The sequence below is a fragment of the Pleurodeles waltl genome, chromosome 6 (genome assembly GCF_031143425.1).
Source record: "Pleurodeles waltl isolate 20211129_DDA chromosome 6, aPleWal1.hap1.20221129, whole genome shotgun sequence".
Classification (NCBI taxonomy): domain Eukaryota; kingdom Metazoa; phylum Chordata; class Amphibia; order Caudata; family Salamandridae; genus Pleurodeles; species Pleurodeles waltl.
Genome location: NC_090445.1, coordinates 807,838,750 through 807,910,838, shown reverse-complemented (window position 1 = coordinate 807,910,838; position 72,089 = coordinate 807,838,750).

Here is a 72,089-nt window from a genome sequence, read left to right as displayed (position 1 = left end):
GATACATTACACACCACAGTTTTCAGAGCTCAGTACATTTTGTCTGGTGCTTTGAGGATGATGACAGTGTTCACACTTTACTGAAAACTGCTTTGGCTTGCTTATTGTTTCCTGGCTATGGGTGGGTTATTTATTTATTTTTTTAAAGGGAAGAATGAAGAAGTTCTGCATGATGTGTGAATATCTCCGTACACCTGCAGCAGTGTTCTGGAGATCAGGTTGATGTGGTGGCTTATCCTCCTCCTCTTCCCCTGGTGCCTCATGTTCATCATTCCAGGGGACATTTGTCCTGACCCAAATACTGTGCAGTATTGCACTGGTCAATATAATCTTGCAGACTATGGAGGGTCAATACAGGAGTCTCCCACCCGAAACGTCCAGGTAGCGAAATCAGCCCTTGAGTTGACCAAATGTCCCCTCAACCATGTTTCTAGTACGAATCTATACCTGGTAGGAAGCCTTTTCTGCCTCGGTTTGTTGGTTTCCAAATGGTGTCATGACTCACTGTAGGATGCCATATCCTTGGTCAGCTAAAATCTTTTTAAAAAGCTATACTGTAATTGTTTAAAATTACCGTATTTGCATGCACCCTGCCCATGTCTGTTTTGTGTATTTGTTATATCATGTCAGTCATGCCAGTATACTGGAGTTTGCAGGGGCCTGTTCACTCACTGTATGTTACGTCAAAAGCAGTGCATGTGCAGATTCATCATAGAATTCAACTTTCTGACACTCATATTTCTTCAGCAAACTTAGATGGTGGCTTATTCCAATTGCTCAAGTCCACTAAATGTTTTGTGTTCAAAATACATGTGTGGTGAGACATAATATGCATGTGAATTCTTTTTTTTAAATTTGGTTCAGCCTAGTTTGTTGGTGACATGCCAGGCATGGCTGGCACAGAGAGATATATAGGTCCATGCTCATCCCCAGATGTTGGTGTTGCCATACATTACATATATTCATGCCTTTGATTGTCCTACATTGTCCATGACACTTGACATGATGTCATCCACACAGTATGCACTCACAAATCCCAACTGAGTGACATGATGTAACAAATAGCATTTCCCAATCCATGGTTGCATGTCACGGTAAGGAAACACTGTGTGACTGCATTGTGCCCAATTTGTGCACACAACACATGTATCCTACCTATTTGTTCGTGTTCATCTGTAGTTCATCTGCACGACTTTCTGCACTGTTATACGTCTCTAAGAAGGGGAACTGGTACACAATATTTAGGGCCTCCTGCAGATTTGGTGTCCATACAACTAGACTTACACACAAGTTGTCTAGCATGTACACATTCACACTTGCATCATGGGTTGTGGGTGTCCTCCTTTGCTTTCAGGATAGATTGTGCCAAGGCTGCTGCTTCTGAGGCATGGTAAGTGATGTCTGTGTGTTGCATTGCATTTCACATATGTGAAATGGTAATTATTTTACATACCATTATACATTTGTACAGTTACATTTTACCTGCCCATGGGACGTGTTTGTCATCTGGCACCTAGGTCCTCATTTACAGGGCCCATGGCACAGAACAGTGCAGCATGTGCCTTGTTGTGCTGCCATGCACCACCAGGAAAGTGCATAAATGCACCATATCTAAAAGATATGGTGCCTTTCTGTCCTCTCCCCATGCAGTGTTGCACAAATTGCTGCCTAGTGCCATTGCAGGCAGCCTTGCACCATGGTGCATGGGTGCCTACATTGTGGGAATTATTGTTTTTGTGCAAAAAGGGACACCTTCTTAGCCACAAACAAACATAAGAAGTGTTTCCCCCTTTCTATGTGTACTGCCACTGTTGAATGTAATATAACTTGTACCTAGAAAGAGTTTTAGAACTCTTTCTAAAAGTTAGCAAATTTAGCTCTGTAGTGCCCTTCCCTGATTGCATCGATGAGGTGTAAAGTGGCCTGGGCTGACACAAAGGAAGCATCTGGTGGGGGGGGGGCTGCCTCAGCAGATGGCAAAACAAGATGGTGGGAGCGGCAGCCAAACTGGTCTTCAAAGTGGGAAGGACATTTGGGACAACAACTGTACCTCCCCCATTTCCTGCAAACCCAGAGAGCCAGTTGCCCTTGATTAGATTAAGAGAGGGCTGGAAAGGGGTGTGCCAAGGGAAACTTAGCCACACCAATGGGTGGACTCAGCCAGGCCTAACCTCTGAGATTGAATTTTTGCCATCTTGATTTTTTGGAAATGTTTCTCCCTTGGATTGATTTATGACACATTTCCAAGGAAACGGTCACTTAAGAGGGTGGTGGCCTGCATGTGATTAGACAGAGGCCCTCCTGATTTCCATCCCCAGGAACAAGAATAAAACTGGCAGAGCTACACCCCACCTCAGATCCCTACAAGAGTCAAGAAGAAGGACTGCCCTGCTGAACCCCTAACCTGCACCTGGACACTGCACTTTGAAGGATTGCATGAGCTGCACACTTAGGATTCACCACTGAAAAGACTTTGCCTGTCTTCTACTGGTTCAGAAAGGGATTCCCTGATTGCTACAGGTAGAAAATAGATGACCAGAGTCCCCTGCATCAAGCCCTGATTAAACTGACCAGAGACCAGTGGTCATTTTTGGATTTGAGTCAGGTGTATTCAGGGAGTTGGAGTCCTAAACCTCAGGAAAGAGGCTTCTGGAACCTTGAGGTGACTTGTCAACTCCTAAAGGACCCTCAAAGACATTCGGAAACAAGATCCAGATGTTTGAAGCAACTTTGGAAAAAAACTCTGTAAGTGAACCTACCTGATGTCGTGAGTCAAGCCATCCTATGTCGACTGCGACCTGGCCTTACTTGCAGGTTCGTCCCGCTGAAAAGCTTCTGAGCCTCTGACTTCCAGGATTTCATTGGGGGCTTGTGGAAAGGCAATCTGATGATGTCAACTCAAAATTGGCTAAAGTTTCTAAGTCGGAATATAAAATGTTAACTGAGGCTTCCCACACAGTGGATCTGAGGAGGGCTCTAGGGATGTTGGCTTCAATTTCACGTTGGTCCCGGACGAAGATTTCCATCACAATAAATTGTCCAAGCTGAACATAGAGGCATTCACTGAGCTCTCCTGAGACGCGCATCTGAAAAGGGCTCCATGGATGCCAGATCCGACTTGCGACTTAATTCTGGTGAAGAAAATCTTCAAGAAAAAGACTAAGTCAGAAGGTAGAACTTTTACTGAGGCCTCCTGCTCACTGTAGCTGAGCAGGGCTCCATCGCGGTTGGCCTCAAAGTTTGACTTTGCCCCGGTCGAGTGGACCCAGAAGTCCAGATTGGTGCTTTTGATTTAAAAAATTCATATTTCCAGTTCCCTTTATTGGATTTTTGTCATTTCAGTGCCAACATAAAGATAAATTATAACATATTTTTATAAATTGGTGTTGGATTTTTATTGTGGCTTGTGTTTTGCACATTGACTGTTTTGTGATTTTTAAATGCTTTACACACCTGTCACTTAAGTTAAGCCTAACTGCTTGCTGCCAAGCTACCAAGTCTGAATGTAAAAAGTTAACTGAGGCTTCCCACACAGTGGATCCAAGGAGGGCTCTAGGGAAGTCAGTTTCAATTTCAAGTTAGGCCCAGACGAAGATTTCCATCGCGAAAAGTCGTCTAAGTCCGAACGTAGAGTCATTCACTGAGCTCTCCTGCAACCCGCATCCAAATAGGGCTCCATGGAAGCCAGATCCGACTTGTAACTTCATTCTGGTGAAGAAAATCTTCAAGAAAAAGACTAAGGGGGTGATTCCGATTCTGGCGGGCGGCGGAGGCCGCCCGCCAGAATTCCGCCCTCCATTATACCGCTCCGCGGTCAGAAGACCGCAGAGGGTATTATGAGTTTTTCCCTGGGCTGGCGGGCGGTCTCCAAAAGACCGCCCGCCAGCCCAGGGAAAAACTCCCTTCCCACGAGGATGCCGGCTCGTAATCGAGCCGGCGGAGTGGGAAGGTGCGACGGGTGCAGTGGCACCCGTCGCGTATTTCAGTGTCTGCAAGGCAGACACTGAAATACTTTGCGGGGCCCCCAGGATTCGAAGGGGCAGTGGAAAACCGGCGGGAGACCGCCGGTTTTCCCGTTCTGACCGCGGCCAAAGCGCCGCGGTCAGAATGACCAAGGGAGCACCGCCGGCCTGTCGGCAGTGCTCCCGCCCCCGTTGGCCCTGGCGGTAGAGAACCGCCAGGGTCAGAATCATCCCCTAAGTCAGAAGGTAAAACTTTGAGCGAGGCCTCCCGCTCACTTTAGCCGAGCAGGGCTCCATCGAGGTCAGCCTCAAATTTTGACTTTGCCCCAGTTGAGTGGGCCCGGATGTCCAGATCGGCGCTTTGATTTAAAAAATTCACATCTCCAGTTCCCTTTATTGGATTTTTGTCATTTCAGTGTCATTATAAAGACAACAACATAATATATTTTCATAAATTAGTGTTATATTATTATTGTATTTTGTTTTTTACTTATTCATGGTTTTCTGATTTTTAAATGCTTTACACATCTGTCACCTAAGTTAAGCCTAACTGCTTGTTTCCAGGCTACCAATGGTTTAGCTGGGATTAATTTATTGAGACCCTGACTGGACCTAGTGTTTGTTTGTGATCTATTGCTAAGTGTAGGTACTTACCTGCCCTTACCAATAATCCACTCTCCAACATCCTCCTGGTTGCCAGGGTGTTTTGTGTGTGTTCTTCTGATGTACCTGTACCAAAGAGTCATCTTAATGCCTGGTCTGACCAGGTGCTAACAATTTTATGCTAGTTAGACTTTGCTCGACTTTTTCTAAGCTTGTGCCATTTTTCGGAAAGTTTGTAAATATGGCTGCATCAATGCAGCGTCATTTTTAAAGAATGAATGCCTACCTTGCATATCACTGCCAGTATCTGATGCTGCCAGATCCAACGCTACTGAAAATAATGCTAGGGTGGAAAAAGTAAAGCTAGAGATCTCTAGCATCACTTTTTATACAGGGAGTGCAGAATTATTAGGCAAGTTGTATTTTTGAGGATTAATTTTATTATTGAACAACAACCATGTTCTCAATGAACCCAAAAAACACATTAATATCAAAGCTGAATATTTTTGGAAGTAGTTTTTAGTTTGTTTTTAGTTTTAGCTATGTTAGGGGGATATCTGTGTGTGCAGGTGACTATTACTGTGCATAATTATTAGGCAACTTAACAAAAAACAAATATATACCCATTTCAATTATTTATTATTACCAGTGAAACCAATATAACATCTCAACATTCACAAATATACATTTCTGACATTCAAAAACAAAACAAAAACAAATCAGTGACCAATATAGCCACCTTTCTTTGCAAGGACACTCAAAAGCCTGCCATCCATGGATTCTGTCAGTGTTTTGATCTGTTCACCATCAACATTGCGTGCAGCAGCAACCACAGCCTCCCAGACACTGTTCAGAGAGGTGTACTGTTTTCCCTCCTTGTAAATCTCACATTTGATGATGGACCACAGGTTCTCAATGGGGTTCAGATCAGGTGAACAAGGAGGCCATGTCATTAGATTTCCTTCATGTATACCCTTTCTTGCCAGCCACGCTGTTGAGTACTTGGACGCGTGTGATGGAGCATTGTCCTGCATGAAAATCATGTTTTTCTTGAAGGATGCAGACTTCTTCCTGTACCACTGCTTGAAGAAGGTGTCTTCCAGGAACTGGCAGTAGGACTGGGAGTTGAGCTTGACTCCATCCTCAACCCGAAAAGGCCCCACAAGCTCATCTTTGATGATACCAGCCCAAACCAGTACTCCACCTCCACCTTGCTGGCGTCTGAGTCGGACTGGAGCTCTCTGCCCTTTACCAATCCAGCCACGGGCCCATCCATCTGGCCCATCAAGACTCACTCTCATTTCATCAGTCCATAAAACCTAAGAAAAATCAGTCTTGAGCTATTTCTTGGCCCAGTCTTGACGTTTCAGGTTGTGTGTCTTGTTCAGTGGTGGTCGTCTTTCAGCCTTTCTTACCTTGGCCATGTCTCTGAGTATTGCACACCTTGTGCTTTTGGGCACTCCAGTGATGTTGCAGCTCTGAAATATGGCCAAACTGGTGGCAAGTGGCATCGTGGCAGCTGCACGCTTGACTTTTCTCAGTTCATGGGCAGTTATTTTGCGCCTTGGTTTTTCCACACGCTTCTTGCGACCCTGTTGACTATTTTGAATGAAACGCTTGATTGTTCGATGATCACGCTTCAGAAGCTTTGCAATTTTAAGAGTGCTGCATCCCTCTGCAAGATATCTCACTATTTCTGACTTTTCTGAGCCTGTCAAGTCCTTCTTTTGATCCATTTTGCCAAAGGAAAGGAAGTTGCCTAATAATTATGCACACCTGATATAGGGTGTTGATGTCATTAGACCACACCCCTTCTCATTACAGAGATGCACATCACCTAATATGCTTAATTGGTAGTAGGCTTTCGAGCCTATACAGCTTGGAGTAAGACAACATGCATAAAGAGGATGATGTGGTCAAAATACTCATTTGCCTAATAATTCTGCACTCCCTGTATATGGAGTTGTGTTTGCGCTGCTGCAGCATCAGAAAGGAGTGATGCAGCGGCGGCACAAGCACCTTGTAATTAAGCCCCTTGGCTTTGTAAAGGTATGTGCCATAATTGTTAGAAACTTAAGAAGTAAGACAGTTGTAAGGACAGTGATAGATGATTTGGGGAACTTCTTTTCTTCACCTTTCAGTGCAAGGCAGGGCTATAGAAAAGATTGATAGGTGCAGCATTAGAAAGGCAAAATTTCTTTTGAGGGTTATTTTTATTTCAAATATGTCTATTCTCCTCTACAAAATCATCCTTCAGCCTTGAGAAGCAGCACCACTGTAAGAAAGACCACAATGTAGAAAAGGATGTATTCAAAATATTTATAAACAACAGTGTAGGGCAAATAATATTAAATGATTTACATTATTATACAGTCCACTGAGTCAAGGGAACAGGTATCATGGCAGTAAATAAAAGTATATATATATAGATAAACAAAGCGATTTGATTCAAACTGCTTAAAGATGAGTTACTACCTCTTGTAAATTCAATGAAATATATTGAGCTGTGATAATTCTATATCCCAGTATGAAAAGTGGCGGCTCACGGGAAGGTAAAGGGGCGTGGCAGCGTGCTGCGTGTCGGGGGTGAACAAAATACAACACTTACACAAAAACTTACCTTGATTGCTACGCTGCGTTGATCAGCTCCTCCATCCTCAACTGCAGGAACAGGCTCCCAGTTTGCCCTGGGTCCAATCCTATAGCTGCTCTCATGCTGCATGCAGCTTGAAAGCAGCTTTAGGACTGGATGGAGTGCCCAGCCAGGGTGCCCTGAGACAGAGTGAAAGTCTCTGGCTGCTCTCTCCAACCCAGCAACGCAGTGCCTGCGTTGCTGGGTTAAAGAAGAGCCCAGTGCACATGTGTGTTTGGGTGGGCTGAGACAGCTGGCCAAAAATACATGCACACTGAGGAGGAGGGCTGTGCATTCCCCCTCGTCTCCGTCACAGCCCCATAGCCCTGCCCCTTTTATGAGAACAGGATAATAAACATAGTTTTTTATCCTTTTATTGTAAATGTTTTGCAGCTGCTTCTGCTGGCAGGAGGGAGGGATGCTCCTCCGCCATAGTGGAGGAGCCACCCTTAAGTACGAGCCCCTATTTCAGCAAACATTCCACACATTGAGAATGAATGGACAAATCAGTTATGAAACCAGACCATATAGTCAACTTGTTTTATAGAAACAAACAAAAAACGCCATTTATCATGCTCTCTTTGTCTCATTATTCCTCCTTGGTTGATAGCAGCTACCATCACACAGCTCTTGCCTTAGTCCATAAAAGAATGACAATGCAAAAATGCAAAATAGATACACACACACCACTCACAAACTTTTGCTACATGACTAACCTATATTAGAGAGGTTTCAAATTAAATTTACCTCAATACATCCATGTTTATGCCAACTGCTTACATGTTTGAATACAAAACGTGCAGTCCCCACAAGACTCACTGTGAACAACTGCTACACGGGTCCATGTATTATTACAGTTCTGAAATAATTTATTAGCATATATACAAATGTTCACTATTCAGGTAGATAGTGATGGTTTATTTCCGGTCTTGGACTTAAGAACTGGTTCTTTTGTGATGTAATCTATTCACGTTTGTATATCATTTTGAAAAGTGCATTGAAATAAATATTTACCGAACATATGTGAACATACCACTGTTAATATGCTAACAATATAAAGCATAGCAGTAGTAGTGGATGTGATCCTTGCAAATCATGGAGTTATGAACAGCCGCAAAGTTAGAGTCTCAGAAAATCTGGTTGGCTAAAAAGTGATGCTGTCAGCTCTAGATATCGGAGTGTAAATGTGTAATACTTAAACATACCTACATTTATATACCAAGAACCACAACTGAGGTGCTGTCCCAATTAGGACTGTGTGAATGAAAATTGCTTCATGTGTACAATCCAACAAGGAATTCATATTTGTATGTTAGAAAGGTGGTGACTGAGTACTTATATTTGAAATAGTCCCACAGGCATTGTAAATTAACACTTCCCAGCAGGATGATGAATACACTAAAGAGCCAATGGCATTTGTTGAGAAAATAATAGGCCAGTGGGCACTCCACAGCTCTCCTACAAAGGTGTTTGTAAGATGCAGTAAGTGTGTGGTAATCAGAATTGTACTCGGAACTAAAAAACAATGAACTCATCTTAAAAATATAAAATATTGTTGAGCTGTGGAGATTTTTTAAATCATTGATAAAGATATATAGATTTTGTAAGTTTTTGATGTAGGCATATTTTGGGATGTCCAGTTCAGTGCACATTATATCCCTGATTACGACTTTGGCGGTCTTGGAAAAAAAACACCAAAGCCGCGGGAGCCAACATACCGTCAGTGCTGGCGGTATGCTTGGCCCCCTATTATGACATTTCCGCTAGGCCAGCAGACGGAAACAGCGTTTCCGGCAGCTGGCCTAGTGTAAAAGTCACATCAACATTGCAGCCGGCTCATAATTGAGCCGGCTGCAATGTTGATGCGCAGCGGGTGCAGCTGCACCTGACGCGCATTTCACTGCCTGTATTTCGGCAGTGAAATGCGCGATGGGGCTGTGCCTGGGCAAGGGCATGGGCAGTGCAGGGGCCCCCAGGGGCACCCAGAGTCCTCCTTACCTCCAGCCTTTCCATGGCGGTGGTTACCGCCATGGACAGGCTGGTGGTTGGGGATTATGACCGCCTGGCAGAAGCCTGTCGGTATATTGGAGGGACCAGCGGTATGACCGTGGCGAATGTACCACGGTCATAATATGCTGGCGTAATACCGCCAGCCTGTTGGCGGTGTTACGTCAGTGTTCCGCCCACTGCCGGGGTCGTAATGGGGGCCAATGTGTCCATTTCCAAAGGGGAAATCTATGTCTGTGCTCTCCGCACATAGAGATTTTCAATTATGCTTATGCATAGATCTCAATTCGGATGGTATTCACCAATTCTGTGTGGAAATTATGAAGTAAGATTTTTAGAATCCCCTTCTACCCAAATGAGGAGGTGGAGCTTCCTACAACTATAATTATGAATGGAAAGTTACTACGATTAACTTTTCTGTCAAATTTCTACGATATACCTGTTCAGGCAGTTCTCTGCCCCAGCAGACAGGAGATCGCTGCCACCAGACAGGAGATATCAGAATGTAAGGGAACAGAGAACCACCATACACCTTTACCCACATTTCATATATCTGGCACACATTTACCCTCACACATATAAATACAGCCCTCAATAAATGGACGTCACGCACCATTTCCAGATGCCAAAATGCAGCCAACTTCACTCCGGAGAAAGAGGATTCATACTGAAGAGGAAACAGACCTTGTAGTTTTCTTTGTTGTCGATCATTTCAAGGAACTACATGGTCTACCTAAATGTACCATCAGTGAAGTGGTGAGTGTTGCCATGTGACAGTAGTTGACAACTTGGGTGAAGGGATGCACAATAGGGGACCTTACGAAAATACAGCAGGGAAAGAGGAGGAAGGTGACAAAAATGTTCTCCACAATACAAGTGACAAATGCTCGTTCTGACATGCCTGTATATCCATTTCTGTTTCACTCATTATGGTGTGTGTTTTTACCAACGTGTCCTGCTGTGTGGCCTGCCTGTTCCAGGGAAGGCCAATGTAAGGCCAGAAAGAAACTCAACACCCCTTTTTAGCAACTGCTTCTTGCATTAATACATCATGCTTCAAGAGGTCTTTTTCCTAAAGTTCCCAGCTGACCAATGGCCACTTTCTGCTGGCCTCTGCCTGAGACCCTGAAAGTCTCAAAATACCCTATCCGGAGGTCACTAAAAGTATACTCCTGTATTTGTTTGGTCACCAGGAAAAGGTTTGTATGCTTTTGAAGTCTTTTGCTGCTAAGCTCCAGAGCTAAGGAGCACTGCCACAAAAAGTATCCTAATTGGCAGTTCCAAGGCATTGGATTGAACTTCAAATGTGACTGATTGAAAAGCTCCAGGATTTCTTAAAAAAGCTACAAAAATCTTGAATGTTTCAGAGCCTTAACAGGAGCAACCTGTGGGAGGAAACCTCAGGGCAGGTCCAAGGTGGCTGCTAGAATTTGGGGTTTGTCCTGCTGGGAGCCAACTTTATCTTTAAAAGAAATGACAAACTCCCTTTTTTGGATTAGGACTTTGAAACTTTTTCAAACCTTTTGAATACCAGACTTTCACCAGGTGGAATCTATTTGGTACTTCTGACCAGGATTCCATTGCAGTCAACCTCAAATCATGCCTTGGTATCCAGTCTTCTATGAATATTGACTACCATTGGCCCTTTTTCCTTTTGTGTTATTTTGTTGGATTATTTCTGTTAGTGTATTGACTTTATTACTGTTTAGGTTCTGCATAAACATGTTCCACTCTGCCCTAAGTTAGGCTCGTCTGCGCTGTGCCATACCCACAGGAGTGCTGACCTCAGGTAAATATATTCACTTTAAAGGTTCACCCTGACAATAGTTGCGATTTCTAGACCTGGCATCGTTGGCGTGGTCTCCCCTGTCTTTTTTGCCTCTGCTGCTGTGTTTTGACTTTGTACTGGACTCGGTTTTTGCTGGTGCGGTTACTCTGAGCACTTTTCCACTGCTAACCAGCGCAAAAGTACAAGTGCTCCTTATGTAAATTGCATGTGTAATTGGCTTTTCCATTTTTGGCATATTTGATTTACTAGTAAGGCCCTATTAAAGTGCAGTAGGGATGACCAGGGCCTGTAAATCAAATGCTGCTAGTGGGCCTCCGGCACCTGAGTAGCCCTGATAACATGGCTCAGAATTGCCCCTGCAGTGTCTGTGTGTGAAGGTTTAAACTGCTAAGTCGACCTGGCAAGTGTATCCACTTGCCAGGCCCAAACCCTCCCTTTTTATACATGTAAAGCACCCCTAAGGTAGACTCTAGCTAGCCCCATGGGCAGGGTGCAGTGTATGTTAAAGGTGGAACATGTACTGATGTGCTTGACATGTCCTAACAGTGAAATACTGCCAAATTCTGTTTTCACTGTTGCAAGGCCCATCTCTCTCATAGGTTAACATGGGGCCTGCCTTTAAATATATTTTAAGTACAGTTTCCCTTTAGAAGCAGATGGAGATATGGAGTTTGGGGGTTCGAACTCACAATTTAAAATACATATTTTGGTGAAATAGTTTTTTAGATTGACAGTTGGAAATTTTCACTTTTAGAAAGTGGGCATTTTCTTGCTTAAACCATTCTGTGACTCTGAATGCTTGTGTATTCCCTATCTGGGTCAGACTGACTGTTGGGCTGTTTGTGAATCTCCACTAGACAGTGACACAAAGGGAGCTGGGGTGTAGCCAGCATGTCCTGATACGATACCTGAGTGGAGGGAGGGGTTGACACACCTGACCAACATTGCCTGCCCTGACACAATGCAGTCTCCAAACCACTGTTGTGAGTCTGGAGCCAGGCCTGGGCAAGGCAGGATCCTGTAAACAACAAAGACTTTCATTTAAAGTTTACCTACTTCAAAGGCAGAAAGGTGTTTAAGTAGTGTATCCAAAACCCCAGATTTTCAGGTTACATCTGGAACCAAGAGAAACCTCTGCCAAGGAGAAGAATTGAAGAGCTGGAGGAGGAGTTCTGCCCCTTTGCCTATGACGGTGCTTTGCTGGGTTGGCCTGCAGTTGCTGATTCTGCCTGAAAGAGGACAAATAATGGATGTTGTGGTATATTCCTGCTTGTGAAGTGTCCCCAAAGGTTTTAACTGAGCTTGCTTCCTGTTTTGAAGTCTCAGGGCCATCAAAGACTTCATTTGCCAGCATCTGGACTCTCTGCTGAGACTCCTGCCCTGCAAAGTGGTGCCCACTCCAGTCTCCGGGCCCTTGAAAGACTCTGCTGGAACAAGGACTGAAATCCATGCACAGGAATCATGTGATGAAAATTTTGACACACCACCTGCAACACAGCTTTAAAAATTATGCACCACCTGCATTGCGGCTGAGAAATTCGACACACCCCCTGCATCGCGGCTGAAAAATCAACATATCACCTGCATTGTGGATTGAAAAATGACACAATACCTGCTTGCAGTTGCTGAAAATGACGCAATCCTCACGCAGCACGATTTTCCATCACTGTGCAGTAGGATTTCGCACGCATCATTCGCTGGATGTCAAAATGAACGCGAACCTGCGCGTGGTGCCCTGTCTTCTCTCACACTGACTCTTAAGTGTTGTTGAATGTCCTATTCATAGATTTGAAAATACTCTGCAAACAATTGAGTCAGTGGTCTCATTTAAAGGGAAGAAGTGAGATTCCCACAGTGGACCTTGAACACTGTTTGAATGCCGATTCTGTTGTAATTAATTGAATTTGATTACTTTCATTTCCTGTTAAAATTTAAGCAATTAGAGAACTTTGTTTATCCTGGCCTATTTCTCAACAGAATTGTCTTATCTCATATATATTTAGCTTTCCAGGTAAGTAATTATCTCTGATACCTGTGATTGGTGTCCCAGTAACTACCTTACAACTGGAATTGTATTTTCTGCCAAAAGGAAACTGTTTTGTTCAATACATTCCTCTGATTGGTGTTCGTCCTCGACATTTTGCACAAAGAAAGAGTTGTAATAAAATATATTATTTGTGTGTTAAAAGGAAGGCTTTGGATGGAAGAGCTTCTTTGAATGTCCGAAGTTTACGAGATTAAAGGTATGGAAAGATGAAAGTACTGTAGTGCACCAGACAAACTAGGGTAGAAGGAAGTGCAAAAAGAGTTGTCACTGATTTGTCCTTCTTTGGCTGTTAAGATAGCTCTTGAGTTTGAAACAAGTCTTGGAGGGACCTAGGCTGAACTACATGATGTTAACCCTCTATAGTGTCTGGTTTGAGATTTGTCTCTGTCATTGTTACTTTACAATTCCACAAAGTGTTGAGTTGTGCCTTGTAAAAAAGACATATATAAGTGATCAGCATGAATAATTATGGTGCCTATCTCATAGATGCTTATGGTGCATTCTCTTCTCAGATCAGCTAACATTTGCTTGCATCTCATTTCTTTAGGACTTTCCAATCTACTGATGATTTTATGAGGTCAAAGATCATGATGTCCAAGGGATTGCTCTATGAAGTACTGAAAAGTAGTTTAGGTTTCTGCTTCCCTATCCTGTACTGGAAGGTCTGGAACAGGTATTGAGGGTAATGAAGTAGCTCTATTTTCTGAAATCTGTGTTTAGAATTATTACATATGGTGTTAGTAATTGCTTGGAGCAAAGGTGAGCTAGAACACATGAATGTCAAGTAATCAAAAGAGGGGAGTATGAGTAGTGCAATCAACACCTTGTTCATGCATATATTCAGAATTAAAAGGTGTTGGTAATGATGGAAATCATGTTTGGTAGTGCTGCCATGTGATTCTGGATTGTTTTCTTTTTTTAGTATTGATAGTTAAATTTTCCTTGACCTTGTGGAACCATGTGGTGGGCTAACATTAACATCACTACATAACATGATGTTCAATGCATGTGGTTAATTTAAACCTGAGATTTTAGTCAGACGGGTAGTGAGAGTCGAATTTCCTGATGTTCCTGTGCATTCCCATCTTCTTTGCTCACAGTGTTTGAATCATCCAGTTTCACAGATCAGAAGCAGGTTCAGTTTGGATGTTATGGCATTTCCAATATCTATTGCAACCAGGTCAGTCTGTTTACTCACCCAGGGAATCCAACAGGCATAACAAGTCAAGACACCGCAGTCGTAATATTCAGACAAGCATCCCAACACTTGGCAAGGATTGCCATAAAAGTGCTTGAGTAATTCTTTGCCAGAGGAAAGTAATACCATGAACTGAAACTAGTCACTCTACAATTAGGCAGGAATCAGAATTGCCCTACGCTCAAATGGGATGTGCGCAGGGCAATTCACGGGTAAGTAGCACGCTCTAAAAATGATTGATTGATTGATTAATTAAGGGCTCACTCGGAACTGAATTTTACTGGAGGTTTACAATTCATAGAGGTGAGACATGGTGCCACTTGAGGCAAGAATATCCACATAATGAATCTTATTGATCATTTAAGTCTCACGGTCTCTGCATGTGTGAGAAATTGTCTCATTGATGTTGATATACAGCAACAGTCTTTATGAAAAGGGCCATTTATTGCCCTACTCCAAGTGAGGTTTCCTTCAAGTAGAACAAGATGAGCAACCATGACCAACTGGGTGGGGGAAACAGGGAGGGTGGTGATAGAACTGGATCTGGCAGACAGGGGTGGTACAGGAGCAGGTCCGATGGGTTTGCCACCACTAGGGAGTGGCCACTGGAGGTAGAATCTGAAGATGACAATGCCAATGCTGTTTCCTCAGTGACACTCCCTTCAATCTCCGGGCCAATGGTGTCCCTCTGTGTCAGTGGTGTCATGACTGGAGGTACCATGGCAAGATGCTTCCCCACTTGGATCTGCCCTGTGCTGATGCAGCAGATACAAAGAGAAAGAGGGCCACCACATGTTCTTGATCACACTTGGAAAACAGTTGTGATCAGCAAACATTATTATGGCATCAAGTAGGCCATAGCAACAAACTACATCAAAGTGGCACCTACACGTACCACGCCATATTCATGAATGCCACATGAACTGGTAACAGATGCCAACAGGAACATCAGAATCTCAGACACATTTAATTGCATGGGTGAAGTTGTGCAGCAAATCCAAACTGTATTTGGTTATTGGTGCTGCTGAGGATTCTATCTACGCCAGGGGAAGTTCACTTCAATGAGTCCCATAGAAGAACATGGTGGGCAGTAGAACGGGCTTTTGAGCTCCTGAAGTCCAGATTTAGTTTTCTGGACGGGACTGGTGGAGCCCTCCTCTACTCACCCAGGAAAGTGTGTTCGATCACTGTGACATGCTGCATGCCCCATAACATTCCCCTGTGGAGGAACATCCCGTACATTCTAGGGGAGAGGGAGCCCGCAGTGCCACTAGATGGGAACCCTGAATTGCCAACTCAAGATTATAGTGGTAAAGAGGAAGTAGCTGACTTGTAAGAAGATCTCATCAACAGCTGCTTCTCATGAGTGTAAGTATCTCATGTGATGACATGACTGTGACTGTACAATAAACTGTTGTTGTGAGAATGTGTGGAGTTTAGTGTTTTTTTAAACAGTTAGAAAGCTGATACTCTGCATAAATTAGCCAAAAGCTGATTGATGAGCTAGCTTTTGACACATCTCCTCCTTCATGATGTTCCTTCGTTTGTATCAGATTCCTTGCAGTGTTTTTCAGAAGCTTGCTATGTGACATGTCATATGTATGGTTTCAAGCCTATGCTCCTTGTTCTGTCCTTTGTGCAGGTACCTTCACCATGACATCTTCATGTGGGCATTTCAGAGTTGTGACACTGGCAGATTTGTGGTGTTGTTCTGACATATGAAGAGGACATGGATTGTTCCAGGTAATGTAGGTCACAGAGATAGGGTGTAGGAGACCTGTGCCAAGACACCTTGCGCAGCATTTGGGTAGAAGTTCAGAAGTATCCATTGGACGTGTTTTGTGTCCTATGGTGGGCCTAATGCATCATGTGTGTCATCATGTGGTCAGAAAATATGTAGTCCTAGGTCACGATCAAGTCAGTTTCCATTCACATTATTTAAACACTCTTTTTGAATGACCTGTATATAGCTGTAGATCTGTTTAATCAGTGTAGGCCACAGTGGCAAAACACTGACATATGTTTGTGTCATACAACCAGATGCATGAGCATTGAGTTATGATGACCATGTGATCAGAACCTGTTGTACTTCCATGTAGCTGAATCTTGGATTATGTGATATTGGATAAATTTGGCGTGGTATGTGACAAGGCTAAAGCTGCTCTCATTAATCTCTTCAATGTTTGCCTGTAAGACAGGACAATGTCCGGCAAATCCCTTCCTTCAGTGGTCTGGCGATCTTCACTTGTAAATATGTTCATTTACTCAGTATGAGTCAAACATGTATGATTTCCAATAATTCAGATATATTGACAGCCTATGTGCTAAACACTGTAATAAAATGTCTACTTTGACCAGACACTTGTGTGTATGTGTTTGTGTAGGATGGTTGTATTTCTGAGCTGACACTGTGTACATGCAACATATCCCATCTTGAACATGTACCTTGGATCATCATCGTATGGTTCACATGGTCTGACATCTCTACATGGCTAAATATGAAATCAAAATCAACAATGAGTCAGTGATTGGGGACTTTATTGTAAAGCTATGAACAACAGAAGACATATGTGACACGAATCATCAAAAAATAGGTAAGGTGAAGAGGACATTCGTGGTGAATGAAATCATTGGAATAGATGCTGCACCATTACAAGTTCACAGTACTCCTCCCATTGGAAATGGAAGTTAGTTCAGGATCAGTCCACAGAGTGAATGTGTAACACAAAAAATAGGACCTTAAGGAAAAGTGTTATTGCTGGCACTGGTGGGTGTCTTGGCATCCACACCTCCTGGATTATTTGCTGGACATGGCCACTTGCGGGGGGATCAGCTGCTACAGAGGCAGGGGTGTCTGTGCTGGTTGTTCCTCTGGCATGGCCTCTTTTTCTGTGGCTGGCATCAATGTCAATGGGCTTGCACTTGATGAACCAAAGGAAGGGGAAGATTGGTTTTGAAAAGCACTGATCCCTCTTAGAGAGGCCATGTTGTAATTGTGGGCCTCCATCTGTTCATGCATGTCCCTAGACATGTCCCTCTGTAGCTGCTAGATTTCCAAGGGTTCAGTCAATACCTGGCCCATCGCGCCTTGGGACTTCTGATAGACCCCAAAGATGTGGCTGATTGTGTCTTGGCCGACAACAGCCCCAGTGGCCTCACTCCGTTGGCCCAGAACATCCTTCCCATGCACTCTACCCCTACAAGCCTGTGCCCTTGCCACAGGGTGCCCTCTCCAACTGGGTCCTGGAGCCTCAGTGTCCATAGTATGGAGCTGCACCTCAAGATCTAGGATTGGGTGGCACAAGATGATGGAAACTGTGCTAGGGACACAGATTGGGGCAAATGGTTTCCTGTGATGTTGATAAAACAGGGCTGAGAGGTGATATTGTGGGCCCACTGAGACTCACTGTTGCCATCTGACCAGGTTGATCAGATGGGCCAGAACCTTCCTCCACGTCCACAAGTGCTGGAGTGTTGTCGTCACTGGGGGCTTCACTCAGGGAAGTAGTGTTAGTCTGTTCTGTGGCCTCCATGTGCCCAGTGGAAGATCCACCTGTTGATGAGAGATGTACATTGTTACTGGATAAAATATGACATCTACGTCCAAAGGCCTTGTGTTACAGTAAGGAGAGACCTTGGACCAAGTTAAGTTGTAGGTAATTCAATCATGCCAAGTAACCAAGGTATTGGGTGATTTGACATGACGTGTGTGAAGTATGGTGGTCCTATTTGATTTAAGCAGCAGATTAGATGTGCAAATCAGTTGCACTTTAGGTGATGGACTGAAAATGACATCTTACCACCAGTGCAGAGAACACAGTGGAGAGGTAACTTATAGCTTTGACCATTTGGAGGCCTAGTTGAGCAGACAAATCCAGGACTTTGTTGTATATGTGACTGGAGTCATCAAGTCCACAGTGCTGTGTCAATGTGCCTGCTGCCAATACCAATCTAGTGATGCATCTTGACGCCTTAGGAATACTTGTTGAACACACTGGCTAAGGGGTTCTTCCTGTCCTCAATAGTTTCAGTTTGGGTTAGCAAGTCAAGATGGAGCTGGGTAGACAGACACATCTCTGAGTTGAGCATGATCTGTATCTTGGTCACTCCCAGGTTAGTATAGTACAATAGAGACTCAGCAAACAAGGGTACTTGGACAAATGACCACTGGGCTGGTGTTTGGAGTCACAACAACAAGGTCAATTTGGCTTGACAGTCAGTCATCGCTCTCTACTTCCCAGCACTAGGAAAATGGTATGCTATCAGGTGAGTAAACCGCAATAGAGATGTGGAAAACAAGGGTATTTGAACAATTGACCATTGGGCTGGTGTCTGGAGTCACAACAACAGGGCCTATCGGGCTTTGCTGTAAGGTATCTCTCTCTACTTCCCAACACTAGGCAAATTGTTTTGCCCCAGGTGAGTACACTTCAATTGAGAGTTCAGAAACAGGGGTATTTGGACAAGTGACCACTTGGTTGGTGTTTGGAGTTACAAAAACAGGGCCTCCTGGGAGTTGCAGTCAGGTCACTCCATCTTAACACACACTATACAAATGGTATCCTCCTAAATCAGTATACCTCATGTGGGAGTTCACAAACAGGGGTATTGAGCCAAGTGACCACTGGGCTTGTGTTTGGAGTTACAACAACAGGGCCTCCTGCGAGTTGGAGACAGACCCCTCCCTCTACTACAACACTATTCAAATGGTATCCTCCCAGGTGAGAACACCTCATGTGGAAGTTCACTAACAAGTGTATTGGGCCAAGTGACCACTGGCTGGTGTTTGGAGCTATTGAAACAGGGCCTCCTGGGATTTGCAGTCAGATGACTCCCTCTAATACATTTGCTATACAAATGGTATCCTGCAAGGTGAGTACACCTCATGTGGGAGTTCATTAACAGGGTATTTGAACAAGTGATCACTGGGCTGGTGTTTGTAGTTGCAACAACGATGCCTATTGAGCTTTGCAGTCGTCAGTCCTTCTACTTCCCAACACTAGACAAATAGTATAGTCCCAGGTGAGTACACTTCATTTGGATGTTCACAAATAGGTATATTTGGGCCAGTGCACAATGTGCTGGTGTTTGGATATAGAGGAACTGTGCCTTCCAGGACTTGCAGTCAGGGCACTCCTTCTACACCCCAACACTTGAAAAATGTTTGTTATTACATACCTGTATGCAGGCTAGATTTAGGTTTGGGCATACATTTACATTTTGGGACATACCATTAATCCTGGAATGTGTTTTTGGTATTGTGAGATTTACAAACACTATTTGGACATATGGCATGTGATGGGCCTTGTTAGCTGTGATGTTGGGTCTAATGATAAACATTGACTGTGTTTAAACTCACATACTCTTGGTATTGAATGTTGGTGAAGTACATGCATGAAACACTGACAAGGGATGAGCTGTGAGCATGCACAACATTGCATTTTTGTGACTTTTTTTGTGTTGTAATTTACCTCTCTCTCCCACAGGTATTCCTGTCAAGCCCTCAGGATGCAGAATGTCAAAGGCCTTTTCCCCGGTAAAGAGTTGAATGGGGCACTGAGAGGGTCACCTCCAGTCTTCCTGGACTGATGATGGTGCCTGGAGACCAGGAAAGGGCCCTTGACCCTGAGGTTGTTCCACCTCTTACTAGTGTCCTCCTTTATGTGCAAGGTAGTTGCCTACAGCATTCACTCTGACTATCCTTTCCCAGATTTCCATTTTCCTACTGAGAGGAGTGTGTTGGACTTGGGCTTCCAACAATTGTAGCTCTATTCTTATGATTTTATCCACCATTACTCTCAGCTCATCTTCAGAGAAACAGCGATTTATTTATGTGACATGGTGAAAATAAAAATGGGTGACAGGGTCTTACTTAACAGGGGAAGTGCAATAGGGAGTGAATGGACAAAGGCGTGTGCAAGATATTACATGAGATGGTGAAAAAAGGGGTGCCTAAGCTATGAAAAATTGAAAAACACAGTGGTCATGGTTCTTTGGCTTCCAGCAGAGATACAAAGGATTGTAGTCTGTGTAGGGGTGTTTTTTCTATTGTGTGCTTTGCAGGGGTGTTCACTAGAGCAGTTTGTGTAAGCCATGTTGTTTTTTAATTTGTCCAGTGTGCAGTTGTCTGTTACTCTGCTGACCGCAGACCACAGTGGTCGACCGCCATTGGCTAACCACTGCAGGAGACCACCATGGCAACTGTGTGATTGTAATTGGCTCGGTGGTTGGCCGCGGCGCTGACAGCATTGGAGGTCAGGCCGCCTACATATGAGCCGCCATACTGCTGGCAGTCTGCCTTTTCTGCTTGGCGGTCAGAGGTCCAGCCTTCTAGCATCGTAATATGGGGCCACTAACATGGCATTCTGGTGGTTTGACTGCCAAACTTGTAATCAGGTTCTAAGTTTGCTTCCATAATACGTTCCTCCTACTTTTAAGCGAATAGGATCCTCTGTGAAAATATATCGTTAACAGTAAATAAATATTTTTATAATAAAATCTGAATGTTTTACACTCTGCCCTCCTTTTTCAGCACAAGCACTCTTTTCAAGTGGGGGGCAGAGTCTTACTTTCTTTGAAACTCTTTGCACATTAAAGAATGCCATTTGATTTTCTTTTAGATGCAGTTTGTATAGCTTGAACTGCCTAGGAAATCTATTTTGAAATGTTCTTATTGAATCAGGTGTAAGAAATATGCTATTTTAAGTACAGTAACAATACATTTGTTCATAATCCATGTAAATTGTTAAGCTGCATTTTGTCGTTTGAATCGCATACCCGGCCATAAACCAGCAGTGTTGCTGAGGTTTTACAAAAATTGTGAAAGTGAGCTTTCGTCAGGGCGTTGCACCTAAGGTAATTTATATTTGCTATCAAATGGGGATGTCAAGTACAAAAGGACAAAAGTATTGCAAAATTCATATCTTTCATTTAGTCACGACTCTCAAGTAGTACCCAAGGCCCAAGACGTCTACTGTACTTACAGGAATTTCGTCTGTAGTATGATAAACAAAAATACGCAATTGTGTCCACATTTAAATGAGGTATGTATTAATGAGAGCTAAGTGCAAGTGAAAGACCATGATTATATTAATACAGAATCTCATTATGAGACATATATCATTCTGAGAGGCTTATTATTTGAAATTCACCCACAAGACACATCCTTACAGGATAGTATTTTTCTAATGACGATTGCAACCGGTTGACCGAGAGTTTCAGCTGCTGCGAGACATAGGCAGTGCATGCAATTTGCAAAGCTTCCCAAAGGGATGAGGCGTGCCAGGGTGAACAAAAGGAGCATACAGTAAAGCTGGCTTTACCTACTGCTGTGTTACACAACGTTGCCAGCCTCAGAGAACAGAAAAAGGAGAACAATGCTGAAATGATGAACTCACCCTGCTCTCAGCATGGTTACTTCTGGAGGTTTTATTACATTTGTATCTGACTAATACTACAAGGCATTCAATGTATCTCTTTGACAAGCTCTTATCTATCGACAGTCAGCCTCCTTGTTTTTTTTAGATCTGTCAGAAATGACGTTGGTTATTGAGTGGCTGGATGTATTTCCCATGCTTAATTAAATCTTTAGTTCCTCCTCTCCCTGGAAAGTAGTTAACTGGCACATATAGTGTGGCTAATGCAAAACAGCTGTATTCATGATGAAACGCAATTATAAATTCGATATCTTATCTTTAGCAGCCAGTTACTCCGCCCCTACTAGTCTACGTTCGCCAGTGTGTCTTTGAGAATGTAAAGTCTCATATATTCTGAGCATTTCAAAGCGGATGCGATGGGATTTGGATGCGATTCTCGATTTTTAGAATGCGAAAATGTAAATAGAATGGGCACAATACTTTTTTAAATGGGGCTGCCACATTGAAACGGTGTCAATTTTGTTTAACCCCTTCGCTGCCAGGCCTTTTCCCCCTCAGGTGGCAGGCCTTTTTTTGGCTATTTAGGGCAGTTGGCGCTTAGATCCTCATACCTTTTTGTCTGCATAAGCGACACACGTCAAGTTTGCGTCCTTTTTTTCCCAACATCCTAGGGATTCTGGAGGTAACCAGAGTTTGCAGATTCCCCTGAAGGAGACCAAGAAGTTAGCCAAAATACAACGAAAATTTCGTTTTTTTCAATAAAATGGGAAAAAAGGACTGCAGAAGGCGGCTTGTAGTTTTTTCCCTCTAAATGGCAACAACAAAGGGTTTACGGTGCTAAAATCACCATCTTCCCAGCCTTCAGGAACAGGCAGACTTGAATCAGAAAAGCACATTTTTCAACACAGTTTTGGCATTTTACTAGGACATACCCCATTTTTGCTATTTTTTTGCCTTCAACCTCCTTCCAGTTAGTGTCAGAAATGGGTATGAAACCAAAGCTGGATCCCAGAAAGCCAAACATTTCTGTAAAAATAGACATAATTCTGAATTCAGCGAGGGGTCATTTGTGTAGATTCTATAAGGTTTTACTACAGAAAATAACAGCTGAATTAAAAAAATATTGAAATTGATGTGATAAAAAACAGCCATTTTTCTCCACATTTTACTCTGTAACATTTTCCTGCAATGTCAGATTTTTTAAAGCAATATACCATTACATCTGCTGATCTCTTCTGGTTGTCGGGATATATAGGGCTTGTAGGTTCATCAAGAACCCTAGGTACCCAGAGCCAATAAAGGAGCTGCACCTTGCAACGGTTTTTCATTTTATACCCGGGTATACAGCAATTCATTTGCTCAAATACAAAGAGTGAAAAATAGGTATCAAGAAAACCTTTGTATTTCCGAAATGGGCACAAGATAAGGTGTTGTGAAGCAGTGGTTATATGCACATCTCTGAATTCCGGGGTGCCCATACTAGCATACTAGCATTTTTGCACACTGTCTTACATTTGGAAGGAATTATTTTTTTAGAAAAACAAGGGACAATAACACTTGTTCTGCTATTCTGTGTTCCCCCAGGTCTCTCAATAAAAATGGTACCTCACTTGCATGGGTAGGCCTAAAGGTAAAGCAACATGAACACATCACATTTTTACCTTGAAAACTGACGTGTTTTTTTGGAAAGTGCCTAGCTGTGCATTTTGATCTCTAGCTCAGCCGGCACCTACGAAACCCTACCAAACCTGTGCATTTTTTCAAACTAGACACCTAGGCTAATCCAGGATAGGGTGACTTGTGGGGCTCTCATCAAGTTCTGTTACCCAGAATCCTTTGCAAATCTCAAAATGTGGCCAAAAGAAACACTTTTTCCTTATATTTGGGTCACAGAAAGTTCTGGAATCTGAGAGAAGCCACATGTTTCCTTCCACCCAGTGTTTCCCCAAGTCTCCCAATACAAATGGTACCTCACTTGTGTGGGTGGGCCTAGTGCCAGTGAAAGGAAATTCCCCAAAACACTATCTTGACACGTCAAGATGGTCAAATACAAAACTACCTGTTTTTGCGGGGCACCTGCATTTTTGGTCCTGGGCTCAGCAGCCACACAGGGAAACCCACTAGACCCAAACATTTCAGAAAACTAGACACCAGAGGGAGTCCAGGGAGGTGTGACTTTCGCTGATCCCCCACTATTTTCTTACCCAGAATCCTCAGCAAACCTCAAATTTAGCTAAAAAAGCGAATTTTTGCCACATTTATGTGTGGGAATACCACATTGGAACAAACCACCCAACGTTCCCCTCAGTCTCTCGGTAAAAATTATACATCACTTGCGTAGATGGGCCAAGTGCCTGTGACAGGGAAGAGCCAAAAACATGTTGACATTGAGGGGGAACCAAAACTGGCCCAAAAGGGCAGTTTATAAAACACCATTTTTAGGCTGACAAGTGGGGCGGAAATTTTATTGGTATAGATGAGACAATGCTGGGTTGTAGGAATTATTTGTATTCCTGCAGATTCTGGAAAGTTCCATCACAAAAATGTTGGAAAAATGTGTGATTTCCAGCAAAGTTGGAGGTTTACAGGGCTTTGTGGGTAAGAAAATGGTGCAGGTGCATGTCACACACACCACCCTGGACTTACCTAGATGTTTAGTTTTCAGATGTGACTAGGTCTTGTGGATTTTTCTACATGGCAATGTCCCAAAGTCCAAAAAGCGCAGCCCTCACCATTCCAAGTGGGACGATTTTGAGAGTTAACCAAGCTCTCATAGCCCAGATGTAAAACGAAAACCAAAAATAATCATATGTCCTCTTGCTGGCTTCTAGTGTGCGAGAGCTGAAAGACTGTTATCCCCTTCAGTTGGGATGGAGGCATAACCATGCCCATACTGGTTAGTAGCCACCACCCCCCTAAAAATCCCCAGGGCCTAGTGATTTCTGCCCCCCTTGGGGGCAGATCGCCCAATAAAAATAGGCCGATCTGCCCCCAAACGAGGGAGAAATGGCCTAAAATAATTTACCCCCCACCAGGGGGACGACCTTTGCCTAAGGGGTCACTCCCCTTGCATGAAATTGATGCAAAAAAATAAAAATCCATGGTGTCTAGTTGTTTCTGCCCCCCCCCCCTTGGGGCCTAATAAAAATAGAAATGGCCTAAAGACAATTTACCCCATAGGGGAGCAACCCTTGCCTAAGTGGTCGCTCCCCACATATAAAAAAAAAAAAAGAAACAAAAAAAGAAGATTCCTTGTGTCTAGGGGTTTCTACCCCGTTTCTGCCCCCCTCCCCGGGTGCAGATCGGCCTAATTACAAACTCCCTTGTTTCAAGTGGGCATTTCTGCAATCGGGCAGCAGAAATGCAGAGAGAGACATGAAAGGAGACGAAAAGCCTTTCCTCTCCTTTCATGCCTGTCTCGCCCCCTCCACGTGATCAGAGGAGAAATACCTTTGCATTTCCCCTCCGATCCGTGGAAGCCTCTGATGGCGTCAGCATGCAATTGTGCCCTGACTTCATCGGATGCCCCTGGGGGTCAGGGAGGGTGGGGGTGGAAGAGGAAGTGATTCCCCTTCCAGCCCTGCCTAGGGGAGGGCCCTTGGGGGGAAGCGCTAGCAGGACAAGCTGGTCTCAACCTTGGCACCGGGCAACCGTGGCTAAGAGTGAGACCAGCTCATCCTGGGCACCCGTGGGGTTAAATTGTTAACCATTTTTGAAAATGCAAACATAATTAAACATGCCAAAGGTGTGACAGCATTAACTAAATGTGTTTATGGTGTGTGAGGTAAAATAATATACAGACATTATTTTGAATTAAAGGGCTTGTTAACAATTTTGACACACTTGATTGTTTCCTCAACAAATGATGAACACTATTAAAGGGAAACCATCTGTCTGAGATTGATCACCTAATTTTCTTTTATTACTGTTGTTGACCTTGAGTAACAATGTTTTCCTCTGGAGTAAGATCAATAGATAAAGGATTCAATGAACAAATTCCTAGGTTAAAAAGTAAAAACTCTTCTTCTGAAGGATTCCTTCTATCGTTTGAAATGATTTCTGACAATGAAGGGAATAACCACAAACCTAATTAATACCTAAGTCTGTGATACGCATAGGTTTCCTGAAGTATTTCAGTATGCGCCATTTACAAATGCTGAATTTCCACCAGGTGGAACAAATCTCCTGTTTCAACAAATTTCGGAAGCACATTTGCCCATATCACAGTTTTTTCTATGAAGAAACAACTTCCCATGCATGCTTTTAAAAAATTTCAACAAAATATATTTATGAAATATATTAAAACTCTGGAATGGCACTTATACATTTTACAGGAGGATATTCACATATGCTTCCATTTCATTCCTAGAAACTATCCCACAAACTTTCAGAAAACCCACCATTAACTTCATAGAGACCTTAGCTTAACCTGGAACAGCAAGGTTTTAGGATTTTTCCTAAAAACGTGTAGATATTCATTTATTGCATATTACAAGGCATGGAATTCCACCATTTGGTATCAAGATATGCAAAAAATCTGCTTTCCATTCTTTTGCATGTGATTTTAAGGGACAAGATGAAGATGTTTGTTAGCAATTTTTTTTACTAGGAGTGCATTTAACCAATATTAAGCCAAGTAGATTGAGTTTGCATGTTAGATGGCTTCTGTTGTGATATTTAAGGGCATATTTATACTCTGTGCCATTTTATCATCTATTTTTTACACTAAAACGGCGCAAACTTAACTCCATACTTATATTTTGACGCTAGAAACGTCTAACGTCAAAATATTGGAGTTTGCGCTTTTTGGATGCTTGGACCAACCTCGCATCAATGTGATGTAAGGTAGGGTTCCCGTCCAAAGAATGATTCTAAGCCCTCGTGCAAAAGTGTGGCAGGGGCAGGAGGCAGACCTAAATAAAGGAGCTGAGCCTGCATAGCGCCATTATAAAATGCCTGGGTCAGACCAGTTAAGGTACCTGTGGACCCATTTCTGTGGCCAAACACCATGGAATGGACCCACAGGTGCCCACCCCAATCCCCAGGTACACCCCTACCCACACCAGAGGAGGGGGGACCCAATTCTATGTGCGTAAGGTAAGTATTTTTTCATTTTTTTGTTATGTGTAATTCGGGGCCCTAGGTTTAATGGTCATATCCAGGGGACACTGGTCCCCTGTGCTGGCCATTGGAGTGGTGGGCATGAATCCTGTCTACACTTAGGCAGGAGTCATATATGTGACTGCTTGTGCATCAGAAAATGATGCTAGGCAGATTAGTGGCAGAAATGTTGCCGCTAACCAGCCTACCATCATTTTCTGGCACACAACCTCCATTTCCCATACCACCACCCCCACCCAGCTAGCGTCATATTTTGTGATGCCAGCCTATTCTTATTGCCGGCTTGCACCATTCCTTAAATATGGCACCCAGCTGGTGCTGTAGAATGACGCAAGCCTGCACTAATATTTTTACAGCAAAACTGCGTTAGCTCAGTTTTGCTGCAAAAACCATAAATACGGGCCTTAAGGTTTTAAATGTAGATGTAACTTGCATGGCTCCGTGTAATCACTTGGAATTACCCAAAAATTCTGTGAGATTACAAAGAGATAGCTAAGAAGAGCAATTCGGCACTTGGAGTTATTTTCAAAGAAATAGTGCTTGGTGCAAGAGAACATGAATAACAAGTGTGAGCAGCCACTCACACTCGCTAACTGTGCACTTACGGTAGGATATATTCACAACTTACTCCTAGAATTTAACACTATTTTCATAGTGTAAAATGCACCCCTGCATCCAAAACGGACAGTGGAATGCATTATGTGCAAAGAAACATTGCTAAATTCAATAGAACACAAACGACCTCACTACCTTGTTAATTTGTCTGGAAAATGCCAAAGAGTTATCCATAATGTTCCCAAATTATTTTGGTATGTTCACAGGGTGTGGGCGGTGATCATGTTCACTTGGCCACCCAACCAGGGACCATGACTAGGATACACTACCAAACAGCAATAACTCAGTCTTGTCCTTTTTAAGATTGAGTCAAGTATTCCTCTTTCATTGTGCAACCATTGTCATGAAGTTGACAAAGTTGTCTTTTGTGTCTTTACAGTTGACAATATTTATATTTGTATCATCCACACACAATACCAAGTTGAATCCAAATACTCTGACCAAGGTCACTAAAGAGGACATGCAAATGTTAAAAATTGAGAAAAAACCTAGTTGATCTAAAAGGAGAGAAGACCACAGATTGAGTTCCACCCAGCAGGAGAGACTGGAACCCAGCATTGAGCTTTTCACAGAAGCCAATTTATTTGAGAGTGGATATAATGATAGTAGGATAGTAGGATAGTGTGGAAGATCGTATCAAAGGCTACAGACAAGTCCAGGAGCACCAGAAAGACTGACTGTTCCTGATTTAGGATCATATATAATTTTTCTATCAAATCAAATCAATCTTTATTCGGCCACTAGAATCAGCCATAAAAGAGTAAAATGACAAAGTTAAAATTAGAAAATTAATAATACATATAAATAAATATGCTAAAAATCCATCAGTTCATTTAAATAAACATCATCAAGGTAAGTATATTTATGCATCCATAAATTCACAAAAATGTTTCCAAAATATCAGCATTCTCTGGCATTTAAGGGCATCAGCTCTTCTTGTAACAAAGGTAGCTGTAATAAAACTGAGCACTGCAGTGCAAATATCCATAGTAGAAAAACGTTATAAATAGTGTAGCTCCTCCTTGTAAGATGCAAAGTTTTTGTTCAATAAAATAGGACGCAAAAATCTCAACCTGGGATGGGCATACAATGTGCAAAATAACATGAGGTGCACAATAGATTGTGCTGAATGCACGTTACATGGACAAGGGGAAAGGGATGCATGCCAAGAACTACAAACTGGAAAAGCTACCAAATAATGGATTGTAATGAGCTTTAATCTAGTAAAATAAAATCCTATTCTGTTTTAGCTATCCATGTTAAATATGGCTATGTGATGGGTGTAGTTATAACTAGCAAGTAGCTCGTCGCTGCTGGTCTATCTAAAATGCCAATCAATCTCTCTTCCTCCTTGGCCGAGGCAAAAAGCTCAATTAATCTGGCTTCAGAGTTAGCAACAATTGATTCCCACTTATAAAAAATAATTTTATGTATGCCAGTCAAGGGATGAGTGCCATATTGTCCAATCTTAAGCAGTCCTCCAGTACCTACCTAGAAAAACTAGCTAGGTGATTACTCCATATCCTCATCCATAGGAGAAGTGGGGCCAGTTTAATACGATCATCAATATATCCCACTTCTAGTTCAGTGTCCACAACACTGGAGCAACTAACAACCTGCGTAGAAATCTATTTTCATTACTTGAAGTTTATCTGCTGCTGAGCAGCCCCATACTCCAGCTCCATGAGTGCCCAATACTATGCATTTGATTTTATATAACTTGGTCACTGGTTTCAGCCCCAGTTGCTTTGAAATCTAAATATAGACTTTCCCACAGCCCCATTTTAGTTGCTGTTTCTGATCTTAATCAAACCCATTTCCCATTAGAATCTAATAGACTACCTAGATAATTAAAGGTTTTTGTTTTTTCCATTGGTCTCCCCCATACAAAACCCCTGAGATTTTAGGTTTTTAGGGCCACATGACATAATCAATGACTTCTGGTGATTCACCTTAAGCTTATACCCTATCATAAAATTATTAAAGCGTCACTCAACCTTTGCAAACGGTTTGTTGTATTGTTGTAATTTAGTAGCGATTAGATTAAGCATTAGCAGAAGACATCTTGTATTTAGCAACTATTGTGAACATTTCGCGGAATCCATTCTGTATTCATGGCAGCCGTTATCTCTGCCACATGCTGCCATGTGCTTGCCATGTGCTCTGTCCTACCTTCCTGTTAACTACTCTTGAAAATCTGTCTAGTGACAAGTTATATTTAGCATCTCCTACTTTCACACATGCCCAGTAAGATCTGCAGCTGTTAGTAATTAGTAACAGACTATAATGTGTCAACTAGTTCTTGAAAACTGTTAGTCCCTCCTTCCTGTTGACTGCATTTCCAAATGACCTTATATGTATATAAGTCTTGGTTCTATAATTGTACCACCTTCCTTTTAGCCCCTGCATAGGTATAAAAGGACCATGCTCTCTTAGTTCAGTGTGCTACTTCAAAATTACTGAAGGGTGCTGTTTGAACTGAAGTACCACCTCATGAGGTTTAATAAACGTTGTCTTTTATTTCAGTTTCTGTGCCAACTTCTTCCTATATGGTCTGAGGACTTTGTGCAGAGAAGGGCGAACCCCTTGCACTAGTAGGCCTTGCTGAGGCTTACTTCCACTAATTGGCACCCGAACAGGGACTCATTGGCGACTCGGACGCCCGACGGATTGGTCATGACGAAGGATTGGGATCTCGCTGCGGACGATCAATGCCTGAGGAGACCCAAGTCTTGGCAACCACGGCGTTTTTCCCTTCTTTCTGATTTGACCATCCAGGTGGCGCCGGTCCTCGACTGAGATCCTTTTTGTTCATATGTCGTGCAGTAACCATTTGGTCGATTTTAGAACTTGGCAGTTGGAACCTGGACGCGCTGTGATTGTTAAGAGCCGTTTTACGGTGCTTGCTGTGGGTTTTGATGCCTTTGTTTCACCACTTCCTGTGGCTCTCTTGTTTTGGGTGACTAGTCAATTTGTGTCCTTTGAATTGATATATAAATTGCAATGTATATAGGCAGGCAATGAGGAGAATTTTCTCAAATTTAATTTTGACTTGAACGGCACCTTAAGTGCTACTTTGATATGTATGTTAAACATGATCTTTCTTCTATAATGTACAGCACATTATGGAATAAATACACTCGTGCGGATCCTGACTGACATTGGCCTATGCATGGGTCATTTGATTTGCGAAAGATTGAGTATGTGAAACAATGTATGTGTAAGAGAAGGTCTAGGCAAGATATGTTTGACTGTGTACGAACATGGGAGAAAGAAGTATGTGGACGAGTGAAGCGTGAGCAAGCCTTGCTTGAGAAAGAACAGCGTAAGAATGTATATGTGAAAGCATTGGAAATGAGAAATAAATAAATAAATGACTTAAAGGAGATAGAAGAGAAAGAACGTAAATTACAGGTAACTGGCCAATACACTGTTCGGCAACCTCTCTATCCTATTCTTAATAAACCACACAATGATTTTTGTTACTAGATCACCCTCCACCTCCGTATGTAGTTCCTTCTGCCCCTCATGAGTTAGCTGAGGTCTCCGGTACGGAGCAACAGAAGATACGAGACAGTTGCTCTATGTTGCCTCCTGACTGTGCGTCTGAGCTTAGATCTATTTCTCATAAAGCAATTCGTAGCATTATCTCTGCTTCTGAACTTTTAGACAACATGAAAGGGTGAACCTAAAAGGAGCAGCTATATTTTACTGAGGCATTTGGCACAGAAGTTATTGAACTATTTCGGAAATATTCTGATGAGTTAGTGCCCGATGATGTAGCAGCTGATTGTAAGCAAATGCGTGATGGTCTTTTTGTTTTCTCCCAGGTGGCTGATGCAATCAGGCGTTTGGTGAAATTATGTGTTGCGGCAGTCCGTTTGCAAGAGGAGAAAAGGGCCGTGGACGTAGTTGCACGGACATCTCAGAACGGTGGGGTGCAAGCTGCCATCTTCGGAACAGATAAGACTATGATAGTTCACGCGAAACCAATGCGGGAGGCCGCGCCTTTGTATGTTCCTCCTAAAGGATCGGGTACAAGTGATGATAATACTTCTGTTGATGCTAAGGGTTATTTTATTTATAATTGGGTGTATACTCCTTGGAATAGGGCAGATGTAATGGCACTTCAAACAGCATTACCTGACCCGCGGAAAAATCCAGTCGCCTTTTATGAGGAAGTTGAGGGAGCAATTTGTTCTTGTACTATGACTTTGGCTGACATTGATTTATTTTTCGGATTGATAGTACCGCCAGATATGTGGAGAACTGTTCATAAAGTTGATGATTGTGTAGTTTTTGGGGCGTCATGGAAAGAATTAGAACATATGGACGGGTATAGGGAACCTGCGAAAAAGCCGTATCAGTTGATTCTAGATCTTCCTGCAGCAATCTTATCTAAGTTAAAAACGATTATTCCCCCTAAACAGATAGATTGGACTGTTTTAGCGTCTTGTAAGCAAAAGACAGATGAATCGGTCTCTGATTTCTTTACACGCTTTGAAGAAGCTTTTTTTATGATTTTAGCTGCCAGTTATTGTCAGATGATACGGGCAGACATTTGTTAGTCGATAAATATGTCACAAATCTGTTACCAGGAATAGCTAGTCTTCTAAAAGCTAGTGAAAGTTCATGGACTACCTCTACTCCGGTTCCTCTTTTGACTATGGTTCAGTATTATAAAAGTCAGGAATTAGAAGCAAAATGTAGCGAGGATAAAAAGATTAAAGAATTAAAGACGAACGTTATGTTGGCTCAAGCTTATGGTCTGCCTTTTAGAGGTAGTGATAGAGGTGGACGTGGATCTTATGGTTCTTCTTACACTCGTTCGAATTTGTCTGCTGATCAGTGTGCGTATTGTAAGAAATTTGGGCATTGGGCTGCCGATTGTCCAGAACTACGTGTTCAGCAGTGTTCACGTGGGCGGGGACAAATGAGAAATCGCTCAGGATATACAGGGCCTAGAACAAGCATGAATGATCATGCTAGGGTTGATGCTAATGTACGAAGGCAGGATGGGTTTAACACTTTTGATAGACGGAACCAATACCAGATGTCTAACTATGTGCAGCCTGATTTCCAAGATTCTGCTTATGCGTAGGATTGCCTAGGATGGGGTAAGGAATCAGTTGAAGTTCCAGTAGATCAGAGAGGTCCCTATGTTACAGCACATGTTTTGGGTTCTACTGATCAGTTTCTGGATGATACAGGAGCTACTCGTAGCACCTTGTCTAAACAATTGGTTCCAAGGGCTCCCCTGTCTGGCTTAACCATTACATCGATAGGTTTCGATGGAACACCTTCCCCTAGCCCATTGTCACAACCACTTGCATTCCATGTTGATAAATTTAATGCTCCATGTCCATTTTTGCTTCCTCCAAATACACCAGACAATATTATGGGTCTTGATATGCTCAAGTATTTCAGGGCTGCAATACAATGCTCTCCTGAAGGGGTGCGTGTTATTTTGAATGATAATCATCCTGTGATGGAAAGAGTTTGTCTTGTTAAAGAGGATATTGCATTAGCTTCACTCCCTAGTACTTTGTGGGTTACTTCAGATACTGATGTGGGACAAATGATTATTCCACCGGTACATATTATGTCAAGGAGGGAGCTGTATTGCCATGTTTGCTTCAATACAGAATTTCACAGGAGGGCGAAGAAGCACTCATACGAATTGTGCATGATCTTATTGCAGTTGGAGTTGTTGAGGAAGTTCCGTATAATGTTTGTAACAATCCAATTCTTCCTATTCTGAAAAAGGATACTGATACTAGGATTTACTGATTCAGTATTGGTTTACGAGAAGTGAATAAGATTGTGGTACCACAATATCCTGTGGTATCTGACATCACAACACTTCTTACTTTGGTTCCCCCGACATCAACTACGTTCTGTGTGATAGACTTGAAGAATGCTTTCTTTTCGATTCCTATTCATCCTGACAGCCGATATTTGTTTGTTTTTACTTTGAATAAAAGATCATATAGATTTTTCAGAGTTCCTCAAGTCTATAATTAGAGTCCTAGTATATATAGTCAAGCGTTAAAACGACAACTTGATTCTTTTGTTTTGCCTGAAGGTGTGGCTCTCAAACTATGGTGGTCATTCCAACCCTGGCGGTCGGTGTTAAAGCGGCGGCTAACCTGCCAACAGGCTGGCAGTAAAACAAATTTAGGCCCATATTTATACTTTTTGACGCTAAACTGCGCTAACGCAGTTTAGCGTCAAAAAATTTAGCGCCGTCTAACGCCATTCTGAAGCGCCATGCGGGCGCCGTATTTATGGAATGGCGTTAGCCGGCGCAAGCAGACCGGCGCTGCCTGGTTTGCGTGGAAAAAAACCACGTACACCAGACAGCGCCGGCGTAGGGGGAAAATGGCGTATGGGCGTCTTAAAATGGGGCAAGTCAGGTTACGTCGAAAAAATCGTCGTAACCCGACTTGCGCCATTTTTTTTCGACGCCCATCCCCCATCAACATGACTCCTATCATTGTAAAGATAGGAGTCATGCCCCCTTGCCCAATGGCCATGCCCAGGGGACTTCTGTCCCCTGGGCATGGTCATTGGGCATAGTGGCATGTAGGGGGGCACAAATCAGGCCCCCCTATGCCACAAAAAATAAAAAAATAAAAACTTACCTGAACTTACCTTAATGTCCATGGGATGGGTCCCTCCGTCCTTGGGTGTCCTCCTGGGGTGGGCAAGGGTGGCAGGGGGGGTCCCTGGGGAGGGCACTCTGGGCTCATTTTGAGCCCACTTGTCCCTTAACGCCATGCCTGACCCAGGCGTTAAAAAGCGGCGCAAATGCGCCGTTTTTGGCCACGCCCACTCCCGGGCGTCATTTTTGCCCAGGAGTATAAATACCATGTAAAGGCCTGGGAGTCATTTTTTAAGACGGGAACGCCTCCCTTGCATATCATTAACGCAAGGAAGGGGTTCTCGCTAAAAAATGACGCACACTCCGGGCACTTTGGCACCCGAAGCGTCTAACGCCATAGTATAAATATGGCGTTAGTTGGCGTTAGTTTAGCGTCGAATTTGCGTCGAAAAAAACGACGCAAATTCGGCGCAACCAGAGTATAAATACGCCCCTTAATTCCGACCCTGGCGGAAACTGCTAACAGAGACCGCCACTTCAACACTCCGACCGCCACGGCGGGACAAACAAACAGTGCAGCGGTCACTGCCAACTGACAGGCGGGAGACAATGTACCGCCCACCCTATCACAACCCACCAATCCGCCACCCTTTCCGGGGCGGTAGCCCCGCCGATAAAAACACGGCGGAAACAGCCATTTCGAACGGGAAACGCTCACCTCCATACACCCCACGAGGAATCTGCACAGCATGGAACCCGAACTCCACATCCTCCCAGCTATTGTCTTCCTGCTCCTCTACCAGGAGCACGAACGCCAGCGCAGAAGACAACGGTGAGTACTGCACCTACGACACAGGGGAGGCAAAAAATTACGGGGACACACATACGCGACACACCCACCCCCACCCTCACCCACCACAACACACACATCAATGCATAGCAACACATCACAGTTACACCCCCCAAACCCCCCGGAAGAATGCAAATACAAAAGGAAATGATTATAAACTTTGGAATATATTGTATGACTGAGTATAAAATATATCACACATCTAAAACTATTATATACATAAATATTAAAAGTCCTATAATTTTTGCAGGCATTGTCCGTGGGACACAGGGCCCAAATTACATGGGCAAAGCCCACACAGGATACCTGACACCAACGGAGAGAACACTGCAAGGGCATCAGATAGCAAAACTATAGGCACCTCAGGGGGAAGGGAAGGGGGGGCTCCTCAGCCAGATGAGTCCACGACACCAGATCCACGAGGGGCCTCCATGGCCACTGTTCAATCCTGGGGAGTGCAAAGCCACAGTCTCACAAGTCTCTGCAGTGGGTGGTTTGCCCACTGGACCATCCTGGGGAGTGCAAAGCCACAGTCTCACAAGTCTCTGTAGTGGGTGGGTTGCCCACTACTGCATCCTGGGGAGTGCAAAGCCACAGTCTCACAAGTCTCTCCAGTGGGTGGGTTGCCCACTGCTGCATCCTGGGGAGTGCAAAGCCACAGTCTCACAAGTCTCTCCAGTGGGTGGGTTGCCCACTGCTGCATCCTGGGGAGTGCAAAGCCACAGTCTCACAAGTCTCTCCAGTGGGTGGGTTGCCCACTGCTGCATCCTGGGGAGTGCAAAGCCACAGTCTCACAAGTCTCTGCAGTGGGTGGGTTGCCCACTGCTGCATCCTGGGGAGTGCAAAGGCACAATCTCAAAAGTCTCTACAGTGGGTGGTTTGCCCACTGGACCATCCTGGGGAGTGCAAAGCCACAGTCTCACAAGTGGATGACAGTCTCCACTGGTTCTGGAGGGGGCTTGGTGCCCAGAGTGCTTCGTGCAGCCCTGCCCGACACAGATGAGGGCCTGCCCCATCTGCCAATGGGCCAGCGGTGCTTGAGACGGCGGTGCCCTGTTCAGCGGTGCTTGAGATGAAGGGCCCAGTTCAGCGGTGCTTGAGATGAAGGGCCCTGTTCAGCGGTGCTTGAGACGGCGGTGCCCTGTTCAGCGGTGCTTGAGACGGCGGTGCCCTGTTCAGCGGTGCTTGAGACGGCGGTGCCCTGTTCAGTGGTGCTTGAGGCGGCGGTGCCCTGTTCAGCGGTGCTTGAGATGAAGGGCCCAGTTCAGCGGTGCTTGAGACGGCGGTGCCCTGTTCAGCGGTGCTTGAGATGAGGGGCCCAGTTCAGCGGTGCTTGAGATGGCGGTGCCCTGTTCAGCGGTGCTTGAGACGGCGGTGCCCTGTTCAGCGGTGCTTGAGACGGCGGTGCCCTGTTCAGCGGTGCTTGAGATGTAGGGCCCAGTTCAGCGGTGCTTGAGACGGCGGTGCCCTGTTCAGCGGTGCTTGAGATGAAGGGCCCAGCGGAGCGGTGCTTGAGATAAAGGGCCCTGTTCAGCGGTGCTTGAGACGGCGGTGCCCTATTCAGCGGTGCTTGAGATGGCGGTGCCCTGTTCAGCGGTGCTTGAGATAAAGGGCCCAGTTCAGCGGTGCTTGAGATGAAGGGCCCTGTTCAGCGGTGCTTGAGACGGTGGTGCCCTGTTCAGCGGTGCTTGAGACGGCGGTGCCCTGTTCAGCGGTGCTTGAGATGAAGGGCCCAGTTCAGCGGTGCTTTAGACGGCGGTGCCCTGTTCAGCGGTGCTTGAGACGGCGGTGCCCTGTTCAGCGGCGCTTGAGACGGCGGTGCCCTGTTCAGCGGTGCTTGAGATGAAGGGCCCAGTTCAGCGGTGCTTGAGATGAAGGGCCCTGTTCAGCGGTGCTTGAGACGGCGGTGCCCTATTCAGCGGTGCTTGAGACGGCGGTGCCCTGTTCAGCGGTGCTTGAGACGGTGGTGCCCTGTTCAGCGGTGCTTGAGACGGCGGTGCCCTGTTCAGCGGTGCTTGAGATGAAGGGCCCTGTTCAGCGGTGCTTGAGATGAAGGGCCCTGTTCAGTGGTGCTTGAGACGGCGGTGCCCTGTTCAGCGGTGCTTGAGACGGCGGTGCCCTGTTCAGCGGTGCTTGAGACGGGGGTGCCCTGTTCAGCGGTGCTTGAGATGAAGGGCCCAGTTGAGCGGTGCTTGAGACGGCAGTGCCCTGTTCAGCGGTGCTTGAGATGAAGGGCCCAGTTCAGCGGTGCTTGAGATGAAGGGCCCAGGTCAGCGGTGCTTGAGATGAGTGTCCAGGTCAGCGGATCCGGCCATGGCATGGATGTCACTCGCCACCTGACATGTGGCTGGCGGGGCCTTCCTGCCCATCTGTCTGGTGGCTTGTGGGGCCCTCCTGGGATGCAGTACCGGGCCTGTGGGTGTCCTTCTGCCCACCTGGGACTTGGCTTGCGGGGCCCTCCTGGGCTGCAGTACCGGGCCTGTGGGTGTCCTCCTGCACACCTGGGATGGGGCTGGTGGGGCCCTCCTGGCCAGCTGGCCTGCTGCCGGACTTGTCGGGCGTGCTGCCCTTCCCACCCTTCCCTGTTCGCCTGTGGCCCTTTCCCACCTTTGGCGGTGTGCCAGGTGGCACCCGACTTCCTGCCGGAGCCAATGTAGGGATTTTGGTCCCTGGTGTCTTTGGTCTCATGCGCCGGGCACTGGCAATCTTCAGATGCTTTTCCGGGGATGGGCTGGCCGTGCCTTGGCTCCTAGCTGAACTGGCTGCCCTTGAGGGTGGGGGACTCCACAGTCCATGGCAAACAGTCTTTACAGGTCCCGGTTTTGTGGTGGCTGAGGTGCTGATTGGAGTCTTATGAGATGGACGGGGTGGGGGAGTTGTTGGAAAGAGGTCAAGTTTGGAAAAGAAAAGCAATTTGGAAAGAGAGGGACGGGTAGGTGTAGTGGGTATGGGAGAGGAGGAAGAGGATGTGGTTGTAGGAGTGTGAAATCTGTGTCTTTGGGTGCAGGTGCTTGGGCTGGAGGCTGTCGTGAGGTGGATGGCTGTTGGGTGGGTGGCTGCCTGCGTTTGTGTAGTTTGGAAGAGGGGGTGACAGACACACTGGGAGAGGACACGGGGGACGTGTAAATGGTAGTGGGGGTGGTGACTGCACGTGTGCGGAGTGTTCTGGTGGGTGTGCTGGTGATGGACGTCGTGGCTGAAGATGTTGTGCATGCAAGTGTGAGTGGAGACGTCACAGGGAGGGAGGAGGGAGACGAGGAGGAGGGGGACACAGTAGATGCAGTGGGTGTTGGTATGTCTGCATGTGGATGTTGCTTGTGTGAATGCTTGTGTGATGTGTGGTGCTTATGTCTGGATGAACTTCCCTTGGGTGTTGAGGTGTGGGCAGGCTGGTCTGATGGAGTGTCTGGGATAGGCAGAGGAACAAGGGACTGGGTCTGGGTGGAGGAAGTTGGAGGGGGGAGGCTAGAGACAGGGACAATGGCTGCCGTCAGTGCTGAGGCCAGAGCGTTGAACGATCGCTGATGGGCAGCCTGACCAGAATGAATGCCCTCCAGGTATGCATTACTCTGGTGCACCTCCCTTTCTACACCCTGGATGGCATTCAAAAGGGTAGACTGCCCAACAATGATGGTCCTCAGGAGGTCAATGACCTCCTCACTGAGGGCAGCAGGGGTGACAGGGGCAGGGCCTGAGGTGCCTGGGGCGAAGGAGATGCCCACCTTCCTGGGTGAGTGGGCACGGGGCAAACGCTGAGGGGCTGCTGGGAGGGCGGTGCTGGTGCGCTGGGTGGTGGCTATACCTGTTGTTGCGGGGGGCACGGATGTTGCCGCCACCACAAGGGAGCTCCCTTCAGAGGATGAGTCACTGACATCAGCACGAGTCCCCGCTGTGGAGCTCCCCTCGCCCTCCGTCCCACTGGTGTATTCGGACTCCGTTGCATGGCCCTCCAGGGCCATGTGGGATGCAGCTCCCTCGTGCTCCGATGCCACTTCTCCTCCGCCTGATGATGCTAATGCACATATGAACAGGAAGACCACAAAAAAGGGGGGGGAGAAATAAAGACATGTTGAGTGCATGCATTGGCGACACCGTTGGCGGATAGGACAGACACAGAAGCCCCCTGCACTACGCCGCGCACTTGGGGTCCACTACGCAATCCGTGGGACATGGCCTACAAGCCTATGGACGACAACTGCACACATAGATGACACAGGGCCATGGATACCTGTACTTGGCACCCTACAGAGGTGGGGGGCGGGGGCACAGGGCCATGCCTTACGGAGAGGCCTAGCCTACAGAAATCGCCCTGGCCTAGGGATACCCACAGCCCTCCTCCCCCACCCAGACACCTCCACTGCGCGCAAAGTCAGCAGAATGTATTTGTACTCACCCCCTTGTGTCTGCTGTGATGTCCTCACGCGCCCATCCAAATCGGGGTAGGCCACCGCCAGGATCTGGGACATCAGGGGGGTCAAAGTACGACTGGCACCCCTCCTACGTTGGGAGGCCATCCCCAGCTGAGCCTCCGCCGTCTTCCTGCTCCAGCGTCGGATGTCCTCCCACCTCTTCCGGCAGTGGTTGCCCCGTCTGTTGTGGACCCCCAGGGTACGGACGTCCTTGGCGATGGCACGCCAAATAGCGACTTTCTGGTGGGCGCTGACCTATGTGACATGTACAGGGAGAGAAAATTGTCATCACCTTCTGCATGCTCGATGTGAGTGGCCCCCCATCCCCACCCTTGCCATGTGGCACATGCTCTCATCTGTCGTTTGATGCATGCCTCAATCGCTCCCCTCCCCACCAATTTTCATCCACCCCACTCAACCCAGGCATTGCCCACTAAGCATGGTCCCTGTGTACTTACCTGTTGGTCTGGAGGACCGTAGAGTAGCGCATACTGGGAGAGGACCCCATCCACAAGTTTCTCCAACTCCTCCGCAGTGAAGGCAGGGGCCCTTTCCCCAGTCGCATGAGCCATTGTCTCTTCCACACCGAGGTCACAGCAGCACTTGCAGTGTAGGCCCTCTCCTGTGGAAGATCAGGTATCGAGTGATTAAGCAGATAGAAAATGGCGGTCACGCCCGCGGCGGTGCGTACAGCGGCGGTGCGTACCGCGACCGCCGGCGCACATCGTCATTGGCTCCTGAAACCCATAGGGTTCAATGTTAACCAATGCGGCTTTGCGCTGCGGTCTTCGACCGCCTACCGCCACGGTGTGCCACGCCAGCGCATTGACCTCACATCCCACTGTCGCACTTCACAGGTCAGGCAGCCGCCATTTCAAGTGCCCACATGGCTTAATTTCTACTGCGTCACACATACCTAGGCCTTGCATCAACACTCATACAAACCTTTCAATGCATTGGGAATCGTGTTATGTGCAAGCTGTGGTTACGTACCTGTGGGTTGATTGACTCTGTGCTCGCTGGTGTCCTTCATAGGCACCGTCCGCTGGGACATGCGAGGAGATGGAGGAATCTTCCCGTGTACAGACCGCTGGTGGACCTGTCGACAATGGAGGAACGACATGTCATACTGACATACAGGCTTGACCGAGCCACTATACAAGAACTGTGTGCCCAGCTGGAGCCAGACCTGATGTCACCCATCCGCCAACCCACAGGGATCCCCCCTCTAGTGCAGGTGCTGTCAGAACTCCATTTCTTAGCAAGTGGGTCTTTTCAAACAACAGTGGCCATATCATCAGGGATGTCCCAGCCTATGTTTTCCAAGGTGTTGTCCAGAGTGTTGTCTGCCCTGCTCAAACACATGAGGAGCTACATCATTTTCCCAGAGGTGGGGGATTTGGTTACAGTGAAAGGAGACTTCTATGCCCTTGGACATATTCCCAACATCATTGGTGCCATTGATGGGACACATGTTGCTTTGGTCCCCCCCAGCAGGAGTGAACAGGTGTACAGGAACCGGAAGAGTTATCATTCCATGAATGTACAGATGGTGTGTTTGGCTGACCAGTACATCTCCCATGTTAATGCCAAGTTCCCTGGGTCAGTGCATGACGCCTACATCCTGCAGAATAGCAGCATCCCGTATGTGATGGGTCAACTCCAGAGGCACCGGGTGTGGCTATTAGGGGACTCTGGTTACCCCAACCTGTCATGGCTATTGACCCCAGTGAGGAATCCCAGGACAAGGGCAGAGGAACAGTACAATGAGGCCCATGGGCGGACTAGGAGGGTGATCGAGCGAACCTTCGGCCTCCTGAAGGCCAGGTTCAGGTGCCTCCATATGACAGGTGGATCCCTAATGTACTCACCAAAGAAGGTGTGCCAGATCATCGTGGCCTGCTGTATGCTTCACTACCTGGCTTTGCGATGCCAGGTGCCTTTTCTGCAGGAGGATGGTCCAGATGGTGGTGTTGTAGCAGCTGTGGAGCCTGTGGAGAGTGAAGAGGAGGAAGCCAAAGAGGACGACATAGAGAACAGGAACACAGTAATACAGCAGTATTTTCAATGACACACAGGTAAGAGTACACACCGGCATATTACATTTACTTAAAGACTCCTACCTCTCTACTGTCTGACTTTTTCCCCCAGTGTATGGTAACTGTGTTGTGACTTTCCCTTCCGTTTTCAGAGATGTGGGCCCCACTGCGTGACATCTGCTTTGTTTCCCCATGGACTACAGCTGTGTGACAGCGGTTTGTTGGCATCACAATGTGAATGAACATTTTGGCACGGTCATGTCTAATACATTTGTTCTAAATCACAGCCAGACTCCAGATTGTTTTGTGCAATAAGTGTGTTTATTCAAGTGCTCTAAATTGGATGGGTGGTTGCAAATCGGTGAGGGGTGATGGTGGAGGATTGTCCATGGCAGAGTCCAGACTATCAGTATCACTGGTGCATTGTCCAAATGCCTGTGGAAAGTGGAGCAGGGGCAGTTTAAGGTTGGACAGGGTGACAATGTGGGACAGTGGGATGACAATCAGGGCGGTATCCTTTGCTGGCGGGGGTCTTGACATCTTACTCTGTCTTCTTCCTGGATCTCAGGGCCCGCTTGCGGGGTGGTTCTCCTTCAGCAGGGGGTGGGGTTCTGGTGGCCTGATGGTCTTGTGTCGGGGCCTCCTGTCCACTAGCACCGGCGGAGGTGGTAGGCAGTTCTTGGTCCATGCTAGTGTCAGGGGCCCTTTGAGGTGCCGCAGTGTCCCGCAATGTGGTGACTTCCTGATTCAGGGCCACTACGATGGTACCCATGGCGGAACTGATGTTTCTTAGTTCCTCCCTGAACCCCATATACTGTTGCTCCTGGAGAAGCTGGATCTCCTGAAACCTGGCCAGGACCTTCGCCATCGTCTCCTGGGAGTAGTGGTATGCTTCCATGACGGAGGAGAGGGCCTCGTGGAGAGTGGGTTCCCTGGGCCTGTCCCCCCCCCTGTCGCACAGCAGCCCTCCCAGTTCCCCTGTTTCCATGGGCCTCTGTCCCCTAGACCGTGTGCCCACTACCACTGCCCCCAGGTCCCTGTTGTTGTTGGGGTGTTGGGTTAGCCTGGGTTCCCTGTAGTGGTGGACACACCGCTGATTGACGTGTCCTGGGGACAGAGGTATGGGCCTGCTGGGTGGGTGCTGTGCTGGTGTTCCCAGAGGGGGGAAGGTCTGCTGTGGCCTGTGGCTGTCTGAGGGGAACCGACTGTCCCGAGGTCCCCGATGGACCGGGCTGGTCATCTAGATCCAGGGAGACAGAGCTGCTGTCCTCACTGTGGGCCTCTTCTGGGGGTGGAGTGGACATGTCTGGACCCTCCTGCGCGGTGACCTGGAGTTCGGGTCCTGCAGGGGTATAAAAGTATGGTTATTGCATCTGTGTGTGCCATAGCGTGCAATGGGTGGGTGCCCGTGTACCCCAGTGCTGGCATTCCTTTGTGGGGGCTGTTGTGACGGTGGTTTGGGGGGGGGGTTGTATGTGTATGTGCAGTGGGCATGCTTTGGTGATGGGTGTCCATGCTTTGTGGACGCATGCAGGGCTAGGTGTTGGGATGGGTGGGTTGTGATGGTGAGACATTTGCAAGGAGTAGGTGTGATGGGGTGGGGGTGAGGGTGGGGGTGGGGGTATGAGTTGGCATGCAGATGGGGTGGGGGGGATGAAGTAGTGAAGATGAGACTTACCAGAGTCCATTCCTCCAGCTACTCCTGCGAGGCCCTCAGGATGCAGGATGTTCAAGACCTGCTCCTCCCATGTTGTAAATTCTGGGGGAGGAGGTGGGGGTCCGCCGCCAGTCCGCTGCACCGCGATGTTGTGCCTGGATACCATGGAACGCACCTTCCCCCGTAGGTCGTTCCACCTCTTCCTGATGTCCTCCCGATTTCGTGGATGCTGTCCCACAGTGTTGACCCTGTCCACTATTCTGCTCCATAGCTCCATCTTCCTGGCAATGGTGGTGTGCTACACCTGTGTCCCGAACAGCTGTGGCTCTACTCGTACAATTTCCTTCACCATGACCCTGAGTTCATCATCAGAGAACTTGGGGTGTCTTTGGGGTGATATGGGGTGGTGTGGGTGATGTGTAGGGTGGATTGTGTGGTGCTAAGTGTGGTGATGTGTATTGTTGTGTTGTGTGAAGTGCGTGCAAATATTGCTGGGTGACAGTGAATTGGGCGTCTGGGTGCTCGGATGTCTTTTCTCGGTGCGTGTTCACGAATCTCTATGAGTGGAGGTTTGTGGGTGATGTGGGTGTGTATTTTATATTGTATTGGGTGTGCGGGAGTGGTGTGTGTATGTGTATCAGGTGTGTGTATTTTGAATTGTCCAATGTGGTAGTGTTTTGTACAAGTGTGTGTATTGAGCGCAGCGGTGTGTACCGCCAATGGAATACCGTGGTTGAAAGACCGCCGCGTGGATTCGGGTGTCGTGATAGTGTGGGCGTATTTCTGTTGGCGTGACGGTGGAGGTTTGGTCATCGCCAGTTTCTCACTGGCCTTTGGTGTGGCGGACTTTTGTGGGTGTCTGTATTTTGGCGGTTTGCCTGTTGTGGGTCAGAATGACCGTGGCGGTGTACCGCAGCCGCGGCGGTGTTATGGCAGTCTTCTGAATGGCGGTAAGCGCCTTTTACCGCCGAGGTTGGAATGACCCCCAATATGTTGATGATATTTTGTTGGCAGCTGATACCCCTGAGCAATGTGAAAAGTGCACTTTGTCCTTACTTTCTTTTCTTGCTTCACACCATCATAAAGTGTCACGAAAGAAATTGCAATATTGTAGACCAAAGGTAACCTATTTAGGTCACCTTTTGTCTAAGGAGGGCCGTGCACTTACATCAGATCATATTCAAGCAATTTTAGACACACCAGTACCCTCTACTCAGAAAGATGTTTGTGCATTCCTTGGTCTTACTTCTTTTTGTAGGCAATGGATATTAGGGTTTTCACACATTGTCAAACCTTTGCTAGCACTTATGACTAAAGATACTCCAATGCCCCTCCCCTGGACAGATGAATGTGAGACTGCTTTCCAGCATCTACGACAAGCCCTTTATTCAGCACCAGTGTTAGGTACTTCAGATTACACGAAGCCTTTTGCACTTTACATACATGAGAAAGATGGATGTGCATTGTCAGTTTTAGTACAGACACTTGGTGATAAGCAGCGTCCCTGTGCATATTTTTCAGCAGTACTTCTGTCGCTCGAGCGTTGCCTGGGTGTTTTCGTTCAGTTGCAGCAACAGCTGTGTCAATACGTCAGAGTGAAGGAATAGTTTTGTCACATAAGCTGTTGGTGTTAGTACACCATGCGGTTGATGCTCTTTTAAATCAAACAAAGACGCAACATTTAACTAGCGCTCGCCTGACAGGATATGAATTGACATTGCTGGCTCCTCACATTACACTGAAGAGATGTGCAACACTAAATCCAGCCACTTTGTTGCGATATCCGGTGACTCAGCCTCAGTCATAAGAAACACATGATTGTATATTCCTTACCGAAGAACAGACAAAGGGTCATATTGATTTGCAAGATACGCCCCTTCAAGATGTAGACGTGGAATTGTGGGTTGATGGGTCTTGTTTGAAGTTGCTAGACGGTACGACCTCAGCTGCATATGCAATCACCACAATACACACGTTAGTTGAGACAGCTCGTATACCACAGAAGTCAGCTCAAGCAGCTGAACTAATAGCTTTGACACGAGCAGGTGAGCTTAGTACTGACCTATGTGTGAACAGTTATACAGACAGCCGCTATGCTTTTCGAGTGGCTCATGATTTTAGTTTGCTTTGGAAGGAGAGAGGCTTTCTCACATCCCACGGGATGCAGATAATGCATGGAGAATTAGTGCATAACCTCTTGACTGCATTGACATATCCAAAGAAAATAGCTATTGTGAAATGTAGTGCACACAAGAAAGTGACCGATAACATAGGGCAAGGAAATGCCCTTGCGGACCGCGTAGCACGTGAGACTGCAATGCAGCGAAGTCCTACTTCTATGTATGTAGTGAAGTCACAAGCTGAACGTTGGCATAATGCTAGACAAGACGTATTATATATATAGAAATCTGCTTCTGTGAAAGAACGTGAGCAATGGTCTGAAGAAGGAGAATTGGATGATGAGGGCTGTTGGCAGAAAAAGCAGATGGATAAATGGAAATTGCCTATAGCTTTTGTACAACCTATGGTTCAAATGGCACATGGGCTGGCACATGTTAGAGCTTCAACAATAACGAAGTTGCTTACAAAAGTTTGGGAGCATCCAGAAATTTCCAGTACAGCTAAGATAGTAGTACAGTCTTGTTTGATCTGTTTACAATACAATCCTGGAAAAGGGAGATGAACTCCTGTGGGAGGGTTTGCTACACCAACTGCACCTTTCAAAGTTCTACAAATGGATTATATTCAGCTTGAACGCGGCAACAATTTAAAGTATGTCTTGGTGGTGGTATGTTCCTTTAGTAAATGGATAGAGGCATACAAAGGATAATACTGCCATTACCACAGCGAAGGTGCTTTTGAAAGAATTTTTCCCTAGGTTTGGTGTTTGCAGACTTTTATGGAATGATAACGGACCTAATTTTGTTGGGGAAGTTATTAAGTATGTCCTGAAAGGATTAAGGATCAAACAGAAGTTCCATGCGGTTTTCCACCCACAATCAGCAGTGTTGGTGGTATTTGAAGCTGAAGTTAGCGAAGAAACAAGCTTCCACATCTTTAACTTGGACGGATGCATTACCGTTGGCATTATTGTCTATTTGGTCAGTGCCACACTCTCGTACAGGCCTTACCCCCTATGAAATAGTATTTGGAAGGCCAATGAACATTTGGGGAGTTCCTAAGCCAAATTCTGTATATGATGTACCTTGTGTCCTGATGAATGATTATTTGGCACAGTTAACCGACAATTTGGTTTCTGTTCATCAACAGGTTTGAGAAGCACTTCCTGACAGATCTACAGGTGAAGGCCATGAACTCCGACCTGGTGACCAGGTGATGATTAAGTCCTTTGAAAGATCAAGCAGCTTGGAACCAAGGTGGCGAGGCCCAGAGCAGGTGCTCCTTGCGAGAAGGACAGCAGTTAGAGTGAGGAACCGAAAGAATTGGGTCCATAGTACTCACTGCAAGAGAGTGCTACCTACCTTGGTGGAACCTGCTGTGCTGACCAATCATCGAGAGATTTTGACTATGGAGAAAGGCTGTGCTATATCACCTGAGAAATCTGCGGAGTTCTTCCCGGACCATATGATTTCTGGAGTGTTGCAATATAATTTGAGATGAGGAAAGAATCTGTAGTGCTGAAAAAAACTGGTTGAGCTACAACCCTGGGTTAGTGAAACAGAGATCCAATGTGGCAAGGGGTGGGATCAGCCATGCATTAGAGTAGTGACACCCGTCTTGTCCCATGGTGAAGAAATCAGCAGCTGCCCAGGGATAAGAGCTCCAACGATTGTTTTTAATTAATTTCTGGAAGGGTCGATTATCACTGTTGCTAAAATGAATAACAAAGTGATCATTAGTACTATGGGGTTTGTTGTTGTTTTGGTGGTTATGGCAATAATCACCTGGTTTGTTGAAAAGATGGCTCCTGCTCGTGAGTTCTTTGCTGCCACTACTCTAGTCCCAGAGGATCACTATTACTTTACGCTTCCCTATCAAGAGCAGAAGCACCATCAATCGTACTTCAATAATACTTTCATTCAGATGTTGCATCATACTCATAATGCTACAAATACTACTACCTGTTGGGTATGTGGAATTAAACCTGCGCATCAAAAGAAAGGAGGAACACCTTTCATTCCTCCTCCTTTTTCACACAACGGTTCTTCTCAAGCTTGGTATACGCTTTTGTTTGCATCTGGAAAACGTACAGAGGGCGGACTTCTTTTTCGCCCTAATAAAGTATGCTACCAAGACAAAGATGAGTATCCCCAAGCCAAAGGAACTAAATGGGAATGGGAAGAGTATCAACTGGACAATGTTTCAATACCATGGGGGTCATTCTGACCTCGGCGGAATAAGTCGCTTACCGCCAGCCAGAAGGCCGCCATAACACCGCCGCGGCCGCGGTAAACCGCCACGGTCATTCTGACCCGCAACTGGCAAACTGCCAAAAACCCGACATCCACAAAAATCCGCCACAACAAAGGTCAGCGAAAAAATGGCGCTGACCAAACCTCCACCGTCACGCCAACAGAAAAACGCCCATACCATTCCGACCCACAAATCCACGCGGCGGACTTTCAAACGCGGTATTCCATTGGCGGTACACACCGCCGCAGTCAAAATACACACACACATAGAAAACTCAGCAACATTGGTCAGGTCGAAATACGCACACCTGATACACATACTAATACCACTCCCACACACCCAACACAATATAAAGCACACACCCACATCACCCACAAGCCCCTACGACCCGAAATCATTGATGAAGGCGAGAGACAGAGCACAGAATAGATAATCCCACAACACAGAGGCACACAACACCATCACCCACACAGAATCCACGCACCAAACACCACACACCACCATACGCACCACACTCATCACCACAAACGCCACCCCACTCCTCAACCACACCACCCCATGGCACCCCAAAGACACCCCAGGTTCAGTGACGCCGAACTCAGGGTCATGGTGGAGGAAATAGTCCGTGTAGAGCCCCAGCTCTTCGGGGCACAGGTGCAGCACCCCACAATTGCCAGGAAGATGGAGCTATGGCAAAGGATAGTGGACAGGGTTAACGAGGTGGGACAGCATCCACGCAATCGGGAGGACATCAGGAAGAGATGGAACGACCTACGGGGGAAGGTGCGTTCCATGGTATCAAGGCACAACATTGCAGTGCAGAAGACTGGCGGCGGACCCCCACCTACTCCTCCAGAATTTACCGCGTGGGAGGAGGAAGTCTTGCACATCCTGCATCCTGAGGGCCTCGCAGGAGTAGGCGGAGGAATGGACTCTGGTAAGGCAAATCTTAACTACTGCTTCCCACCCCCACCCCACCTGCATGCCAAATCATACCCCCACCCTCACCCCCTCACCCATCACACCAACCCCTAGCAAAAGGCTCACCATCACAACCCACCCATCCCAACACCAAGCCCTGCATGCGACCACAAAGCATGGACACCCATCACCAAAGCAAGCCCACTGCACACACACATCACCCCCACAAGCCACCCTCACAAAAGCCCCCACAAGGAAATGCCTGCACATGGGTACACGGACACCCACCCATCACACGAAATGCCACACACAGAAGCAATAACCATACCTTTATACCCCTGCAGGACCCGAACGCCACCACACCGCCACGGAGGGTCCAGAGATGTCCATCCCACCCCCAGAAGAGGCCCACAGCGATGACAGCTGCTCTGTCTCCCTGGAGCCAGACGACCAGCCCGGCTCATCGGGGACCTCTGGACAGTCGGTTCCCCACAGACAGCCACAGGCTACACCAGACCCAACCCCCTCTGGGAACACCAGCACAGCTCCCACCCAGTGGGCCCATGCCTCTGTCTCCAGGACACGTCAATCAGCGGTGTGTCCACCACTACAGGGCACCCAAGTTGACCCACCACCCCAACAACAACAGGGACCTGGGGGCAGTGGTAGTGGGCACACCGTCCAGGGGACAGAGGCCCAGGAACACAGGGGAACTGGGAGGGCTGCTCTGCGACAGGGGGGGCACAGGCCCGGGGAACCGACTCTCCAAGAGGCCCTCTCCACGATCATAGGAGCATACCACCGCTCCCAGGAGACGATGGCGACGGTACTGGTCCGGTTCCAGGAGATCCAGGAACTGCAGGAGGAACGGTAAATGGGGTTCAGGGAGGAACTGAGGAACATCGGTTCCGCAATGGGGACCATTGTCCTGGCCCTTACCCAGATCGTCACCACATTGCGGGACCATGTTGCACCCCAAAGGGCCCCTGTCACTAGCCCAGGCCAGGAACAGCCTACCACCACCGCCGGCGCTAGTGGACAGGAGGCCCCCACACAACGACAGGCCACCAGAACCCCACCTCCTGCAGAAGATGAACCACCCCGCAAGCGGAACCTGAGATCTCACAAGAAGACAGAGTAGGATTGCAAGACCCCCGCCAGCCTAAGATACCCCCTGATGTCATCCCACTGTCCCACATTGTCACCCTGTCCAACCTTGAACTGCCCTTGCTCCATCCTTCCACAGGCATATGGACAATGCACCTGTGCGACTGAGAACTGGACTCTGCCATGGACATTACTCCACCCCCACCCATCCCCGCTTCCCAATCATTTACCTATCTGTAGCACTTAAAATAAATCACTTATTCCACTTAAAAAAACAGGAGTCTGCTTGTATTCTTTACAAATGTATTACACATAACGGTGCAATAACGGCCAGTTACTTTGTGATGACCACATACCAATTTCAATAAGCTTTAGTTCATGGGCAAACAAAGCTGAAGTCAGGCAGTGGGTCATACAGCACTGAAAAGGGAAGGGAAAGTCACAAATCAGTTAACAGGAACTGGGGGGAAACACAGACAGTGGAGACGCATGAGGCCTCAAGTAAATGTAAATTGGGGTGGCTGTTTCTTACCTGTGTGCTACTGAAAGTATTGTTGTATGACTGTATCCCTGTTGTCCGTGTTGTCCCCGTCGTCTTCCTCCTCTTCACTCTCCACAGGCTCCACAGCTGCAACAACACCACCATCTGGACCATCCTCCTGCAGAAAAGGCACCTGGCGTCGCAATGCAAGATTGTGAAGCATACAGCAGGCCACGATGATCTGGCACACGTTCTTTGGTGAGTACATGAGGGATCCCCCTGTCATATGCAGGCACCTAAACCTGGCCTTCAGGACCCCGAAGGTCCTTTCTATGATCCTCCTAGATCGCCCATGGGCCTCATTGTACCGTTCCTCTGCCCTGGTCCGGGGATTCCTCACTGGGGTCAGTAGCCACGACAGGTTGGGGTAACCAGAGTCACCAATTAGCCACACACGGTGTCTCTGTAGCTGTTCCATCACATAAGGGATGCTGAAATTTCGCATGACATACGCATCATGCACTGACCCAGGGAACTTGGCATTTACATGGGAGATGTACTGGTCAGCCAAACAGACCACCTGGACATTCATCGAATGATAACTTTTTCTGTTTCTGTACACCTGCTCACTGTCTTCGGGGGGAACCAAAGCCACATGGGTCCCATCAATGGCACCAATGATGTTGGGGATATGTCCAAGGGCATAGAAATCACCCTTCACTGTAGCCAATTCGCCCACCTCAGGGAAAATAATGTAGCTCCGCATGTATTTCATCAGGGCAGACAACACTCTGGACAAAACCTTAGAAAACATAGGCTGAGACATCCCAGATGACATGGCCACTGTTGTCTGAAAAGACCCACTTGCCAAAAAATGGAGTACTGACAGAACCTGCACCAGAGGGGGAATCCCCGTGGGTTGGCGGATGGGGGACATCAGGTCTGGCTCCAGCTGGGGACATAGTTCATGTATAGTTGCTCTGTCAAGCCGGTATGTAAGTATGATATGTCGTTCTTCCATTGTCGACAGGTCCACCAGCGGTCGGTACACAGGAGGATTCATCCTTCTCCTCGCAAGTCCCAGCGGACGGTGCCTAGGAAGGACAACATGGAGCACAGAGTCAAGCAACCCACAGGTTAATTCACACAGCTTGCACAGTACACGGATCGCTATGCATGGAACGGCTTGTATGAGTGGCTATGCAAGGCCTAGGCCTGTGTGATGCTGTAGAAATCATGCCATGTGGGCCCTTGAAATGGCGGCTGCCTGACCTGTGAAGTGTGACAGTGGGATGTGAGGTCACTGCGCTGGCGTGGCACACCGTGGCGGTCGAAGACCGCGGCGCAAAGCAGCATTGGTTAACATTGAACCCTATGGGTCTCAGGAGCCAATGACGATGTGCGCCGGCGGTCGCGGTACGCACCGCCGCAGTACGCACCGCCCCGGGCATGACCGACATTTTCCATCTAATTAATCACTCGAGACCTGATCATCCACAGGAGAGGACCTATACTGCAAGTGATGCTGTGACCTCGGTCTGGGAGATACAATGGCTGCTGCGACTGGGGAAAGGGCCCCTGCCTTCACTGCCGAAGAATTGGAGGAACTTGTTGATGGGGTCCTCCCCCAGTATGCGCTACTCTACGGTCCTCCAGACCAACAGGTTAGTACACAGGGTGCACGTTGAATGGGCTATGCCTGTGTTGAGTGGGGTGTATGTAAGATGGTGGGGAGGGGAGCGAATGAGGAGTGCAACGCACGAAAGATGAGAGCATGTGCCACATGGCAAGGTTGGGGAGGGGGGGGGGCACTCACATTGACCTGGCAGAAAACTGATGCGATTTCTTTTACCACCCTGTACATGTCACATAGGTCAGCGCCCATCAGAAGATCGACATTTGGCGTGCCATCGCCAAGGACGTCCGGGCCCTGGGGGTCCACAACAGACGGGGCACCCACTGCCGAAAGAGGTGGGAGGACATCCGCCGCGGGACCAGAAAGACCGCTGAGTCTCTGCTGGGGATGGCCTCCCAACGTAGGAGGGGTGCCAGCCGCCAATTGACCCCCCTGATGTCCTGGATCCTGGCGGTGGCCTACCCCGATTTGGATGGGCGCGTGAGGACATCACAGCAGACACAAGGGGGTGAGTATCAGCACATTCTGCTATCTTTGCGCGCAGTGAAGGTGTCTGGGTGGGGGAGGAGGGCTGTGGCTATCTCCATGCCAGGGCGCATTCTGTAGGCTAGGCCACTCCGTTAGACACGGCCCTGTGCCCCCACCCCCCACCTCTGTAGGGTGCCAAGTACAGCTATCCATGGTCCGGCCTCACCCATGTGTGCATTTGTCGTCCATAGACCCGTAGGACTAGTCACAATAACTGAGTAGTGTACCCCCATTGCGCGGCCTAGTTCAGGGGGCTTCTGTGTCTGTCCTCTCCGACAACGGTGTTGCCAATGCATGCACTCAACCTGTCTTCATTTCTCCACCCCCCCCCATTTTCTTTGTCTTCCTGTTCATGTGTGCATTAGCATCATCTGGCGGAGGAGAAGTGGCATTGGAGCACGAGGGAGCTGCATCTCACATGGCCCCGGAGGGCCATACAACAGGCTCCGAGTACACCAGTGAGACGGAGGGCGAGTGGAGCTCCACAACGAGGACCCGTGGAGACGTCAGCGACACCGACACGTCCTCGGAAGGGAGCTCCCTAGCGGTGGCGGCAACATCCGTGCCCACCGCCACAACAGGTACATCCGCCACCCAGTGCACCAGCCCCGCCCTCCCAGCAGCCCCATCAGCCTTCGCTCCGTGCCCGCTCGCCCAGGAAGGCGGGCATCTCCTTCGCCCCAGGCACCTCAGGCCCTGCCCCAGTTACCCCTGCTGCCCTCAGTGAGGAGGTCATTGACCTCCTCAGGACACTCATTGTTGGGCAGTCTACCCTTTTGAATGCCATCCAGGGTGTAGAAAGGGAGGTGCATCGGAGCAATGCATACCTGGAGGGCATTCATTCGGGTCAGGCTGCCCATCAGCGATCGTTCAACGCTCTGGCCTCAGCACTCACGGCAGCCATTGTCCCTGTCTCCAGCCTCCCTCTTCTGACTCCCTCCACCCAGTCCCAGTCTCCTGTTCCTCTGCCTATCCCATCCACACCATCAGACCAGCCTGCACACACCTCTACACCCAAGGGCAGCTCATCCAGACATAAGCACCACAGATCCCACAAGCATTCACCCAAGCAACATCCAGATGCAGACATGCCAACAGTCACTACCACCTCTGTGTCCCCCACCTCCTCATCTCCCTCCTCCCTCCCTGTGACGTCTCCACTCACACCTGCATGCACACCACCATCAGCCAGTACTTCCATCACCAGCACAACCTCCATTACAGTCCGCACACGTGCAGTCACCACCCCCACTGCCATTTACACGTCCCCTGTGTCCTCTCCCAGTGTGTCTGTCACCCCCTCTTCCAAAGCACACAAACGCAGGCAGCCACCCACCCAACAGCCATCCACCTCACGACAGCCTCCATCACAAGCACCTGCACCCAAAGACAGCACACTTGACTCTCCTACAACCACATCCTCTTCCTCCACTCCCAAACCCACTACACCTACCCGTCCCTGTCCTCCCCAAGTCCTTTTCCTTTTCAACCTTGAGCTCGTTCCAATCACTGACCCACCCCCTCCATCTGGTAAGACCAAAAAAAGCACCTCAGCCAACACCAGCCCTGCATCTACTGTGACCATAGTGCAGGGCTATTGGAGTCCACCAGATCCTAGGGCAGGAACATCGGCCAGCAGCAAGGGGACAGCCAGCCCCCCCCCCTGGGAAGAGGACAAAAAAGAAAAAGGCCCAGCGCGACAAGCCTTAGACGGCTGCCACCAAGGACAGTAGCCTTGCCCCGTCACCTGCCACATCATCCAAGGGAGGCAAGGGCCACAGAGCTCCAGCGAAGGAGGGCAAGGGCAGCAGGGCGGAGAAGTCAGGCAGCAGGCGAGCTGCCCTGGAGGGCCCCACCAGCCCCATTCCGGGGGTGACGGACGACACCCACGGGCCCAGGACTCCATCACAGGAGGGCGCCGCGACCGCAAGTTCGGATGGTGAATGAGCGGGAAGTCTTGCCCAGGTATGGCTCCCTAGACACACAGGACAAGCACCGCTGAACGGGCCCCGTCGGGAGGAGCACCGCTGAACAGGGCCCCACCGGGAGGAGCACCGCTGAACAGGGCCCCGCCGGGAGGAGCACCGCTGAACAGGGCCCCACCGGGAGGAGCACCGCTGAACAGGGCCCCGCCGGGAGGAGCACCGCAGAACAGGGCCCCGCCAGGACAAGAACCGCTGAACGGGCCCCACCGGGAGGAGCACCGCTGAACAGGGCCCCGCCGGGAGGAGCAGCGCTGGACAGGGCCCCGCCGGGAGGAACACCGCTGAACGGGCCCTGCCAGGACAAGAACCGCTGAACAGGGCCCTACCGGGAGGAGCACCGCTGAACAGGGCCCCGCCGGGAGGAGCACCGCTGAACAGGGCCCCGCCGGGAGGAGCACCGCTGAACAGGGCCCCGCCGGGAGGAGCACCGCAGAACAGGGCCCCGCCGGGACAAGAACCGCTGAACAGGGCCCTGCCGGGACAAGAACCGCTGAACGGGCCCCGCCAGGAGGAGCACCGCTGAACAGGGCCCCGCCGGGAGGAGCACTGCTGGACAGGGCTCCGCTGGGAGGAGCACCGCTGAACGGGCCCCGCCGGGACAAGAACCGCTGAACAGGGCCCCGCCATCTCAAGCACCGCTCCGCTGGGCCCTTCCTGTCAAGCACCGCTCCGCTGGGCCCTTCATCTCAAGCACCGCTCCGCTGGGCCCTTCCTGTCAAGCACCGCTCCTCTGGGCCCCGCCGTCTCAAGCACCGCTCCGCTAGGCCCTTCATCTCAAGCACCGCTCCGCTGGGCCCCGCCGTCTCAAGCACCGCTCCGCTGGGCCCTTCCTGTCAAGCACCGCTCCGCTGGGCCCTTCCTGTCAAGCACCGCTCCGCTGGGCCCTTCATCTCAAGCACCGCTCCGCTGGGCCCTTTCTGTCAAGCACCGCTGCGCTGGGCCCCGCCGTCTCAAGCACCGCTCCGCTGGGCCCTTCCTGTCAAGCACCGCTACGCTGGGCCCTTCCTGTCAAGCACCGCTCCGCTGGGCCCTTCATCTCAAGCACAGCTCCGCTGGGCCCCGCCGTCTCAAGCACCGCTCCGCTGAGCCCTTCATCTCAAGCACCGCTCCGCTGGGCCCTTCCTGTCAAGCACCGCTCCGCTGGGCCCTTCCTGTCAAGCACCGCTCCGCTGGGCCCTTCATCTCAAGCACCGCTCCGCTGGGCCCTTCCTGTCAAGCACCGCTACGCTGGGCCCCGCCGTCTCAAGCACCGCTCCGCTGGGCCCTTCCTGTCAAGCACCGCTACGCTGGGCCCTTCCTGTCAAGCACCGCTGCGCTGGGCCCTTCATCTTAAGCACCGCTCCGCTGGGCCCCGCCATCTCAAGCACCGCTCCGCTGGGCCCTTCATCTCAAGCACCGCTCCGCTGGGCCCTTCCTGTCAAGCACCGCTCCGCTGGGCCCTTCCTGTCAAGCACCGCTCCGCTGGGCCCCGCCGTCTCAAGCACCGCTACGCTGGGCCCTTCCTGTCAAGCACCGCTACGCTGGGCCCTGCCGTCTCAAGCACCGCTCCGCTGGGCCCTTCCTGTCAAGCACCGCTCCGATGGGCCCTTCATCTCAAGCACCGCTGGCCCATTGACAGTGCCAGTTCTGTGTCGTGCAGGGCTTCAGGAAGCACTCGGTGCACCATGCCTCCTCCAATAACAGTGGAGTCGGTAATCCATCTGATGGACTGTGGCTTTGCACCCCCCAGGATGGGACAGTGGGCATGGAGGCCCCTCGTGGATCTGGCGTCGTGGACTCATGTGGCTGAGGTGCCCCCCCTTCCCTTCCCCCTTAGGTGCCTGTAGTTTTATCATCTGATGCCCCTGCAGTGTTCTCTGCAATGGTATCTGGTCTCCTGTGTGGGCTTTGCCCATGTGTTTGTGCACATTGGCACACAGACTATGGAACTTTGACGGAATGTGCAGGACTTTTTGCCTATGGATATCTTGTTGATTATGTTCATTCCTTATTTTTGTATCTTTTATATGGCATATTTGCCATTCCTTCAATGGAGCTATTTATACATATATTTTATCAAAAATTTAAATTGTGTCTTTGCATTATTCCGGGGGGTTTGTGTGGTGTCACTCTGACTTGTTGCTCAGCATTGGGGTGTAGGTATTTGTGGTGGGGGGGTGGGTGTATGGCACATGTGTGTGCCCGTAAGCTTTTCTCTTCCCCCCTCCCCTGTGTCGTAGTTGCAGTACTCACCGTTGTCGTCTGCGCCGGCGTTCATACTCCTGGTAGATGAGCAGGTAGACAATAGCTGGTAGGATGTGTAATTCGGGCTCCATGCTGTCCTCCGTCCTCGTGGAGTGTGTATAGGTGAGCGTTTTCCCGTTCGTAGTCTGTTTCCGCCGTGTTTTTATCGGCGGGGCTCCCGCCCCGGAAAAGGTGGCGGATTGGTGAGTTGTGATAGGGTGGGCGGTACATTGTCTGCCGCCTGCCTGTTGGCGGTGACCGCCGCGCTGTTTGTCGGTCCCGCCGTGGCGGTCGGAGTGTTAATGTGGCGGCCTGTGTTGGCGGTTCCCGCCAGAGTTAGAATACCATTTTTTTTACCGCCGGCCTGTTTGCGGGTTGGCCACCGCTTTATCACCGACCGCCAGGGTCAGAATGACCGCCCATATGTCTTCACAAATGTAAGAGACTCTGACAAGAAAGAACAATTTGCTAAAGCAGATTTATGTATACGTAGCATTGGGCGAATTCCAGTGAGGATAAGTGATTGTACCTTGATTTTAACTATTGAGGGGGTAAATAATAGTAGTTTTACAGCTTCACATAATACATATTTTGTTTGTGGTAACTATGGATATTACCAACTACCTGTTGGGTGGTCAGGTGTGTGTTATGTATCTTTTCTATTATCCCCTGTGTTTTTGGCACCTGCATCATATCACTGTGATTTTAAACTGTTCAATTACATCATTAAAAATAGATATCAAAAGACAATAAGTACAAATGAGGTAGATCAAACGGACACTAGCCTGCAACAATATGTTGAGTTTAATTTAGGGTTGTTCTCCTTTGTTGGTGCTGCGTTAAACAGTAGGAAAGTGAGACGATTGACTAGGGTTTTGGAAGCTGTTACCAATCAGGCAGCTCTGGCACTTGGGAATATTACAGAGGAGCTCAAAATTGCGAGGATTGTTGCGCTCCAAAATCGTATGGTACTAGATGTGATATTAGCCGATCGAGGTGGTGCATGTCGCATCATCAGTAGTAGTTGCTACGTTTTCATTCCAGATCACTCACCTTCAGTATATGATGCAATATCTAAATTGCATAAAATTGCTGAAGAAATTCACAGAGAGACTGGTACTTGGACTTTTTATGGATGGTTTTGGGCTCTTGTTTCCGCCTGGGGCTGGAAAATACTGACTATCCTGTGCGTAATGATTGCAATATTTTTCACATGCTGTATCTGTATTCAGTATTACCGAGGAGCTCCAAATTGCGAGGATTGTAGCGCTCCAAAATCGTATGGTACTAGATGTGATATTAGCTGATCGAGGTGGTGCATGTCGCATCATTGGTAGTAGTTGCTGCGTTTTCATTCCAGATCACTCACCTTCAGTATATGATGCAATATCTAAATTGCATAAAATTGCTGCAGAAATTCACAGAGAGACTGGTACTTGGACTTTTTCTGGATGGTTTTGGGCTCTTGTTTCCGCCTGGGGCTGGAAACTACTGACTATCCTGTGCGTAATGATTGCAATATTTTTCACATGCTGTATCTGTATTCAGTGCGGTCCAATGTTCTGCTCCATGTGTATTGCTGCTTGTATGCCTACCAAAGGAGATATTACAGAAATGAAAGCACAACACATGTTAGATAAGGAAATAGCTGAAATGATAAATATACAAGATGAATATTTAGATTATCCCAGAAAGACAAATGTCTTCAGCTAAAGCTGAAAGGGTCGTCTGTTGTAATTTAGTAGCAATTAGATTAAGCATTAGCAGAAGACATCTTGTATTTAGCAACTATTGTGAACATTTCGCAGAATCCATTTTGTATTCATGGCAGCCATTATCTCTGCCACATGCTGCCATGTGCTCTGTCCTACCTTCCTGTTAACTTCTCTTGAAAATCTGTCTAGTGACAATTTATATTTAGCATCTCCTACTTTTGCACATGCCCAGTAAGATCTGCAGCTGTTAGTAATTAGTAACAGACAGTAATGTGTCAACTAGTCCTTGAAAAATGTTAGCCCCTCCTACCTGTTGACTGTGCATTTCCATATGACCTTATATGTATGTGTCTTGCTTCTATAATTGTACCACCTTCTTTTTAGCCCCTGCATGGGTATAAAAGGACCATGCTCGCTTAGTTCAGTGTGCTACTTCAAACATTACCAAAGGGTGCTGTTTGAACTGTCGTACCACCTCATGAGGTTTAATAAACTTAGGCGGTCATTCTGAGGACCGCGGGAGCACCGCCGACAGGCCGGCGGTGCTCCAATGGGGATTCCGACCGCGGCGGTAAAGCCGCGATCGGACCGGCAACACTGGCGGTCTCCCGCCAGTGTACCGCCGCCCCATTGAATCCTACCGGATGGCGGTAGGGGGGGTCGCGGGGCCCCTGGGGGCCCCTGCAGTGCCCATGCCACTGGCATGGGCATTGCAGGGGCCCCCGTAAGAGGGCCCCTACAAGTATTTCACTGTCTGCTTGGCAGACAGTGAAATACGCGACGGGTGCAACTGCACCCGTCACACAGCTTCCACTCCGCCGGCTCGATTCCGAGCCGGCTTCATCGTGGAAGCCTCTTTCCCGCTGGGCTGGCGGGCGGCCTGAAGGCGGCCGCCCGCCAGCCCAGCGGGAATGTCAGAATTACCGCCGCGGTCTTTCGACCGCGGAACGGTAACCTGACGGCGGGACTTTGGCGGGCGGCCTCCGCCGCCCACCAAGTTCAGAATGAGGGCCTTTGTCTTTTATTTCAGTTTCTGTGCCAACTTCTTCCTATATGATCTTCCTATATGGTCTGAGGACTTTGTGCAGAGAAGGGCGAACCCCTTGTAGCTAGTCTGCCTTGCTGAGGCTTACTTCGACAGTATGTGCCAAAAGGACAGCATAATCTGCATACAGCAAAACCGGTACTAATTGATTACAAATTTTGGGGACATCCTTAGTATATCGCCTGAATGCTACATCTATTTAATTGATATAAAATAAAAATAAAAAAGGGGGAAGTGTACAGCCCTTACTTTCTCCCCTGGCTACTCTAATTGGTGCTGTGCAGTCACCCTCCATTGAATAGTGAACTCTTGTGGTAGTATTCTGGTGGCGTCATTTTATAAGATCTAATAAAGAGGTATCTATACCTGCATGCTCCATCAATGCCCCTATACCTCTCTTCCCATACTATCATAGGTGCGAGATAGATACATAAATGCCATGTGAATGGCCTCTCCCTTCACCATCACATGTTTACTCTGGATGAGTGTAAGGTTTAAAGCTCGCTCTACTTTTACCATTCGTGGGCGAAAGCCATACTGTATCGGACAAAAAAAGGAATTTTACTCCACCCAGGCTTCTAATTTCCCCAAGATAACCGGAGCCAAGATCCTCATTGTTGAGTCGATCAATGATATTGGTAGATAACATAAAGGTGAGTTACCTGTCTTGTAAATGGGGACAATGATTGATTCTCTCCAGGAAACAAACGGGCCATATTGTACTGCTGCCCTCAGCATGTTCGTGGTCAGTGGGGCCAAAAAATCTATATTAATTTTGAACAATTCAACTGTGACTCCCTCTGGGCCAGGGGCTTTACCCACAGTTGGACGCTTTATGGCATTTATTACAGATGGTAAGTCTATACAATATATGGCCCATCCTTCCTCCCCTTCAGCCCCACATTCTTCACTACTGCTGCTTCCCTCATTCCCAGAGTTAAAGACTACATAAAAAATGGTCAACCCACTCCCATTCTTTAATAAGACATGTGATCCAATCTGATTGTTTATCTGAAAAAAAGGGCAATTTAAAATTCTGCAGAACAACTGTGGATCTTTTAGGTGGGCAGCCTTCTGGAGGTCTTCCCACGCCATTGCTCTAACCTTCTGCCTCCTCTGTATGAGCACTTGGGATCAATTTAGATTGTGCCAACCTGTTATCCTCACTATTGCGTGCGGTGATAATAGTAGCTAACTTCAGCGCTCAAAGAGAAATCGTACAAACTACAACGCATCTTCCCCCACCTCGGATTTACACACAAGGTGCAAGCTACTATCTCACTTGTACTATCCAAACTGGATTATGCCAATGGCCTCTACCACGGATCATCTCTATCTATTATGAAAAAACTACAACGTATTCAGAACTCCGTAGCCAGGCTACTATTACATGTAAAGCCACAAGCCCACATCTCCCCTTCCTTGAGAGCACTACACTGGTTACCCGTTGCCAGAAGATGCACTTTCAAGCTGCTTTGTATCACCTACAAAGCTATACATGGAACAGGGCCGCTTTTTATCAGAAACAAAATAACCAAATACATCCAACAAAGAAACCTCTGCTCAAGATTGGCAGCCCACCTTAGAACACCACCATACAAGAAAAAGACAATATTGGTGGTACATCCTTCTCCATTCAAGCAGCCAAACTATGGAATTCATTATAAGAGCCACAGATAACTTTCTTGTCTTCAGAAAACTACTCAAGAGTTGGCTCTTTCCTTCATAACCACCATATTCAAACAACTATGGACAGCATATGCCTATGTTGATAAATATTTTTTCTGATTATGTGTATACTTCTAGTTATGTATAGTTCTTTAGAAAATGTGTATCGCTACTATGTCATAACAATAAAATACACACACACTCTTTAAACCTGTTTGACTAAGTATATTTACCCATGGTTCTACTTATGTACTGTATGTACATATATGTGTGAATATGTGTGTGTATTCATGTGTGTATGTATGTGTGTGTGTGTGTGTATATATATATATATGTATGTATGTGTGTATGTTGTTCTGTGCTTGGCATGTTCATGGGTCATTGCATGGCTCCTGGGTGGGTTGTTGTACTAGATATCTATGAATCTCTGCTCTCATCTTATCACACTTATCTACCCATCATCATATGTCATGTCTCTATCAATCTATCCTCCATTCCCACTCTGACTCATCCCAAATCCATTCTACTACTTTCATCTCCTAAATAACTCTGCCTAAGCTCTTCCCTCCGCTTCCACATCTAACTCACCAAACCTCACTCTTCTACCATGACCTCCGAAACAACCCTACTAAGTTCACCCTCATTTATTTCACCCTGCTACTATGATTTCCCTAACCCTCCCACATACTCTTCCCTCCTCCATCCCCCTTTACTCATCCCAAGCCTTTGGGATGAGTAAATGAGGGATATACTCCCAATTAACACTTTTGGATTTCTTTCCTCCTCGACCCCCTCCATTACGCCAGTCAATCTAACTAACAAACTCTCATATCCGCAGCTCAAATTAACTCATAATAATACTAAAACTGTACTCATATTTCCCGATACTAATCCATCACTAATTCTTGTTGGGTTCCGGATTAGCATGCTACTCGCCGAAAAGTGCTTTGACGCCTCATCAGGGGTAGTAAGCGCTATATAAATACTTTTACAATTACAATTACAACATTAGGCCATGGTGTAAAACTCTGCTCTGCTGGCATAGTTTGCAGAATTCAGGCACTTCGCACTATGCGGAGTAGCATGGAGTTCTAAATTTCACACTCCAGCAAGGAGCGGAGTTTGTTTGCGCCCATGAAATTGGGTTTTGGCACTCTCTAATGAGCCCAGTGATACTCCGGGGCCACTAATGAGCATGCACAGGAGACTTCACTTTCTCTTGCGTTGCTTCTAGCTGTGCCAGCAGCCAAAACAGTGTTGCTCATGAGCCCAAACTCACTTCTGAAGCAGATTTTCTACTCCAGGGCCACTAAATCTAGTCAAAAGGAGATTTTGACAAGATTTCCTCCTCCAATGGACCCTGTAGATTGTTTTTTAGATGAAAATATTTTTTTTTCCCAAACAGGAAGGAAGTGTGTCAGAGACTCCAACCTCCAGTTCTGGTCTAGTAGGCTCTTCCCAGTTCTTTTTCCATCTTCTGGTCACTTTTCACTTGGACTTCAAGGTTCAAGTATCACTGTCTTTGGCTCCTCCATAGTCCTTTGGATAAGGTCTTTGTTTTTGTTGAATCACACAAGATGGTTAAAAAACTTACTTACAACAGTGTTGTGTTTTTTTGCTTGGGCATGCACTAGTATTTCTTTTTACTTTAATTTGATATTTGATTTTAAAATTTTATAGTGTTGGGTGGGCTAGAGTTTAAGTGTGTGCTTAGTTATTACTTATTTTGCATTTCATAAATTTTTCACCTTGCACAGCTAAGCACCTTTTCTACATGCTTGTAACATTTGCAATATTATTTTAGTATGTAGCCTAGATTTCTAAAGGGCCACCTAGTCAGTTATCCAAGTATGAGTAGACATTAGTGCATGAAATAAATGTTTCGGTGGTATATTTTTTTTAAAATTCATTTAGGGCAGTAATGGCATTGGATTCAATTTAAAATGTTGGCTATTGTATGCTTTTCATTTTTTTTGTTTACAAAAAGTGTATATATTCATATATATCGTGGGGTAATAGTATTTGATGGCATAGGATCATGTTTGACCATGTAGAGCATGCAGCCAGTGTCGCTTTGCCATAGGCTTGCATGTGTCCTTTGTGTGCCATGCCTCCTTGCTCCTTGTTGTTGTTTGATCATGTGGCTGGCAGACATTTCGTGCATGCAATCATTGCCTGCCCCTTTGCCATAAGTTTGCATGTGTTCTTTGTTTGCCATGCCACAGTGTTCCTTTTTGTTGTTGTTTGACCGTGTGGTTGGTTAGCAGCCATTTTGTCCATCCAGACACTGTCCCTAGCCATAGGCTTGCATGTGTTCTTTGTTTGCCATGCCTCCTTGCTCCTTGTTGTTGTTCTTTTACCATGTGGCTGGCTGGCAGCCATTTTGTCCATTCAGCCAGTGTCTCCTGCCTTAGGCTTGTATATGTTCTTTGTTCTCCATGCCTCGTCCTTGTTCCTTGTAGTTGTAACTTCTTGCTGTTATTTGACCATGTGGCTGGCTGGCAGCCATTTTGTGTGTGCACTCAGAGAGTCTTTGACATAGACTGACTTACATTCAAACATTATAATTACTGATCATTTGTTTTTTACATTTTTTTATTTTTTTTACTTTTACATTTTTAGTTTTAATATTAATTTTTATGCCATTTTTATTTCTTTTTTATTTTAAATTGTATATTTTAGTTTTGTATATACCTTTGACATTTTTTATGTTTTTATTTTTATTTTTCATTTTCATTTTTTTATTTCTTGGTTATTTTAAATGCTACATTGTATTTTTTAAATGTTTTAATATATATATTTTAAATTTTTTTAAATTCTGCATTTTGCCTTGCTCCATCCATCCATATACATCTGATCCATTCCATTCCTCCATCCATTCACCAAAAACACACAGCTGCACTACAGCATTCAGATTCTTAGGTGTAATTCCATTCGCTTCAGGACACCCTGGTTGTGGAGCACTGCTAACAAATCAACAGCATAATTAATTTCTTTTATGATTATTCCATTTCACTGGACCACATTGCCGCCATTGGTTATTTATGGGTTTGTTCCATTTACCAATGCACCTCTCTCTCTGACTACCCCAGGTGTCTCTTTTAAAACAGATGGAGATAAAGTAAAGTGCTAAATTGTTGTGCTGTCTGACTTCAAATGTAACTTTTTTTATTGTGTGATTTTAATTACAATGTTTGATTAAATAGGTATGTTACATAAGTAACCACCCGTACTTAGGACCTTATTTTGAGTCTGGTGCACCCACCATACTCCCGGCAGGGTGCCGCCGCCATAGTGGCAACCACTCCGCTGGATCTATTAGGTGTTTCCCGCTAGACTGACGGGAGGAAACTGAGGTTTTTATCAGTCAGCCTAGTGGGAAACAGGCGGCAGCATTGTCTCCAGCTCGAAATCAAGCCGATAGCAATACTGTCGCTTGCAGGGTGCACCAGCACCCTTGCAATGTTCACTGTCTGCATGGGCAGTGCAGGGCTGTGCGGGGGCCCTCTGTAGCCCTCTGCACCTGTTCTCTGCCAGCCTTTTCATGGCGGTGAAACCGCCATGAAAAGGCTGGCAGTGAACAAGGTCATAATCAGAAGGGCAGGACTGCATGCAATGCTGCCCTGGTGGATTATGACCTCCACCTGCTGTCAGGTCTGACCGCCAGGATCTTTTTGTTGCGGTCGGACTGCCACAGCAGTGGCTGTACTGACCGCCACCATGAGGCTGGCGGTCTTAAGACCACCAGCCACATAATCAGGCCCTATAATTGCATTTCTCTCTACGTTTTTCAACCTGCAACACTGACACATTTCAATAACTACCATTTTTTTTTTGCTTGGCTGCTTTTAGGTGCACAAGAGAAGAGACTCCACATCACCTGCAGTACTGCCAAAGAGAAGGTCTTACAGTTGCTTCGGTCCGCAGGCACCAAACTCTTTCACTTAAGCATCTTAGTGTCACTGTGAACCTAGAGCTTAAGGTGGCCCCAGACAAAGTTGCGTTCAGGAAATACTCCCAAAGTGGCAAGTGAGAAGAGCAGCCTTCCCCAGTGTAATGCCAACTGCAAACATTTTTGGGAGACGTGTGCTTGCCACACTGGCCTCTGGGTAGGTACCTGGGAGCAGCACTCCCACATCAACAGCACCACCCGAACCCAAGACCATGTCTGTCAGTGAGGCAGCCACGGCAATCATGGCAATGCCACAGAGCAGTGATGTTGAATTAGATTTGTCCCTTTCACAAAGTAGTACCTAATCATTTCAGGAAACAGAGCATAGTGGACAGCAGCCAGATCTTCCCAAAGATGGAGCAGAACAGGATGTTGAACTTCCTGGCAAGCAAGAACTTATTCTTTTAGATTCAATGGCTCCCAGAGCTCCAGCAAGAAAACTGAAACGTACTACACCACCATCTTCTCCAAGCACCACTTCGGATGACTATGATAGGGACATGGAGTGGACCCTGGCAGAGTACAGATGCCAGGGGAGGAAAGGAAAAATAAAAATTCCAGAAAGCTTTAGAATCATGGAAGGGGATGATAATGAGGAAGATGATGATGATGAGCCAGTCATTGTGGAAGCTGGCACTGAGGAGTCTGATATTACTATCCAACTTGCTCCAAGGGATGTGGTACAGCCAGCACGGCCTGCTCCCATATTTGTAAGACCCCAGGAGAAACCTGCACCAACCCGTACCTCAGTAGAAGTATGCACTGCAGAGAGGCAATTGACACACCCATGGCAACCTACATCCAGTTCTTCTTCAGGCATTGGCAGTGGCCCAATAAGAAAGTAGGCCTCCCCAGTTTGGGACTTTTTTAAGATTAGCAAATTGGAGGAGAACATTGCCATATGCTTCATGTGCCAAGAGAGTGTTCATCAAGGTAAGACAGGTTCACATTATGGTACTGAAGGCCAGACGAACCATATGAAAAAACATCACATAATCCGGTGGGAGAAACACCTTTAAAAAAATGTCTCAATGTGGTTGCAGTGGTGAAGGTGAAGAGAGGCAGGAAACACTAGCTACAACTTGTCAAATCATGGTGTAAGGGGAGGAAGAAGCAGGTGCCATCCTCATGCAAAGCAGTCCTGTCCCAGCAGTGCAGCAGAATTGCCTGCCTCAGCAACCTCACAATGGCACAGGTAGACTCGGAGTCAGGTGGAGACACCACAGCATATGATGACTGAACCACCATGATGCACATTGAGTCTACCTCCACCTATATCTCAAAAGTTGCCTGTGTCAGTGTCCCCACAAAAGGTGAAAATGCAGGCTACAATTATGGGCATGTTTAAGCAAGAGGGGCCCTACGACTGCAACCACCCAATGGAACTTTTGTACATTGGGAAGCTGGCAAAATTGATAGCACTGGACCTGTCAACTTTTTCTTTTGTGGAAAGAGTGAGCTTCTTTGCATTTGTGGCTTCCCTCTGCCGAAATGGAAGGTTTCAAACTGGACGTATTTTGCCAGAGTTGCTGTTCCAGCACTGCATGACAATGTGCTGCAATTGGCTGGACAAGCTTTGCAGCAAAATGTTGTCCACACTATCTACTTGCGACAGACATGTGGACAAATTGTCAGACGACTGATTACATGTACATCCATGCACACTGGATCTCTTCTCTGGGGGTAAAGTGAAAGCTATCTATAGGTCTTGGCCATGAAGAAATGTTTAAGAGTGTTCCACGGCATGCAATAGTAACCATGTTCACCATAGAGAAATCATACATAGCTGCAAACATCTTGGAGGAATTCAATATCAGGATGTCTGAATGTCTGCGGCCCAGAGGTTTTCAAGTTGGATTTGTTGCCACGGACAATGGCAGTAACATGGTTAAGACCATGACAGACGTTGGCTATTTCAGGGTCCTGTGTTTGGCGGACTGCATCAACCTGGTTTCTCAAGACTTTCTTGAAAAAGAACATAGTTAGCCACATACTGACCACTTGCAGACACATCTGTACTCTTTTCAGCCATACTCTTAAAACCCCAAAACAGTCACAGATTATTCAGTATGATAACTGAGTAATAGTTAAAGCCCTGATACAGGAGGTGCCAACACGTTGGAGGCAGTACAAACAGAACAAAGATTATGGCCCTCATTATGACCCTGGAGGTGGGTGATAAAGTGGCAGTGATACTGCCAACAGGCTGGCTGCAATTACCACCAAATTATGCCCATGGCAGTGATATCTCCCATAGACAGTCAATGTACCACACCATCTGCCAGAGTGGAACCAACAGCCACCACAGAGGTAGCCGCCAATAGCCAGGAGGAAGACAAAGTACCCCTCACAATATTTTGACACAGGAAATCGCCACCTTTTTTCAGGGCGGTACCAACACTATCAAAACCCTGGGGGAAACAGAGCTCTGGAGTGAAAGGACTCACCACTGGAGACACAGGGAAGAATCATGCCATCATGGAACCCGAACTGCAAGTTTTCCGGATGATCTTCTACGTTATGCTCCACCTGGAACACCAATGCCGACGAAGATGACAATGGTGAGTACAGCCATCTAGCACACAAGGGGGGTAGGGAGGAAAACAAGAGTTACACACACGCACCACACACACCCGACACACACACACTATACACACAACCAGCTATACAAGAAAAACAATTTGTCCTTGAAAAACTGCAGAATAATGGAAGGACAACAGGAATGGACTAAAGTGATTGTAATCAGATCAACATCAAAATTAATAAATCGTTTTGACAATGAAACAGATATGTACACATGTACAAAAAAGGGACACTGCCCAGCACAAAGGTCAAATTGTCCACATGGCCACAGGGCACACTCTGAGGCCCAACTCGAATCCTGTGCCCATCTGGATAGAACACTGCATGGGCATCAGTTTTCAAATAGGCAAGCACCCCCGGAGGGTGGGGGGAACCTCAGCCGGATGCTGAAACAAGCCCACTGGTCCTGGAGGGGGCAACATGCCCTTTGCTTTGTCCTGGGGATTGCAAGGTCACGGTCTCTCTGACTTGCCCACTGGTTCTGGAGGGGGCAACATGCCCATTGCTTTCTACTGGGGAGTGCAAGGCCACAGTCTCTCAGGTGGGTGACTTCCCCAATGGTTCTGGAGGGGGCTCCATGCCCATTTCTCTCTGCTGGGTAGTGTAAGGCCACAGTCTCTCAGGTAGCTGACTTGCCTACTGGTTCTAAAGGGGGCAACACGCCCATTGCTTTGTCCAGGGGTGTGCAAGGCCACAGTCTCTCAGGTGGATGACTTCCCCACTGGTTCTGAAGGGAGCATCCCGAACAGTAGCCCCTTGAGGTTGGACTACATGGTGTCCACCAGCAGTGTGGCTGCATAGTGGTGGTGGTTGGGGGAGGTTCCTGGGCAGCCCCTGCACTCAGTGATGCCTGCATTTGGGTGGTGGTTGGGGGAAGCTTGTGGGCTGACCCTGCACACACTGATGGCTGCACATGCACAGCTGGTGGTGGGGGCCCCAGGACAGCTGGTGGTGGTGGCCGTGTTAGCCTGACAGCTTCCGCTGGTGTACACTTCCTATTCTCCTCCTATTCCTGGGTCGGGGATCCCTTAGCCTTCCAGGCAGGGGTGGATGGGCTCTTCCCCTCTCTACCTGGTGGTGCAGGCTCCTTCCCCTTCTTCACAGCTGGTGCTGGCTCCTTTCCCTTTCTCACAGCTGGTGCAATCCCCTTCCCCTTCCTCACAGCTGGTGCAGGATTCTTCCCTTTCATCCCTGGTGGTACTGGGTCCTTTCCCTTCAGTGTTGTAGGTCTTGTATCCTTACCACCACGAGTAGGTGGTGCTACCAATTTCCTTTGGACTGTTTTTCTGAGGTGCTGGGCTGTGCCCTTGGTACCCTGCCCATACATGCAGGACTGTGGGGGGAGGGGTAGGGAAGAGGTCAAGTTGGGCAAGGAAAAGCCTTTTAGGGACATTGGGGCGGGAAGGAGGGAGGAGTAATGGGAGTGGAGGATGAAGGAGTGGTTGTCGGAGGTGTATGTCTGCTGGATCTAGGTGCAGGTGCATGGGCTGTATGCTGATGTGAGGTGGATGGCTGTTGGGTTTCTGAGTGCTTGCTTTTGTGTCCTTTAGGAGGGGGGACAGACGTTGTGGGAGAGGACACAGGTGACGCGTGCATGGATGTTGTGGAGGTTTCTGATAGTGAGGTGTGTGTTCTACTTGGTATGGTGATGCTGGTAGTGGATGTTGATGTAATGCATGCAGGTGTGAGTGTGGATGTGACTGGGAGGGAAGTGGAGGACGAGGAGGAGGAAGGGGAGACAGTGGAGGCTGTAGATGTTGTCGTGTCTGTAATGGTATGGTGTTTGTATGAGTGCCTGTGGGATGAAGTGTGGTACTTGTGTTTGCCTGTGCCACTCTTGGGTGTTTCCTTGTGTGCATGCTCATCTGTTTGTGTGCTTGGGAGGGGTTGAGGAGAATGAGACTGGGAAGTGGGAGTTGGTGGGGGGACGGTTGAGACAGGGACAATGGCTGCCATCAGAGAGGAGGCCAGAGCCTGAATCGATTGAATACATTGCATTGCTGCATCTGGGATGCCAGCCCCTGGATGCCATTCACAATGGTTGACTGCCCTACAGAGATGGATCTCAGGAGGTCAATAGCCTCCTCACTCAGGGCAGCAGGACTCACTGGGGCAGTGCCTGAGGTGCCTGGGGCGTAGGAGATGCCCACCCTCCTGGGTGAGCGGGCACAGGCAACTCGCTGAGGGGCTACTGGGAGGGCAGTGCTGGTACGAGGTAGCGGCTGTACCTGCAGCTCGGGTGGTCACAGAGGTGTCCGCAACCACCAGGGAGCTCCGATCGGAGGAGGTATCAGAGTCTGTGTTGTCCCCTCCAATAAACCACTGTGGTGGTCCCCTCGCCCTCCGTCCCGCTGGTTCCCTCAGCGTCCATTGACTCTGCCTCCAGAGTCCTGTGGGATGTAGCTCCCTCTGTCGCCGGTGCCTCTGCTCCTCCGCCAGATGATGCTAATGCACATAAGGACAGGATGATAAAACAAGAAAGTGGGGGAGAGAGACAAAGGATACACTGGGTGAATGACTGCACCAACACCAGCGTTGGCATACACAGGACCCTCACACACAAGGAACAGGCTTCCGCACTATGCATTGCACTACCAGTGATATGGCTATCCCCAAGACATGAGGAAGAGCACACACCGCCACCTGCAGCACACCTGGGACCCACACATCCCTGCCTAGAAGTGAATACTAACAAGCTAGGTTACCTGTATTTGCCATAAAACCCTTACCCTTCAGAGGGCCTATGCTGCTATGCCTGGCATGGCCTTAGGTGCATCCAATAACACTCAACCACCACCGGGATACCACCCCACCAGCCATAAGTTGAAACTATACCCACTGTACTCACCCCCTTGTGGCTGCTGTGATGCCCTCAAGCCCCCATCCAGCTCAGGGGAGGCCACTGCCAGTATGCGGGCCATCAGGAGGGTCAGGGTCCAATGGGCACCCCTTCCTCGTTGGGAGGTCATCCCCAGCTGGGCCTTTGCCATCTTCCAGGCCCAGCGTCTCAGGTCCTCCGTCCATTAGCGACAATGGGTGCTCCATCTGCCATAGACCCCCCTGGGTCTGCACCTCCTTGGCAATCGTACACCATAATCCCTTCTTTCGATGGGCGCTGACCTGCAAAGCTAATACATACAGGAGAACTCCATTAAATGAACAGTCCAGTCTGTCACACACATGGCCCACCATACCCGATCCCATCAACATTGCAAAACACATAGCCCAGCTCACAACACGTACACTGCCAAGAGGAAAAAAAAACAACCACCCTTACATGATGCCTTCACATACAACTCCACCCATTCATGCCACATGCATCGTGCCCACAGTGTACTCACCTGTTGGTCTGGAGGCCCATACAGCAGTCCGTACTGGGGTAGAACCCGATCCACCAGTCGTTCCAACTCCTCTGAAGTGATGGCTGGGGCCCTTTCTGTGGTCACACGGGCCATGGTAGGTTCCAGACACAGGTCACAGTAGCACATGCAGTGCATGTCTTCTCCTGTGGAAGGTCAGGAAACAAGTGATGATTGAGAAAGAAAATGGCGGTCACGTCCGCTGTGGTGTATACCATAACGCCCGGTGTGCATCCCAATTGGCCACTGTACCCCATAGGGCCCAATATTATCTAATGAAGAGTTGCACTGCGGTTCAGGACCGCCTACTGCCATGGCACTCAATGTCAGTGGAATTACCTCACTTCCCCTGTTCCTCCACACAGGACAGGTGGTCGCCATTTCAGCGGGGGAACAGGCCTATCGATAATTGCTGTATCACAGGATAAACAAGCACATACTTTTAAATTCAACTGTCCCAAAACATGATTGCATGATGTGGACTGCTGTTGTGGTATAGTTGTTCAAATTGTGACAGCCTACTCACTCTAGTGTCCCTTAGATACCGCTGCGGAAGAATAGGAGGTGGAGACATACTCCTGTGTACAGACCCCTGGTGGACTTAGCTGCACTGGAGGACAGGCACATAATACTCACCTGTAGACTGGACAGGGCCACATTCACAGAGCTGTGTGCCCTGTTGGAGCCTGACCTGATATCAGCTATCCGTCATCCGACTGGGATCCCCACTCTTGTGGAAGTTCTATCAGTACTCCATTTCCTGGTAACTAGTTCTTTCAAAGTGACAGTGGGCTTGGCAGCTGGAATGTCACAGCCAATGTTCTCAATAGTGCTGGCAAGAGTCTTCACCACCCCGATAAAACACCTGTGCAGCTACATTGCTTTCCCCCAGGTGGAAGATTTGGCCACTGTGAAGGCCGGGTTTTATGCAATGGGACATATCCCCAATATAATTGGGGCGATTGATGGTACACATATTGCGTTTGTACCCCCCCCCCGGCAAAATGAACAGGTGTACAGGAATTGTAAGAGTTTACACTCCATGCTTGTGCATATGGTGTGCCTGGTGGACCAGTACATCTTCAGTATATCTCCCACATAAATGCTAAGTATCCTGGGTCGGTGGAAGGTGCCTTTGTCCTGCGGAATAGCAGCATCCCAAATGTAATGGCCCAACTACAGAGGCACAGGGTGTGGCTTATAGGTGAGCCTTGGTCCCCACCCAGTCTATGTGGGTGTATGCCTATGCTCTTGGCCAAATAGGATAGAGTATATCTAAATGCTGTCCATCAATATTTGCAGGTGACTCTGGTTACCCAAACCTATTGTGGCTGCTGACCCCTTTGAGGAATGCCAGGACAAGGGCAGAAGAATGATATAATGAGGCACATGGGAGAACCAGAAGGATAATTGAGAGAACCTTCAGCCTCCTGAAGGCCAGGTTCACATGCCTTCATCTGACAGGTGGATCCCTGTGCTACTCACCCAAGAAAGTCTGCCAGATAGTAGTGGCATGCTGCATGTTGCACAAGCTGGCCCTCAGATGCCATGTACCTTTTCTGCAGGAGGAGGAGACTGGAAATGCCCCTCTGGCAGCAGTGGA